This window comes from Neoarius graeffei, chromosome 9 (assembly GCF_027579695.1).
Source record: "Neoarius graeffei isolate fNeoGra1 chromosome 9, fNeoGra1.pri, whole genome shotgun sequence".
Lineage (NCBI taxonomy): Eukaryota > Metazoa > Chordata > Actinopteri > Siluriformes > Ariidae > Neoarius > Neoarius graeffei.
The window spans coordinates 83,345,280-83,412,595 of record NC_083577.1 but is presented as its reverse complement, the minus strand read 5'-3'; the positions used below and the strand labels follow the sequence as shown (position 1 = coordinate 83,412,595).

Genomic DNA, 67,316 nt, shown 5'->3' with positions numbered 1-67,316 from the left:
AACAAATGTTAAAAGAAAATAATTTTATAAAATCACATGAAAAATACATGAATAATTTATGAATAATTTAATAGATAGATAGATAGACAGACAGACAGACACATGAAAAGTCCCTTGTGTGTGAACATGTGTGAAGTGTCTGAATAAAAACACACACAGAAGTTTCACGTGTGAAGTTGATGTGACTTTTGTCTCAGGGCCCCAAAAGAAATAAAACACAAACCAGAATTTTCATTTGTAATTTTAATTTAGTGTCAATCTGTCAAAATCACACACCTTTGCGTGGTGCAGAGGTGCGTGATAAGTGCCTTCAGGGCGGTGGGGGCTGGTCTGTTTTTGGGCTTTGAAGATGAGCATCAGTGTTTTATATCTGATGCTACAATGGAGAAAATGCAACAACAGGGTACTGTGAAGAGGTTGAAAAGTCATGCAGCTGCATTCTGGACCATTTACTGGAGCTGGATGGTGTGTGGGAAAAGACCTGCCAAGAGCAAGTTGCAGTAGTCCAAGCTTGAGATGATAAAAGACTGAGGAAGAAAGTGAGGGGCGTCTGTGGAGAGAAATTACCTGATCTTCCTGACGCTGTAGAGAAGAAACCTGCATGATGGAGTCAGGGTCGCAATATGAGAAGAAAGCTTTGGAGAGAAATGAATAATTTTCCCCTTCATGTAAATTTTTTGGACAAGCCACTGTCTGAAACAATTATATTTATTAAGTTCTGGATATGATTTTAAACTGCAACCGGTGAGGAGTCCCAGGTCCAGGAGGACTTGAGTATTGGGGAAAGTGGAGTTACCCCTTAATCACCATTGCTCCCAGGTCCGCTCTGACCCGGAGTGGTAGCACCTGCCTGGGTTCCAGCTATGGGTTAAACAGTACATGACCAATAAGGTGCTGGCAGCAGGGTGCTTTTCGGTGCAATGTGGCAGATGAATCCAACAGGGTCAATGGTACACCACCAGATGGCATGCAGAAGAGCCACTCAAATGGCCAATGGATGGCATCACTCAGCAAGTCATTTGTCACTGTGGAGCAACTTCCATATCTGTCAGGTCTGTGGCACTTTTGTGCACCACTTGGTATCAGGTCTGGAGGTCCAGAGAGACAACATGATGGGGGCACAACATCGTTTGTCTTACCTTACTGTGTAAGGTGTTTCGTTAGGAGAGGAGAATAGTATATGACCGCTCACAAGGCCAGACATTCTATGGTGGCTTGGCTGGGCCATTCGTGCCTCCGCTGTGGGCGGCTTTGTTGTACTGGTGTGGGCCTTGTGGCCCATCTGCATTTCTGCGCATCCTAATGAAGCAGTCATCATTGTTAGTGATGGACAGCTGACCATTTCTTAACAAACAGAGCAATTTGATGCGATCTAAAGGGCGTCCAAAAACAATACAGAGGCTGAGAAAATGCATCAAGCATAAGGGTGAACAAGTTCCATCCATCCATCCATTATCTGTAGCCACTTATCCTGTACAAGGTCACAGGCAAGTTGGAGCCTATCCCAGGTGACTATGGGTGAGAGGCGGGGTACACCCTAGACAAGTCGCCAGGTCATCGCAGGGCTGACACATAGGCTACGTTTACATTAGACCGTATCTGTCTCGTTTTCTTCGCGGATGCACTGTCCGTTTACATTAAAACGCCGGGAAACGGGAATCCGCCAGGGTCCACGTATTCAATCCAGATCGTGTCTGGTCAGGTGCTGTGTAAACATTGAGATACGCGGATACGCTGTGCTGAGCTCTAGCTGGCGTCGTCATTGGACAACGTCACTGTGACATCCACCTTCCTGATTCGCTGGCGTTGGTCATGTGACGCGACTGCTGAAAAACGGCGCGGACTTCCGCCTTGTATCACCTTTCATTAAAGAGTATAAAAGTATGAAAATACTGCAAATACTGATGCAAATACTGCCCATTGTGTAGTTATGATTGTCTTTAGGCTTGCCATCCTTCCACTTGCAAGTGGTAAGTGATATGCGCTGAGATCACACACACAGCGGCTCAGTCCCGAATCACTGCTTGTTCACTTCACTCGCGTGCACTGTGAGCTGCGCAAGGCCGGAGTGCGCACCCTCCAGAGGGCACTCGCTGTTCAGGGCGGAGTGATTTGGAGCGCAGGATGCCTGCGGAGCCGAGCGTATCCGTGTATTGGTGTTGCTGTGTGCACGCAAATCGTGTATTGGTGTTGCTGTGTGCACACTAATCGTTTTAAAAACGTTAATCTGATGATCCGCTGATACGGTCTAATGTAAACATGGGCATAGAGACACAACCATTCACACATTCACACCTACGGTCAATTTAGAGCCACCAATTATCCTAACCTGCATGTCTTTGGACTGTGGAGGAAACCGGAGCACCCGGAGGAAACCCACACAGACACGGGGAGAACATGCAAACTCCGCACAGAAAGGCTCTCGTCAGCCACTGGGCTTGATCCCAGGACCTTCTTGCTGTGAGGCGACAGTGCTAACCACTACACCACCGTGCCACCCATTAGCTAGGGTAATGTTTTATGTAAAGCCGAGACCACAACCTCCTAACGAAAAGATTTTTAAAAAGTGAATATTTTACTCTGCCATCAAAAATGAGGCCATTTCTCCAGGGGTAAGCAAGGCCAAAACAATAAACAGAATCTAACGCTACCTCCACAACCAAATCTACCTTTCCTAAACGTGAACAAAAAACTAAAGTTATGAAGAAACTGTTCCCAAACTTCCTTTCAAACACTAAAACCAGGAAAAACTGGTTTTAAAGACTGCCGGCCTATCCATGATGTACCCTGCCTTTTGTCCTATTTCAGCTGGGATTGGCTCAAGCTTCCCCAATGGGGGCGGCTGTGGCCTGAAGGTTAGAAAAGCAGCGTTGGGCCCAAAGGGTTGCCAGTTCATTTCCTGGGACTGGCAGGAAAACCATGAAGAATGTTGAGTGAATGAACAGCACTTCCCCCTCCCTCTATCATGGCTGAAGTGCCCTTGAGGAAGGCACCTAACCACCAACTGCTCCCCGGGTGCTGTAGCAGAGCTGCCCACTGCTCTGGGTATGTGTGTGTGCTCACTGCTTCAGATGGGTTAAATGCAGAGGAGGAATTTCACGCTGCTTGAGTGTACTTGTGATAAATAAAGGCTTCTTCTTGTTAAAAAAAAGTGATAAAGAAAATGGCATTACTCCTGTCAGACAGGCAGTGGTAATGATAAATGTTTATATAATTACACATACTCTCTAAGACACACTCACCATTGTCAGAAAACACACATTTACATTTAGCATAACCAAAAAAAAAAAAGTCAGCCATCTTCTTTTTCTTTGGTGTTGATTAGTGGTGGGCAAACGAGTGTAAATGGTGCATTGTCATCACTGACGGGACTGGACTGGAGTGTGGAACAGGAGATTCCAGGAACAGAAAACTATAATAGCATCACCATATACAGTATCTCGCCTACTATCCCCCCCTCCCCCCCCAGAGACCCAGTAATGAAAAGTCATGGTGTTTTGCCTTCCTTCGTGACTGAAAGTGATTTCTCTTCATATTGTATTTCTTACAGTGAAGTAATACATGTTCAGCTCTTTCTTGTTGGTTACAACGTGAGCATTTTCCAGCCGAGTACTTGCCTAGTTTATATAATATACACTACCGTTCAAAAGTTTGGGGTCACTTTGAAATGTCCTTATTTTTGAAAGAAAAGCACTGTTCTTTTCAATGAAGATCACTTTAAACTAATCAGAAATCCACTCTATACATTGCTAATGTGCTAAATGACTATTCTAGCTGCAAATGTCTGGTTTTTGGTGCAATATCTCCATAGGTGTATAGAGGCCCATTTCCAGCAACTCTCACTCCAGTGTTCTAATGGTACAATGTGTTTGCTCATTGCCTCAGAAGGCTAATGGATGATTAGAAAACCCTTGTACAATCATGTTAGCACAGCTGAAAACAGTTGAGCTCTTTAGAGAAGCTATAAAACTGACCTTCCTTTGAGCAGATTGAGTTTCTGGAGCATCACATTTGTGGGGTCGATTAAATGCTCAAAATGGCCCGAAAAATGTCTTGACTATATTTTATATTCATTTTACAACTTATGGTGGTAAATAAAAGTGTGACTTTTCATGGAAAATACAAAATTGTCTAGGTGACCCCAAACTTTTGAACGGTAGTGTATGGTTGAGTCATGTATGAACCCTTTAATTCTTTCATCCTGTAGGTTATCATGATTATTTCATTGATAATATATGGAAGTCAGACATCATTTTTTCCTTTGTCGTTGATACTTCACACCCAGAAAACATCCCTCCTTCATCAATTAACAGCCAAGCACTGTAGTAGCTCCCCCTATGGACAGGAAGGGCAGACGCAAGCAGACAAGAAAATACTTAATGCTGAGACCCTTAACACCACCTCCCAAAAAAATTAAAAATTACAGCTTTTCCTTATACAGTAGCTACGCCCACAATATTGCCGACACCTGTAAAAGTTGTCGCTACACGATTGAAAAGACTTGTCAATTTTCAAAGTGTGGTCTTTTGTTTAATTTTCTCTTATCTCCATACACCAGTGACGGTGCACTGCCATGTAAATGTTCTACATTCAGACATATTCCACTCCCCGTCCACGTAAGCACCCAGTGCATAGCTGCCCGAGTCGTTCTGTGTGCAGATCATCACTGATCATGTTAGTCTGATTTACCTCCTTCCTCTTACTGTGTTCACAGTAAAGTGCCATCCGTTAATCTGTTAAGAGGTGCTTACACACCATGTACATAATACGTGCCGGTCCCCAAGTCAGATCGGGATAGTCATGTACTGTAATTGAATGGCTGAAGCTGAAAATAAAGCTGACACTTGGTGAACATCAACTGGTTATTTTATTCTTATTCCATAAATGTGTCACTAATATAGTTGACTATTAAAGCTACAGTGCTGAGCGTAAATGAGTACACCCCCTTTGAAAAGTAACATTTTAAACAATATCTCAATGAACACAAACTATTTCCAAAATGTTGACAAGACAAAGTTTAATAGAACATCTGTTTAACTTACAACGTGAAAGTAAGGTTAATAATATAACTACGATTACACATTTTTCAGTTTTACTCAAATTAGGGTGGTGCAAAAATGAGTACACCCCACAACAAAAACTACTACATCTAGTACTTTGTATGGCCTCCATGATTTTTAATGACCGCACCAAGTCTTCTAGGCATGGAATGAACAAGAATGATCAATCTTTTTCCATTCTTTAACAACGACCTCTTTTAGTGACTGGATGCTGGATGGAGAGTGATGCTCAACTTGTCTCTTCAGAATTCCCCATAGGTGTTCGATTGGGTTCAGAACAGGAGACGTACTTGGCCACTGAATCACTTTCACCCTGTTCTTCTTCAGAAATCCAACAGTGGCCTTAGATGTGTGTTTAGTTATGTTGGAAAAGTGCACGACGACCAAGGGCACGGAGTGATGGTAGCATCTTCTCTTTCAGTATAGACCAATACATCTGTGAATTCATGATGCCATCAATGAAATGCAGCTCCCCGACACCAGCAGCACTCATGCAGCCCCACATAAGGACACTGCCACCACCATGTTTCACTGTAGGCGCCAGGCATTTTTCTTTGTATTCCTCACCTTTGCGACGCCATACAGTTTTGAAGCCATCAGTTCCAAAAACATTTCTCTTGGTCTCATCACTCCAGAGTATAGAGTCCCAGTAGTCTTCATCTTTGTCAGCATGGGCCCTGGCAAACTCTAGGCGGGCTTTTTTGTGCCTGGGCACAAAAGGAGAGGCTTCTTTCGTGGACGGCGTCCATGCATGCGATTCCTCTGCAGTGTACGCCGTATTGTGTCACGGGAAATAGTCACCCCAGTTTGGCTTTCTACTTCTTTCGATAACTGCAATGAACTTGCATGCCGATTTTCTTCAACCCTTCTCATCAGAAGACGCTCCTGTCGAGGTGTTAACTTCCGTGGACGACCTGGACGTCTCTGTGAGATGGTTGCAGTTCCATCTTTCTTAAATTTTTGTACCACTTTTGCTACAGTATTCTGACTGATAAGTAAAGCTTTGCTGATCTTCTTGTAGCCTTCACCTTTGTGGTGTAAAGAAATTATTTTCTTTGGGGAATTCTGAAGAGACAAGTTGAGCATCACTCTCCATCCAGCATCCAGTCACTAAAAGAGGTCATTGTTGAAGAATGGAAAAAGATTGATGTTGCAAAATGTCGCCAACTTGTTCATTCCATGCCTAGAAGACTTGGTGCTGTCATTAAAAATCATGGAGGCCATACAAAGTACTAGATGTAGTAGTTTTTGTTGTGGGGTGTACTCATTTTTGCACCACCCTAATTTGAGTAAAACTGAAAAATGTGTAATCTAAATTATATTATTAACCTTACTTTCACGTTATAAGTTAAACAGATGTTATATTAAACTTTGTCTTAACATTTTGGAAATTGTGTTCATTGAGATATTGTTTAAAATGTTACTTTTCAAAGGAGGTGCACTCATTTACGCTCAGCACTGTATACTGCCTTTCAGATTTTAAGTGTAGGTCATAAAAACAAATTTTCCCCGACACACAATTATTTTTGTTTAGTGACCGAAAGCTACTGAATTCAAATCACAGGCTTCCAATTTTATTAGTTTTTTTTTTTAAAATAGAACAATTAATTAATTTCTCTCCACGTGGCCCTAAATTCTCAGCTATTTTTTCCTGCTTCACCATGATGCAGTTCAAGATACTACATCATGCATCACATGGTGGGCTTTCCCCGTTCGCGCAAGGCATTGTGGGATACAAATTTGAAACAGGAGAGAAAAATGGAGGACGTGAGTGTGCGAATGAAACATGAAAGACCGACTACAGTAACGGAAAGAAAGCGAGAAGAAAAGACGTTATGTTATATACGAAGGAAAGGAAACGCAGGACCAAACTAATAAATATGGGCGCTCAGCGAGCACCTCGGTGTGATCAGCTGTTCGTTTAGCGACAGAATGATGGAACTGTCAGCGCACGCTCAAAGGTAAACCTGTAGATGGCAGTAATGCAACACTGTGGATGCCAGCTGCTGTAAAACCCAAAAGAAGAAGAAAGTAAACCTGCGCATGCGCACACGGACTTCCTCTGTCTGCTTGACTGCGCAAAGCGAGCGATTTCCTGCACATTATTTACTTTAATCCCCTCAAATTAAATAACTTCCCAGCCACAGAATGGCCTGATATTTTGTCAGATATTACAGAAATAAACATCTATCACAATAACCACATTTCAGAGTGAACTAAATTTCACTGATTTTATGAAATCGAAAGGCCGTCTACTTTTACTTACAAGTCTTTAATCAAAAACAAATCACAGCAACTTTTGTCAAAAAAAAAAATTCTCATTAATATTACCAAAAAGAGTTAGTTTCAGGGAGGCCTGCAAGTGCCAGGAAATGAACTAAACTGCATCTCCGAGCATGTAGAACCCCTGGAGTGCATCAGCACAGGAGTAATGCTGGGTCAGAAACTGACAGTGATGGATAGTGAAAGATCAACACATGATGCATTCTGAGGTAAGAAGGTTTATCTCCAAGGTCAGGTAGTTTAAATAAATGGAAACAATGTTCTGTAATTAATATATATATGAGACAGAGAGAGAGAGACACAGAGAGATAGAGAGACCAACACACACACTGTGAGTGAGAGCGAGTCAGACAGACAGAGAGAGAGAGACAGACTTGCCCAAATCTACTTTTTAGCTTCAAATATTACAACTGAAACAGTGGATATTCCTCTTTAATACTACTACTACTACTACTAATAATAACAATAATAATAATGCTCCCAATCATTTTAATTCCTTTATACACAGTGACTTCCCTGCAGCTACTGCAATGAGTTTCTAAAGGAGTTCAACGGACAAACCCATATAAAGAAGAATAAAATAAAAAAACAAGGCACAATCATGTTTTAACGCCAGTAAAGAATTAGACGCAACTTACTCATACAAAAATACATTCCATGGAGGCGTTGTGGCTCAGGTGGATAAGGCGCCATACCATAAATCCGGGGACCCGGGTTTGATTCCGGCCCGAGGTCATTTCCTGATCCCTCCCTGTCTCTCTCTCCCGCTCATTTCCTGTCTCTACACTGTCCTATCTAATAAAAGGTGCAAAAAGCCCCAAAAAAACATTTAAAAAAAAAATACATTCCATCATCTATAGTGTGACGCCCATTTACAGATGGGTCACAGATCAGATTCAACGGCATCGTCCTTCATTCATCATGGCATTTTACTCAAAGTGTCCAGTTTAATGGGGAATCATTTTTAACCCCTTGTGTTTGCCTCCTGTATACTCCGTCTTTCATGGTCACGTGTTACTGAAACTTAACAGTGGATCATGTCCCTACAATATCTTAAAAAAAACCCTCCATGATAACAGAAAAACGAGAGGCTTCCTTCAAGTCGTCTAACACCACAGTACAGAACACAGTCCTACACACACACTGCATTTAAGTAAAAACAGTCAGAGGAGAGATTACATTTCTCTAAATCTGTCCTAAATAAACAAAAACAATATGAATCTCAATACAATCTGTTCCACAGTATTTAAAACACAATATTTAAATAAACCAAATATAATATTTATACATAAATAACATGTAAGATTTGACTTTGGTTTGTAGAAAGGCAGATGTGAATGAAGAACAATATATTAACAACATCCTCCTATTCTCTCACACACACACACGATATTTATCTGTACACTTCATGTGCTTGGAATATTTAGTAGGACAGCTGGAGATCGTGTTTTACACAGAAGGAAAAGGAGAAAAAGGTTTGAACGCAAGCTGGAAAGAAAAAAAAATCTTGAAAGAATGGAAGTCTACTGAAACCAGTCAGCATTACGGAACTGACGTCATGCGAAGCTTTTAGCGTGAAAAGTGCTACGAAAACTTTTAGCTTTAATCGATTATTAGGAACATGGGAGGAAGTTCACTGTCCAAGTTCTGGTCACGCAATGGATGCTACACATCTGTGTCTTGGACTGTGTGTATGCACTCGATACCGGGCCGGGTTGGGTGAGGTTTACAGAACTCATCAAGCCGAAATGTGCAATGTGTTCACGAGGTTGATTTACGTTCCCACAGAAGCTCTGCAGTTAAATTAAAGCCTGTTCGCTTTATCCCATGAATGGATTTATTACCTGTGAAAACACACTATTAATTAAAGGAGCAGTAAGCAACTTTTAGAGCCTCTTGCTGCAAAAAGAACATTTTTGCAAGCTTTCGTCGTCATACCTCCTCATCTAACTAACCCCTCTCTCTCGAAATGGCATTTACTTCATGAGCTGCTTTTCAGCAAAAAAAAAATGATGAAAGGCTGGGTGGGGTGGGGCTATTTTCAGGCCCAGAAATAAATTAAGCAGCAGCCTAAAGTGAAGAAACTACTAAGATGTACTGAATATTGTGAATCCGAGTTGGAAATTATAAAAAAAAAAAATAATAATCACACACACAAAACACCCACCGCACCTTTAAATATCAATCTCTTTCTGATTAATAAGTGGATTGTGAAAAGCTCCTATATTCCATGAATAAATATTATTACATATTCAAAATAAATACCGACACCTCATACAGGTTAACTCGGTGAAACCTTATTACAAGGACACTTACACACAGACGGACATGGAAGGCAGTGATAAACGTTTAGACTATGCTTGATTCCTTCACTGATCCGATCTGATCCAGCTCACATGTAAATGTCTAAAGAACTTCATTGGTTTGAAGAAATAAGTGGAGCAGGACTTGAGCTCGCGATACAGCAGGTAAAGAATACAGACTTTTAACAGGCTGCTACTCGGGCTACAGCGATGGTAAAGAGTTCAAGCTTCAATTTTGTTCCTTTACAAGTCAAGAGTAGCACAAAGCACACAGTGGACATGATCAAGCCAAAGGGCAGGAGGTCTGGTTCTGAGAACAGATTCAAGATGTTTTTCCTGGTTGGGAAGCGTAGAAGGTCCAGAGTCGACCTCTTCCGCTCCAATTTAGTGCAAAGTGCTCAGTGCTCCTTCAGTCTGGAATACGACAAGATAAAACACCATTTAAGTCCCTCCATGTCGATGTGGATATAGAGAAATGCGCTCAGAGATGAATATGAACATGGACTCACTCGACTGATGCTCTCGGACGATTCTTGTTTGACTTCATCTCCTTCAACACCAGTCGCAGCAACAGCTGTAGACAAACACAATAAGCAGATAATACAAACACATTAACGCACAAGTCCCTGCACCGATGCACTGAGGTCTGATCTAAGCCGTACTGACCAGTAGTGCAAGAAAGTCTGCCGTCATGAGCATGTAGAAGACCTGATCCCAGCCGTGTGCAGAGAGCAGCCCGGCCAGCAGGGGGCCGATTGCAGCACCTACACACAAGAGAAGGAGGAAGAAGAACAGGAGACACACTTAGAACAAAAACCCCTCAACATTTTATAACCTCGGAGTCCATTCCAGCAAGTTATAAAACAATTACACAACAAAATAAGATCCAAGGCCACTTTGCACAAACCTGAATTAAAGATATGGATTAAAGGAGAACTGAAGGCAAATTTATCATCATCAAAATTCTATTTCTCATTTTATTAAATATAGGAATGCATTTCTGATCGCTATTTTGTCGCTGCTATAGCAAGTTATGAGTGTTTGAAATATGCTCTGTAATACATCAGTCCATATGTCAAAGCAACGGCTGTAAACAAGAGTCGTTGTGCGAGACATCGTAGGATGGAAGTAAAACGTACAGCAGAAATCAAAGTGACCAACACCTGCCAACGTTGTCAAAAGACCCGCGCCCTCTTTCGAACGCTGACGTAATCAAGCCGGAAGTTTTGTTTGTTTTGATAGCAATCAGGAAAGTTTGAAAAAAGTAGGCAGTAATCGTCATTTAAACTCGTTTTTGTGCAATATTTCGTTTGGAAAACAGTTTTCAAAATGGCAGCACTGACACCTGGCTGACACTTCTTCACGTTTCGAAGTCTCGCACAAGTCTCGTGAAGATCGCGCGGATAAGCGACGCCTGCCGTGGACCAAATGAACTAAATTCAACACGGCTAAAAACCGAATAGGCCGATAAGTATAATATTTAACTGCAATTAGTTGCCAATACGAATCATGATATAAGGTTACTGAAACCGAAAACGTAATTGAATAACACGCTAATCAAGAAATGAAGCAAGTTTAAAAATGACTTCAGTTCTCCTTTAATAGACCATATACTGAACCTTTACAAAAATCCAGAAGTTGATTTCTCTCTCAAATGAGCGAACCAGAGGCAGTGGAAAAGGAAAGTATTTCCTGAGATGCCGTGAGGAAGAAATCTTGAAAAGAATCAGACTCAAAAGGGAACCTGGTCACTTCTGAGTGACACTTAACACAGGTTTAAATATCCCATTCAAATTGATAACAGAGGTCTGATACACTTACCAACAGAGCCTGTCCCATCGATAATGGCCGTGACTGTTGACAGAGCGCGGGCATTGCCTTTTAGGCTCTTATGGGTGCCCTGCAATGTTGAAAAGGTCAAAGGTCAGTAATATTGGGTAAGACAAAGAGCCAAAAGTATTTCTCAGTCAGTGCGTTTACATGCACATAGAGAAAATCGAATTTCTGCCGTAGCTCGACTGAAATCGAAGTTCTAAATGCCATGGAAACACCTTAGCTCGGCTGAAATCAAACCGAACTGGATTTCTCGTAATCGAGCTACGCGACCTAGATTATGCGATTGTAGCCGAGCTACTTAGTGCATGTAAACCCTATCGAGCTACGTAGTCGAGCTACTTACTTCAGCGCTGCCCCTTCTGGAAGTGACGAGTGACGAGACCACAAGCGGGAAACACAACAGCCTCGGTCGGCATGACAACAGTAGTAGTAGCAGCGAGCAGCAGAAGAGGTCAGGAAGAACAACATCTCTCGATGTTGCTGTCCTCGTCGTCGTTCTTCTTGTGAACACGGAACTGATAACTTTGTTTATACTCTTGAATAGCTCTTCTTCATGACGACAACCGGAAGTGTACCAACACAATGGGGCGTGTAGCGCCACCTGTGGCTTGGGTGCACAATGTACCTCACACAATAGCTTGATTTCCTTGTGTGCATGTAGGATTGGATTTCTCTGGCACCCCTGCTGGGACCCTTAGCTCGATTACCGACAGTAGCTCGATTTGGATGTGCATGTAAACGCACTGAGTGTATTCAATGGATACGCATGCGCACACACACACACACTCACCAGATCAGCAGACACAGCGGTCGTGATGAGGGCATAAGGTCCGTTCACTAACCCTCCACACACCAACAGCATGCCTACGACACACAACACGGCTCATCACTTCACACAGGTTTAATACAGGACACAAAAATACACTGCATGTGCATCACAATCATATACCTCATGTACATCACTCAGGTAAATGCACTGAACATCAGGGCACGGAGTGGAAATTATATTAGTAATAAATACAGACTGATTATAGGAAATCGTGCGCACGGATTGGTCAAGAAATTCAGCCCATTTCTCAATAATCACCTCGAGCGACTTGGCAAAATGGCGGCCGATCGCTTCATCACTGTGAGGAAGAATTACAAATGAAAGAAAACACTGTTCCTAAAAGCACTAAAGATGCTACGAAGTTTGGTCTAAAACTCAAGGGGAAGGTGGAGTTGGGATGTATTTTATCAATTTCAAAACAAAGCACATTATCGGCATAGATAATTGACAAGTCTGCGCCGCTATTACATTTGCATCCCGCTTTTGAAGACTGAAATAAATTAAACCTGTGTATTTATAGGAAAACAATTATCCGTGAATAATCGGTGATTATTATGCATATGGGCCACTTTTTCCATGGAATAAAAAAAAAAACGTGTTCTATTCCCTTCTAGCAGGTTTATTGATAGCATGCAATACGGTCATCATATCGCTTATCCTCCGTGTATTCTGCCACTCTCCCCAATGGAGAATGAGTGTGCAATATCATTATGATATTGCACATTGGCAAAACAACATGACAATCACACGTTGGTGCTCATGTGAATATCCAATGATAAAACTTCTCTTTACGCATGCACACAATCATTTCTTTGTCGGCCGGGAAAGAGAGAAGACGAGGCTAATCCAGTGCTAGGTTTTAGCACTAAAGAAATAAACTGAAACTAACAGACGCGTTGAACACCTGAAAGGCTGCCAAAACTTCATTAGATATTCTTCACACATATTTACAAGAGAAAAACATACCAACGGACATTGAAAAACTGGAAGAGAGACAAGTCAGAGATGTAAAACTTCTGTGCTAGTCAGTGATTGTGACAGTTTGTAAACAAACATGGCCGCCAGGTTTGCATCGTTAACTATGGAAGATTTTGAGAGAATTTTGGCTGCCAGGTCGCTCCATTGTGTGTTGCTGTCGATGTTGATTTTAAAAGTAACTCAGGGAAATTATTATTAGGCTTGACTGCATTAGCCTTCACCAAGACTACACCGGCTGGAAGGTAACTGGACTGCCGCACTAACAGCACCGAGTCACGGGTAAGCTAGCGTTCGCCTTCGAGAATGCTGACATGAGGAGAGTGTGTATGTATAGTAGTAATAATAATAATAATAATAATAATTATTATTATTATACAACCCCGATTCCAAAAAAGTTGGGACAAAGTACAAATTGTAAATAAAAACAGAATGCAATGATGTGGAAGTTTCAAAATTCCATATTTTATTCAGAATAGAACATAGATGACATATCAAATGTTTAAACTGAGAAAATGTATCATTTAAAGAGAAAAATTAGGTGATTTTAAATTTCATGACAACAACACATCTCAAAATAGTTGGGACAAGGCCATGTTTACCACTGTGAGACATCCCCTTTTCTCTTTACAACAGTCTGTAAACGTCTGGGGACTGAGGAGACAAGTTGCTCAAGTTTAGGGATAGGAATGTTAACCCATTCTTGTCTAATGTAGGATTCTAGTTGCTCAACTGTCTTAGGTCTTTTTTGTCATATCTTCCGTTTTATGATGCGCCAAATGTTTTCTATGGGTGAAAGATCTGGACTGCAGGCTGGCCAGTTCAGTACCCGGACCCTTCTTCTACGCAGCCATGATGCTGTAATTGATGCAGTATGTGGTTTGGCATTGTCATGTTGGAAAATGCAAGGTCTTCCCTGAAAGAGACGTCGTCTGGATGGGAGCATATGTTGCTCTAGAACCTGGATATACCTTTCAGCATTGATGGTGTCTTTCCAGATGTGTAAGCTGCCCATGCCACACGCACTAATGCAACCCCATACCATCAGAGATGCATGCTTCTGAACTGAGCGCTGATAACAACTTGGGTCGTCCTTCTCCTCTTTAGTCCGAATGACACGGCGTCCCTGATTTCCATAAAGAACTTCACATTTTGATTCGTCTGACCACAGAACAGTTTTCCACTTTGCCACAGTCCATTTTAAATGAGCCTTGGCCCAGAGAAGACGTCTGCGCTTCTGGATCACGTTTAGATACGGCTTCTTCTTTGAACTATAGTTTTAGCTGGCAACGGTGGATGGCACGGTGAATTGTGTTCACAGATAATGTTCTCTGGAAATATTCCTGAGCCCATTTTGTGATTTCCAATACAGAAGCATGCCTGTATGTGATGCAGTGCCATCTAAGGGCCCGAAGATCACAGGCACCCAGTATGGTTTTCCGGCCTTGACCCTTACACACAGAGATTCTTCCAGATTCTCTGAATCTTTTGATGATATTATGCACTGTAGATGATGATATGTTCAAACTCTCTGCAATTTTACACTGTCGAACTCCTTTCTGATATTGCTCCACTATTTGTCGGCGCAGAATTAGGGGGATTGGTGATCCTCTTCCCATCTTTACTTCTGAGAGCCACTGCCACTCCAAGATGCTCTTTTTATACCCAGTCATGTTAATGACCTATTGCCAATTGACCTAATGAGTTGCAATTTGGTCCTCCAGCTGTTCCTTTTTTGTACCTTTAACTTTTCCAGCCTCTTATTGCCCCTGTCCCAACTTTTTTGAGATGTGTTGCTGTCATGAAATTTCAAAATGTCTCACTTTCGACATTTGATATGTTGTCTATGTTCTATTGTGAATACAATATCAGTTTTTGAGATTTGTAAATTATTGCATTCCGTTTTTATGTACAATTTGTACTTTGTCCCAATAATAATAATAATGCCTTTTTTTCATGGAATATCAGATATATTCCATTCAGCTACTCATCTTCGACTTGTTCAATATCATGCTAGCTGAATGGAATATATATCTGATAGGCCACCAAAAAAAGCCAGCCAAGGTTATTTAAATAATAACCTTGGATATTCACCAATATTCACTTTTGGCAAATAATTGCTAATTATATTAAATTTATTTATATTTTCATTTCTACCACATTTTCTTTTCAGATACCAACAATGAAGCTGATGTCGATACCCATCTTAGAAATTTTTGAAGAAAATATCAAAGCTTTAAATTTTTTTTTTAACAGAAGTACTGTAGTTCAGTTACTCTTTCACACACAAACACCACATTGTAAATATAATAAAGTATAAAATATTAACAATCAATCTTAACAAAAGAAAAAGCAGTCAAGTCTCTTCATGTGTGAACATTTCCAGTTCCAAAAATAAATTTGACAAATCCATATCCACTCTGCCAGGTATATCTAATATACCCAATACGTTTTCTCCAATATACAGCACACCATTGTTTGCTGGTATCGGCCCGATACCGGCTATTGAATCAGACCCATCATATATTATAATTTTTTTTTGATACAGTGGTGGGAATGATGCCGATTAGCATTAGAAATAATTATATTTATTAGTTTTTATTAGTTACTTGGTCAAGCGAATGAGTTTAAACCAAACCTTAATCATTCAAAAACAAACGGGTCGACAAATAATGCAGTCGTGAACCTAATGTGTTTCCTGTGGAAAGTTCAGGAAAAACAGCCAAAGTGTTCTAGTACATGTTAAAATAATGAGCTTAATATTTGAATTGTTGGATTATTGCTCATAAAGTAAATTTTATTTCACATGTCAAGAGGTCCCTGGCTGCAAAAAGTTTGAAAACCTCTATGTAAAATTTCTGCACCTACACTATGAACCATGAGACCTTTAGGAACACAGCTGGAACTGATCTACTGTGTACAGAGATGTTCAGTTAGTGTTACAGGCAGCGGAGTAAAGACTTACTGATAGTGGGACCCAGACCGAACTGGCTCATCATGGAAAAGCCGTAAAGCTAGAAAAAACAGTCACAAATTAATTATCATCAGTCACAGGAAGTCCAACAATATACACTGCACAGCAAAAAACCTAACGCTAACAGTCCTTAGCTTTGATTATGGCACACATTTGCTATGGAATTGTTTCATCAACCTTATGCAACATCACATTTATTCCATAGATCTTGTCTTGATGACAGGAGAGTCGAACCACCCTGTAAAGTCTTCTCCAGCATCCCAAACACTTTCAATGGGGCCAAGGTCGGGACTCTACGGTGGCCAGTTCATGTGTGAAAAGGATTCCTCGTGTTTCTTTAACCCCTCTTTCACTATTTGAACCCTTTGATGCCCTGCCATCAGGAGAGGAAAAAAAAAAAAAATCCATTGATGCAATAACCAGGTCATTCAGTACATTCAGGTCGTCAGCTGACTTCATTTTTTTTGCCCCTCGACCTGACCAACTGAAGCAACCCCAGATCATCACACTGCCTCCAGAGGCCTGTACAGGGACCACTATGCATGATGGGCGCATTGCTTCACGAGCTTCCCTTCTTACCCATCACTCAGGAACAGGGTAAACCTGGACTCATCACACCTCATGACCTTTCTCCATTGCTCCAGAGTCCAATCTTTATGCTCCCTTGCAAACTGAATCCTTTTCTTCAGAGCACACGGCGTCCATTTCTTCCAAAATAGGCCTGAAATACTGACTCATCTGATCACAATACACATTTCTACTGTGTGATGGTCCATCCCAGATGCCTCCGAGCCCAGAGGAGTCACGAGGCTTCTGGACACAGTTAACATAAGGCTTGATTTTTGCACAGTAAAAGTTTTAACTGGTATTTGTGGATGTAACTCGTTATTATAGAGCTTTACGAAGGTTTGCCAAAGTAATCCTGACCCCACGTGGTTCTATCAGCTATAGATGAATGACGGTTCTTGATGCAGCGCTGTCTGACGGATCCGAGATCACGGGGGTTCAGATTAGGCTTGAGCCCTTTGCCCTTTATGCACCAAAATTCCTCCTTGAGTTGTTTATTGATATTATGCACCATAGAGGGTGAGATATCCAAATCCCTTCTTATCTTTCTTTGAGGAACATTTAACATTTCAATAATTTTCCTCACGCTTTTGTTGACAAACTGGAGATTCTCAGCCCATCTTTGCTCCTCAAAGACTAGGCCTTTCCTGGATACTGATTTTGTACCAAATTAATCATTTGTTGACATCACCTGTTTCAAATCACATCATTTTATTGTTTTGCCTAATTACTAGCCTTAAACTGACCCCGTCCCAACGTTTTTTGGAATGTGCTACAGGTGTGAAACAGAGGAAATCAATGTATATTAACAAATAAAATGAAGTTGACCAACAAAACATGAAATCTCTTGGGCTCATACTGTCTGCAACGAGTCAAAGTAAATTTATAAAATCACTGCTTTCTTTTTTTGTTTGCATTTTCCATACCATCCCAACTTTTCTGATTTGGGGTAGTAAAATCATATTAACGTAACATACAGGCTACTTTAATAATGCTGTTAAAAAATTCCACATCTGCATTTTAACACCGGGTTACTGTGGAAAGTTCAGGAATAAAATAAACTAAGAGTTAAAGTAAAAATATGATACATATTTCGAGAAATGTGCCAAAAATCTGAATCGTGAAATCATAATATAATACATCTTGTGCCGAGAACCAAGATGTGTTAGTGTTTGGATGAACAGGATTTTATGAATTAATGTTGGATTTGGAGATTTTTGTTTGGGTAATTTCCCTTTCCTCCAGTAACGATACATACTGTTGGAGCAGCCAGGAGCAGCATCACGGCACAGGTAGTGGCTCTCTTTCCCGATTTATCCGAGAACACTCCTGCCAAGATTCCACCTACACATACACACACACACCCCAGATCATTAGAGATAAGTCACTGCTTAATCCCTAAACCACCCCTGAAATGACTTAAAGAAAATGCACAGGTCTCTCCCTACCGACGATTCCTCCCACATCAAACAGGGTGGAGAGATCTCCTGCCTTCTTTGCGTCAAGGTGAGCTGTGACGCACAACACAATAGTTAAACAAGTTTGTGTAGTTGTGCAATAAAAGAAAATTCTCCACATTCCAGTTGTGTGTCAGACAAACATGCAACGCCACACCTGTAACGTGGATAAGCGCCACACTCTTACCTGCTTTAGTGATATAGAGGGGCAGCCAGAAGAGAAAGGTGTAGCTGACGAGCTTCGCAAACAGCAGACACAGAGAGAATTCCACCACACCCTACACACACAGTCGAGTATTGCAGTATTCTCACATATATAATATACACTCACATAGTATACACACACACACACACACACACACACACACACGTTTACAGAAGCACAGGAAAGACAATGGTGGGTGGAGCTAATTTTGTAGATAGAGAAGTGGCTAAAGGATGAAAATTGGTCTAATTTTGTAAAGATAAACACGTTAAATAATTTTCATTACTAATTCCATAAAAATTATCATTCCAATCGGCGGCATGGTAGTGTAGTGGTTAGCGCTGTTGCCTCACAGCCAGAAGGTCCGGGTTCGAGCCCCGGGGCCGGCGAGGGCCTTTCTGTGTGGAGTTTGCATGTTCTCCCCGTGTCCGCGTGGGTTTCCTCCGGGTGTTCCGGTTTCCCCCACAGTCCAAAGACATGCAGGTTAGGTTAACTGGTGACTCTAAATTGAGCGTAGGTGTGAATGTGAGTGTGAATGGTTGTCTGTGTCTATGTGTCAGCCCTGTGATGACCTGGCGACTTGTCCAGGGTGTACCCCGCCTTTCGCCCGTAGTCAGCTGGGATAGACTCCAGCTTGCCTGCGACCCTGTAGAAGGATAAAGCGACTACAGATAATGAGATGAGATTATTCCATCCATAATTCTATTAGACCAATTTACACCCAAACATGCATCTCTTATTTTATCGTGCTGGATGATGCTCTTTTATGAAGGATGGGTGGAAAGATGAATTGTATTTTATTGCTGGGTTTCAGTGACGTGACTTTTCTTGGCGGTTTTACAGGAAGTGAAATAGCTGGTGGTTTAAATGGCTGCCGTAGTGCAAACACCTAGCGATAAGTTATCAGAGTACGCTCGTAATCTAGAAGCCACTGCTGGCTTTAGATATATTCAGAAGATCGCTCTGTGCAATGGAATCGACCCCGACAGTCCGGGAAAGAAGGATTTGTCATACGATCTCAAAAACTACCTTTCAGTCGAGTTCCCCGACATCTCGAACTATCTGGTGTTGCAGACGTCCTTCTACACCGCAAAACAGATGAAAGCGTGGAAGAGTATGGAGGCTTACAACTTTTTTGTACGTGGCTGGGTAAAGGACCTCGGGATCAAGTCGCTGCCCAATGAATCCTGGATTGTTTTTGCCCGTGGAAGTAGGTTTTCTTTTTTTTAAGCTTTTCTTCACGTCTTTACTGCAAGTTGAAGTGGAAACAAACAACAGTTGGTTTGATTCTCACTTGTGTTGGCTCTTATCTCTCAGCTAAATCATTCACAAAGATCATCAGAAACACCTTTAAAGACCTGGATCTTAGTTAAACAAGACGGAGAAGTGATCACGGCGCATTGTAACTGTACGGCTGGGGAAGAATTTTGTCGCGGCCTTCATGCATATGGACTTTGTGAGGATTAAACAAAGAAACAGCCGGGGACTTTAGCGCTTCGTGACTAAATAAAAGTAGCGTAAAATAACGACACACAGCAAGAAAAGTACTTGGAAAACACTAAGGACAGAGCTGAGAGGAAAATACAAACCTTTTACCAAGTGAAACTCGAGCGTGCTTCGACTCGGCTCCCTTCGATTTCAGTGAGAGGTTCAAAAGCCACCTTTCTCCACGTCTTTTTGTGAAATCCTGTGTTCGCTCACCCTTTTTTATTACTTCACGGCGAACCCTGAAGAAACTTTTATCAGTTTCATGGTTTGATTGATTCGAACAATGCAAGCGTAAGGCGTTTTTCATGCGAGCAATGCACCTTCTCCGTACAAACGCTTTGATAGACCACCAGCTAAAGTTTTGAATAACTAATGAGGCGGATGTGACGTCACATGAAACCCAGCAATATGAATAGAATTCTAATCCATCTAGAATTCTGATATTCTGTGAATTGGGGAATTTGGTATTAGAGGGACAGGGCGGCACGGTGGTGTAGTGGTTAGCGCTGTCGCCTCACAGCAAGAAGGTCCGTGTTCGAGCCCCGTGGCCGGCGAGGGCCTTTCTGTGCGGAGTTTGCATGTTCTCCCCGTGTCCGCGTGGGTTTCCTCCGGGTGCTCCGGTTTCCCCCACAGTCCAAAGACATGCAGGTTAGGTTAACTGGTGACTCTAAATTGCCCATAAGGCGCGAGTGTGTGTGAGCACAGTTGTTTGTCTGGGAAGCTGCAACAGGCCTAGCAAACTGGGGGTAGATGAAGTGTACTCTTGATAGACGCAGACAACCTCGTAAGAGGCTGACCTACAGGGCAGGTCAACTGGCCTACAGGGCATCAGGATAATGGATACTGTTTAAAACAGCTTTTAAAATATCAAATGAGCAACTATGACCAGGCTTGTAGTACTCGAGTCCGACGCATGCCCTAATTTTAAGGACTCATGACTTGACTCAGACTCGTGCATTAGGACGAGGACTTAGATGGGTTTTTTCTTTATTTTTTTTTTTATAACATGCCATAATAATTTGCCATAAGACATTTGTATCTACATTAATTTTTATACTAATTTTGTGCAAGAGAATACACATTCACCTGTTCATACGTCATGTTCAGGAACAAACTAACGTTAATGAGGCTAAAATGCCTGGAGTGACGCCTCAGGATTGTCCGCTTTGCTTCTACAGACTTCTTGTGCAGTGGGAAAAAATGCACTGCTATGTGTTCCATATGTAGAAGAACTATCGAGGAGACGACGGGGACGATCTCGAACTTCAATCGTCATTTGGTAAGACTCCACCCAGAGAAGGAAGTGACACGCTATGTTCATTACCTTGTTGATAGTGGGCGGGGCTTGCTTATTGAGCGATGAACTAGCTAGTGTTAACCCTCTCTCATGTTATTTGCCCTGTTGATAGTGGGCGGGGCTTGCTGAGCGGTGAACAAGCTTTTTATCTGTAGCCTGTTAACTAAAAATGGGGCAGTCGAGCAGGAACGTTAGTCCGACACAGTCGCAGAGACGCTTTCACATAAAGGCAGCAACAGACACCATCACATGGTGCGGATGGAGTCTTGTTCTCGGACTCGACTCGAAATTTTCTTTAATGACTCGGAATTGAACACTGGGGACTCGAGACTGGACTCAGACTGGAGGTTTAGTGACTCGACTACAACACTGACTATGAGAAATAACTCCGTCTCATTCTATCTGAGACTTTTGTCACATCTAATATTTGAAATATAAGGCATGTGTGTGCTGTATGGAAAACAACGCAATACAAAAGCAGGTGCTCTTTGAGAAAAGATCATCATCAAAAGACCTGGGCAAAAGGGGAGGAGCTACTGAGGGTTGACAGGCAGCAGGCCAGAAGGATGATGATGAACAGTAAAGACTTCAGGTGTTTGTTGGAACAAAGGGTTACAAGGCAAACGTGTCCCAAGGCTGATCTCGTGCCATGAGGGAAACGATGATGATAAAATAAAATATTCGATGAATGGGTGGGTTGTAGAATTTCGGATGGATTTGTAATTTAATATAATTTTAGATGGAAAGAATTTGGTCTCATTTTGAAGGAATGAATAAAAGCATGGATGGAATTTGGTCAAATTTTTAAACAATGATTGGGCTGATTTTTGTCTGGGTATGTATGGACAGACAGACAGACAGACAGCTACATGCTTTATTTACTTGGATGAAAGGATGTGTGTGAGGTCACTGACCGGTATACGTAAAGCTCCCATGAAACTAATGGCACCCGGCTCTGCCTCACTCTTCACTACGACCACCTGCTGCACAGGAACACACACTCCGACACTGTCCTGCCCCAACAACAGCTCTGTATCAGAGCTCTGACACACACACACACACACACACACACACACACACACACACACACACACACACACACACACCCTGTGTTAAGAAGAAAGTTAAAAAGAAAGGCATCAGTTAAATCATGTGATAATGCAGGAGTCTCACCTGGGTGTTTGCTCCTTGTTTATACTGCAGGTACAGGTCTTTATGGCTGTTAACCCCATTCCAGCTTTTGTGCAACTTCTACCAGAAACACACCACCGTTTAGAAAACGTACCATATGTGAGAGTGTGTAACACTTTCACACATATTTACACAAGTAAACACACACACGTCGGCAGAAGGAGATTATCCAGATGTGCACTTGCCTGGTGACTGTTGACGGCATTTTGAGCGGTAGCAGCTTTCAGATCATTCGGGTCTGAAGAGACAAAACCAAGAAAACGGACAATGGACAAAATAATCCATTTCAACCTCAGTAAGGTTACATACCAGGTCCCCCAACACACACACTTCAAAAGTACATAAAGCACCAGATCAAAACACACCAACTCTAAAATGCCATTAAGATTTCACTAACACAGCAGGCAAGTGGTAGCAGATGCATTTTAATGTCTTTTCCAGTCGTGTTGGTGATGTGATGTGGTCTTAATGCTCCTTTACTGTCGTGTTTGCTGCATCTAAAAGCCAGGCCACGTTTAACATCAACAAACAAACCAACAACAAAACCATCACGCAACACCCACGCTCAATAAGGAAGAGGAAGCAGATGATGCCCATGACCGCGATGATGATGCCAGGGACGATGAAGGACAGCCCCCAGTTAGATGACACGTAGTACCCAGCGATTAGAGAACCCAGGATGTTCCCAACAGAGGTGTGAGAGTTCCACAGTCCCATGATCAGACCTCGCCTGATTGAATATATACAAAGAAAACAAAAAAACAAACCCTCAACTCATTTTATTTTAAAACACAGCAGGAAAAAAAATCCATGTTGTAAAGAGCAAATTTGTGGAGAAAATGACATCCAGCTTGATTTATGGAGGTCAATGACATTATATCACCTCATCCTGTTCCACAGCGGTATAAAAGTAAGTGAAATGTGTGACCCGAAAAAAAAAAAAAGGTTAAATAAAAATGGGAACTACCCTTTTATTTTGTTCATAAGGATTCATAGATGTGCCAGCAATTTTGAAACGTACAGTGCAAAACTCTCAGGCACGTGTAAAGAAATGATGTAGACCACAAAGCTGGTCTGGCTTTTAAAAAAAAAATAATAATAATGAAATGTTAACAGTAAAACGAATGTTTGGACCCTAAAATGTTTTTGTAATGTTGTGACTCGATAATGTAGAAGTCATAAAATAGAAATCTATAACAAAGTTCGTATGGAAGAGAGAGAGAGAGAAAAAAAAAAAAAGTGTGCCGAGACTTTTGCACAGGACTGTATATCTTTTTAAAACTATATTTCTCACAAGTTCAAACAAATTTTGTTTTGTAAAACACATTTACCTCAGTGAAAGGTTAGTTTTCTCTTATTTTCAGAGTGAGATTAAACGAAATAACCACAAAATCCATAACCATTTTTACTGAGGGTGTCAATAATTACGGAGCTGACCGTACGTATGCCAGTAAACTATCAGTATTTTATTGTTTTTTTTTGTTTATTTCCAACATCCCTGGAATATCTGCAATTAAACAACAGCTTCAGAGAAGCCGCTGAAGTTTTGTTAATAAACCAAATATAATCAAGTAACAAGCAGATTATTAATTCAAACTTAATGACTGATTAATGAGGAGTTACTGCATAATGTTTAATATATATTTTATATATATTTAGGTACAAGGATAAAAACTTAAAGGCTTAGTTTAATGAATACATAATAATAATAATAATAGGGCAGCACGGTGGTGTAGTGGTTAGCGCTGTCGCCTCACAGCAAGAAGGTCCGGGTTCGAGCCCCGTGGCCGGCGAGGGCCTTTCTGTGCGGAGTTTGCATGTTCTCCCCGTGTCCGCGTGGGTTTCCTCCGGGTGCTCCGGTTTCCCCCACAGTCCAAAGACATGCAGGTTAGGTTAACTGGTGACTCTAAATTGAGCGTAGGTGTGAATGTGAGTGTGAATGGTTGTCTGTGTCTATGTGTCAGCCCTGTGATGACCTGGCGACTTGTCCAGGGTGTACCCCGCCTTTCGCCCGTAGTCAGCTGGGATAGGCTCCAGCTTGCCTGCGACCCTGTAGAAGGATAAAGCGGCTACAGATAATGAGATGAGATGAATAATAATAATAATAATAATAATAATAATCTCATCTCATTATCTCTAGCCGCTTTATCCTGTTCTACAGGGTCACAGGCAAGCTGGAGCCTATCCCAGCTGACTACGGGCGAAAGGCGGGGTACACCCTGGACAAGTCGCCAGGTCATCACAGGGCTGACACATAGACACAGACAACCATTCACACTCACATTCACACCTACGCTCAATTTAGAGTCACCAGTTAACCTAACCTGCATGTCTTTGGACTGTGGGGGAAACCGGAGCACCCGGAGGAAACCCACGCGGACACGGGGAGAACATGCAAACTCCGCACAGAAAGGCCCTCGCCGGCCACGGGGCTCGAACCCGGACCTTCTTGCTGTGAGGTGACAGTACTAACCACTACACCACCGTGCCGCCCCGTTTTAATTTATTTAGTTATTTAATTATGTATAAATAAAACGGTGTTAGAGTGCTGTATTTTTCAGGCTTCAGTACAATCTGTATTGCAAAGACCAATAACACAATAATCATAATAAATAAACGGTATATTGTATTAAAGGTTAACATCTGATCGCAGATGATTTTCACCCAGTATGAGATTGTTTTTTTGGTAACCCACATTACATTTCTATATCATTTGAACTCTGAGCCCAAAATGCACTAAAGGTGAAGGTGCGAGTGTGTTCAGTTACACTCGGATGAGTTCATGCCCATCACTGCGTGGTGTTTATGTGGGACAGATGAAAGTGAATGAGGGCGTGTCACACTTATTTTCAATTTGCATAATCTGACTTTCACTGCTAGAAAATCACAACTAAAGGTAAACATGCACCATTTAACATCAATATTATAGCACAATTACACACCTGCCCTTGCCAAACCAGTTCCCAATGCAGGTCACCACACTGGGCCAGCCAGTAGTCTGCACCAATCCATTGGCAACCTGTAACACACACAGAGAGAGAGAGAGAGAGAGAGAGAGAGAGAGAGAGAGAGAGAGAGAGGTGAAACAGAGGGGAGAACAGACAGACAGAGAGAGCGAGAGACAGACAGAGAAAGAAACAGGAGAGAGAGATAGAGAGAGGAGAAACAGACGGGAGAACAGACAAGAAACAAGGGAGAGAGAGAGAGAGAAAATGAATCAGTGAGAAAAATAGCTTGATGTACTTTCAATAATAAAAAGCAAAACCTCTCTTTTGATTTCTATTTATCTCTAACAGACTGTATTTATCATGTGATTTTTTTTTTCCTGAATTATTATACATAAATCTGTATTGTTTAAATAAATATCCTCAGGTTTATCTCAGAGATTATCTTTTTATATCCGAGTTACCATGACTGAGGCTCACTGTGACATACAGAGAGATAAAAACATTGAACACGGCCAATTTCCTCACGGCACCGTTACGTTTATAAATCTCCGGCTGAGAAATGAGCTCCATTACCCGAACAGCGCTCCGTCCCATTTCATTAAAGGGGTTAAAAGGTGGGCTTACTCGAGAGGCAAGCAACATTCCAACAGAGTGTGTGTGTGTGTGTGTGTGTGTGTGTGTGTGTGTGTTATTCAGTCTATAAAATCATAAAACTGGATCAGGCCCAGGAAGCTGACCTGGACGAAGATGTAGAATCCGAGGTTGTGAATGTTGTAGACGTATCCGAGTCCGAACAGACAGGTGAAGAAGCCGCTGGTCAGCATCCCCACGCTCAGGTAGAGGCGGATGGGCAAACGCTCGCCAATAATCCCACTGGCAGAGAAAATGGCAAACACATAACCGCAGAGTCAAAGACAGAGGAAGACAAACGTGTGTGTGTGTGTGTGTGTGAGTGAGAGAGAGAGTGAGTACAAAGAGGAGCTGAGCAATGTGACGAATACATTGTTCTGAGATATTCTGAATATTATAAAAATATTCACAATATTTATTTATAACTCTTTATTTTTCTCACACTGAGCTCAGGTTTTACTGGAAGTTTGTTAAACCTACAGAGATCATGTTTCATAGAAATGTCAAGTACGGCCCTGGGCACATTATTGATCCCACTCCAAAAAATGTCATGTCTAAGCTCCTGTTAGATATTTATCACCAAAAGCACATCATGTTCTATTCGTGTTCATACAGGACTAGCCTGGGTCACATCATGATTTTTTTCTGATCTATTTCCAGGTGATCACAGTCACCCAAAACCTCGCAGTTGGCCGTATACCGTGTAGCATGCAGATACAGGACCAGACAGGAGCGGTTCAGAGTTTTTGCCTCTAAATTTCCTGTGGGTTGGACGACTAACAGCTGATAGTTTAAAAGTGTAATAAGATTCAAGCTGCATGTTGAAGGTCACTCTCACCAGGTGCAATGCAAACCCGCGGTTCTGTACGTCACGTTTTCTGTAAACAACTTGAAGTTATTTCTAGTCGGCTGCTGTGTCCCAACAGGTAAGAACTGGAGTCGTTCAAAATGCTCTTTGAGAAGGCGGAGTCGAACAGGTGTAATACACAGACTCCTGAAACACTGAGAATTTTAAGATGTGCCATTTGGCCAAAGTTCATTCGACTATTTTCCGTAAACATTTATCACTTACGGAATTTCAATCGCTTCTGTAACTGGTGTTCCAATTCTGCTGAAAATTTCAAGTTTTGCCACAAAGAATTGTTTACCAGCGTTGTAGTCGAGTCACTAAACCTCCAGTCCGACGTCCAGTCTCGAGTCCCCAGTGTTCAAGTCCAAGTCATGAAAGAAAATTTCGAGTTGAGTCCGAGAACAAGACTCCATCCGCAACATTTGACGGTGGCTGTTGCTGCCTTTATGTGAAAGCGTCTCTGCTACTGTGTCGGACTAACGTTACTGCTCAACTGCCCCATTTTAGTTAATATAACAGATAAAAAACTCGTTCATCGCTCAGCAAGCCCCGCCCACTATCAACAGTGCAAATAACATGAGAGAGGGTTAACACTAGCTAGTTCATCGCTCAGCAAGCCCTGCCCACTGTTCATTGTTCTATTGATATAGCGTGTCACTTCCTTCTCTGGGTGGAGTCTTGCCAAATGACGATTGAAGTTCGAGGTCGTCCCCGTCGTCTCCTCGATAGTTCTTCTACATATGGAACACACAGCAGTGCATTTTTCCCCACTGCACGAGAAGTCTGTAGAAGCAAAGCGGACAATCCTAGCGGCGTCTCTCCAGGCATTTTAGTGCCATTAACGTTAGTTTGTTCCTGAACCTGACGTATGAACAGGTGAACGTGCATTCTCTTGCACAAAATTAGTACAAAAATTAATGCAAATATCTTATGCCAAGTTATTATGGCATGTTACAAAAAAATAAAGCAAAAATCCGAGTCCTCATCTCCAATTTACGAGTCCGAATGCAGTTAATGTGCGAGTCCGAGTCATCAGTGCTCAAGTCAAGTCACAAGTCCTTAAAATTAGGACGCGAGTCGGACTCAAGTACTACAAGCCTGGTGTTTACCTCGCTTGGATCGTTGACAAGCCGAGGTAAAGTGAATTTTTGGGACATTGCATTTACGCCACCTTCTTATTTGAAGCAGAAGAGCCATCTTGTTGCTTCATTCAGATACCTGGATAATGTGCACTGGGTCCCATGAAGCTCTCCCTCCGTGTGATTTGTTCACTTCAGGGTATTAGGAAATCCAAAAAAAAAAAGTATAGTACCGGGTACATACCGTACAAGGATGTTTCAGTTTTACCCCTTGTGTAACATAATTGGGACGAATAGCATGACCAGGGCCGTATAGGATATTTCAGTCATCTCTCTCAACCTTATTGGGCGAAAATGTGTCTAATTTGGCTACGTTCACACTGCAGGCTGAAGTGACTCAAATCCGATCTTTTCGCCCATATGTGACCTGTCTCCGATCTTTTATTGACAATATGAACGACACAGATCCGATTTTTTCAAATCCGACCCAGGCCGTTTGGATATGTGGTCCTAATTCCGATCCCTATCCGCTCTTTTCATATGCGACTTCAGTCTGAACCGCCAGGTCGCATTCATCCGACTTACACGTCATCAACAAGCCACAAACGTCACTATTCTGCGCTGAAGTAGGCGGCGGGTCTCTCAAAAAAAGTTACAACAACATGGCGCATAATCACGGGCGCAGATGGGGGGGGGGGGGGGGGGGGACTCGTCCCACCCAGATTTAAATTCACCTCGTTCGGTCCCCCCCACTTATAGGGAGGAAAAAACGTCTATGCTGCCTTTCTTTGCATAAGGCAAACCTCACGGAAAAATCAAAAGACTAATTACCATTCGGTTTATTGAGGTGCACAGCAGTGTATACATAGTTGCAACAATTCACATAAAACAAAGACTGATATTCGGTTGGTTGAGCTGCGCAGACTGCACAGGTTGCGAGCTCGAGCTTGGTTGCTATGGTTACTAACAACAAGTTTGACAGGCATATCGGGGTTGGGGTTGGTTTGCTTTGTCCCTCCCAGTTCAAAAAACGTATCTGCGCCCCTGCGCATGACATCAATGCGAGGGACGCTTCGGGCTGTGAAGGTTCTGAATCTTCTCAATGGAAGGACGCAGAGGTTAGGGAGCTGATTTCCATTTGGGGGGATGCAGCTATTCAAGCTAGATTGGATGGGTCATACCGCAACCGGGCGGTTTTACTTCCGTAAACACTGGCCATGCTCACTGCGTGTGACGTCGTCATATCCTGCAATGCGCATGCGGAACACTTTTAGGTCGCTTTTCGTTCATACTGAGGATCACATACAAGTCGCATATATTTGTTAATGTGAACGACCTCACAAAAAAAATCGGATTTCACAAAAAAATCGGAATTGAGCATTAAGCCTTGCAGTGTGAACGTAGCGTTAGTCTCAAAATATTTTCCAAGCATGCACGTGTGTGTATTTGTGTTTATGTAGACCTCAAATTAACATCCTGCAGTAAAATCTACTCATTAAAAAGTGTATGAAGGAAAGAAAAAAAAATCTGCATGTGCATAAAAACCCTCTAAACGGTTTTATTACGAAGCCTTAAAGTACTGGCTTAGCTAAAAATTCCATTTACGTCAAATGTAGCCAATCAGCCAAGATTTTTCTCACGTCTAAAGTTTGCTTCTTTAGTTTTTTGTCCAGGAGCCATAATTATATGACATTACAGGCATTTAGCAGACGCTTTTATCCAGAGAGACATACAACATACCCGGAGCAGCCAGGGGAGCAGCCGGGGGTTAGGTGCCTTACTCAAGGGCATTTCAGCCATTCCTGCTAGTCCAGGGAATCGAACCAGTGACCTTTTGGTCTCAAAAGGGCTTTTCTAACCATTAAATCATGGCTTCCCCATATATTATAGCTGACAGTTCAGCAAGTAAACATAGAGCAAACAACCTACGCTTAAAATCATCACACATTTGACTCAGGAATCCGAACTAGAAAAACAAAACAAAAAACAATAGATGCCACACCCCCCCGTGATTCCTCGGTGTGGCTGGAAACTGTGCAGCAATGATTCAGTTCTCACCTCAGATACATGCCTACAGCATAAGCACACAGGAAGGAGTAGTCCATCGCCCCCAGCAGCTGCTTATAGTTTCCTTTATCTACACACACACACACACACTCATGAGCAGTATACAGAGAGAGACAACAGAAACACGATATATTTCATACATATTTATACCAGGGCAGCACAGTGGTGTAGTGGTTAGCGCTGTCACCTCAGAGCAAGAAGGTCCGGGTTCGAGCCCCGTGGACGGCGAGAGCCTTTCTGTGTGGAGTTTGCATGTTCTCCCCGTGTCCGCGTGGGTTTCCTCCGGGTGCTCTGGTTTCCCCCACAGTCCAAAGACATGCAGGTTAGGTTAACTGGTGACTCTAAATTGAGCGTAGGTGTGAATGTGAGTGTGAATGGTTGTCTGTGTCTATGTGTCAGCCCTGTGATGACCTGGCGACTTGTCCAGGGTGTACCCCGCCTTTCGCCCGTAGTCAGCTGGGATAGGCTCCAGCTCGCCCGCGACCCTGTAGAAGGATAAAGCGGCTAGAGATAATGAGATGAGATGAGATATTTATACTACAGCACTGTGCAGTTCTCAGAGCCGACTGGTCAGAAGGAGTTGATTAATTTTCTCTAACAGCAACTCTGACATTATTTCCCGCTATGACACAAATCACAGGTTTACATCAAAGCGCTTGTTCTAATACATTATCGTTTCGACAGTAACGACTCGTTCACAGGGACTTGGGTTATGTGGAGCGTCTACTACACAAGTCTAACAAACTCATTCAAGGGTGTTTTTATTTAACAAAGTAAAACAAGGAATCGCTGACGTGGTGAAGTTCTCTGGAAGAAGGATCTTTATTTATTTCACACTGAGTGAAAGAGTCTCCGGAGTCAGAGCCCTGGAACAGTCACTGCATTTTTCCACCAAACAGGACCGAAGACTTTGCGCTTTCTGGTTTCTCTCCAACATGACAAGCTGCATATTTCTTTTTGGGGTGTTGGCTGGTGATGAAACCACTGCCGATAGCTGCTATACTGCGAGCGCTAACAGGAACTAATGTGATTTGCAGACGTTCCACAAAATGAAATGCAACTATAAATGGTTAGCGGTGGCAGGTTGCTGTGGTGTACGAGGAACAAAACACTTCAGGCTGTGCTGATACTGGAAAATAAATCAACAACGTGGTGGGAAGAGCGATTCCACTTCATCTCAGGCCACATCATGACGACCCTGTGGTTGATTTTCCGATAACAGCACGCGCAGTCGTGTTTTATTACTTACACAATCTATAAATAGCTGAAATAAGGAGAGAGAGAGAGAGAGAGAGAGAGAGAGCACAACAAAGACAGCAAGAGAGCAGGCATCAGAGAGAGAGAGCGCAAGAGAGACGGTGACAGAGTGCAACAGAGACAGCAAGAGAGCACGCGTCAGAGAGAGAGAGAGAGAGAGAGAGAGAGAGAGAGACACACACACACACACAGAGAGAGAGAGAGAACAAGAGACAGTGACACACACACACAGGGAGACAGTGACCGAGAGAGAGAGAACGAACAAGAGAGACAGTGACAGAGAGAACAAGAGAGACAATGACACAGTGAGAGAGAGAGAGAGACACACACACACAGTGACACACAGAGAGAAGAGAGACAGTGACACACACAGAGAGAGAGAGAGAGAGAGGGAGGGAGAACAAGAGACAGTGACAGAGAGAGACACACACACACACACACACACACACACACACACACACACACACAGGGAGACAGTGACCAAGATGAGAGAGAGAACGAACAAGAGAGACAGTGACAGAGAGAACAAGAGAGACACAGAGAGAGAGAGAGAGAGAGAGAGAGAGAGAGAGAGACAGACACACAGTGACACACAGAGAGAACAAGAGACAGTGACAGAGAGAGAGAGAGACACGCACACACAGTGACCGAGATGAGAGAGAGAGAACGAGAGAGAGAGAGAACACGAGAGAGAGAGAGAGAACGAGAGAGAGAGAGAACCAGATAGATAGATAGATAGATAGATAGATAGATAGATAGATAGATAGATAGATAGATTTACCAAATGGTTTCCAGCTGCAGTCTATTTCAGTGATAACAGGTTGCTGACTGCTGATGTCTTTTACAGTCGACGTCACATCTCTAGTCAGTGTACAGTTCTTATGGAGTTCACTCTAAATAAACACATGCACACACACTCATTAACTATATACACAATAACGAAGCACTGTTCCTGAGTTATGAAGCAGAACCGGTACTTAATTAGTTCTCATCACCAAGCTAACTGAATCCGAGGATCTGAACAAACTCTTACAGACGGACACCGAGAGTGTACAGCACTGCTACTGCGATCCTGATCACACTGCACACTCTCTGATGAAGAGAACACTGGCTGAGGATCGCACAGATACGGCTAACACTCACTCTGTGGCGGCACGGTGGTGTAGTGGTTAGCACGGTCACCTCACAGCAAGAAGGTTCTGGGTTTGAGCCCCGTGGCCGGCGAGGGCCTTTCTGTGCGGAGTTTGCATGTTCTCCCCGTGTCTGCGTGGGTTTCCTCCGGGTGCTCCGGTTTCCCCCACAGTCCAAAGACATGCGGTTAGGTTAATATGGGACGGCCTTGGGCTGAGGTGCCCTTGAGCGAGGCACCGAACCCCCGACTGCTCCCCGGGCGCTGTTAGCATGGCTGCCCACTGCTCTGGGTGCGTGTGTGTGTGTGTGCTCACATGTGTGTTCACTGCTTCAGATGGGTTAAATGCAGAGAGGAATTTCACAAGCATGTGATGAATAAAGTTGCTGTTCTTCTACACACCCGCATGCGTCTCCGGTCAGGAAGCTACACAAGCGGAATAAAGACCATTGGCCTCTTCAATCCTATAAAGCACAGCTGGGTAATATGATGAGAACATGGATGCTGTGATAAATTTTATCGCCTATGATTTTTTAAGATAAATGTGAATATCATGATAACTTCTTAAATTTAAACAAATACAAACCGATTGGAAGCAGCTCATGTGATATTCAAATTCAGTACGTCATATAAAATTGTAAAATGGACAACTTTTACAACTGTTGAGAAAGCCTTCAGGAATCGTGATATGATATTTCTATTACGACGGTGCTCTTACTCCTGTTATTATCATTATTATTTTAAAGACCACATTGTTTTGTGAATTGAAATGAAACCACGACCAGTCTTCATTAAAGTAACAAGACTGTAAGACCAGGATACTTATTTTGGCTTCAGTAGATTTGATTAAATATGAAAGTACAGAAAATGACATCAGTTAAAGCACAGACCATCAAAGCTGTCCTGCCTTTCAGATTTTTCAAGTGTAGCTCATAAAAAGAATTTTCCCGACACCCAAATATGATTTTTGTTTAGTGACCGAAAGCTACTGAATTCAAAATCACAGACTTCCAATTTTATTAGCTTTTTTTTTTTTAAATAGAACAATTAATGAATTTAGAGCCACATGGCCATAAAACTCTGCTATTTTTTCCTGCTTCACCATGACGCAATACAAGATACTACGTCATGCATCACATGGTGGGCTTTCTCCGTTCGTGCAAGGCATTGTGGGATAGAAATTTGAAACAGGAGAGAAAAATAGAGGACGTGAGTATGCGAATGAAACGTGAAAGACCGACTACAGTAACGGAAAAAAGCGAGAAGAAAAGACGTTATGTTCTATACGAAGGAAAGGAAACACAGGACCAAACTAATAAATATCGGCGCTCAGCGAGCACCTCGGTGTGATCAGCTGTTCGTTTAGCGACAGAATGATGGAACTGTCAGTGCACGCTCAAAGGGAAACCTGTAGATGGCAGTAATGCAACACTGTGGATGCCAGCTGCCGTAAAACCCAAAAGAAGAAGAAGGTGGTAAACCTGTGCATGCGCACACGGACTTCCTCTGTCTGCTTGACTGCGCCAAGCGAGCGATTTCATGCACATTATTTGCTTTAATCCCCTCAAATTAAATAACTTCCCAGCCACAGAATGGCCTGATATTTTGTGAGATATTACAGAAATAAACAGATATCACAATGACCACATTTCAGACGGAACTAAATTTCACCGATTTTATGAAATCTGGTTTATTTATTTAAATTGCAGGGGTGTGCATGTGTGTGTTACCTTTACAATGCTGATGGGCTTCCTGGAAAGGTGGAAACTGGTGTAGAGTAAGAAGGTTAGGACAAATGTGAAGGCTCGGTACCTACACACACACACACACACACACACACACACACACACGAATATAAGAGAAGAGAGACAGATGTGAACATTTACATTTAGTTGACTGTCTTTTATCCAAAGTGATGCAAACAGATGAAGGGGTAATAAACTACTCAATTCGATCGTTTTCCACCCTCGAGCACATTCAAAACAGCTGAAGCCGACCAAAGCCAAGAGGAATAACAATGACAGGATTAAACTACAAAATAAAGCTCGATTCACACACAAGACTGATTTAGTGATTTTAATAAAAAGAAAGAGAGTCACTTGATGGGTGAAGATTACGCTCCATTGTTTGTTGAAGAGCTTTTCACTGAGTGTACCCTCAGTAAGTGTCAGACAAGAGAATGAAATTTTGGCAGGCTGAAATGAAGCACTATAAATATATTTTCAGTAAGCACTTTATCCTGGTCAGGGATACGGTGGATATGGAGGATATTGTGGGAACACTGAGTGTGAGGTGGGAAACCATCATGGATCAGATGCGGATCCATCGTAAGGCCATCCATCCATCCATCCATCCATCCATCCATCCATCCATCCATCCATCCCTCACCCACCCACCCCGGGGCAATTTAAACTCGCCAATCCGCCTTCTGGTGCGTTTTTGGGAAATCCATGTGGACGTGACGAGAACATATTTAAAAAAAAAAAAAAAAAAAAAACACGCCACACAGACAGGAAACCTGAGCTCAGGGTCGACTGTACAACCTTTTAAAATTCACTGTCAAAATTCATCTTAAAAAGCTTGCAACATTAATCATAAAATAAACCCTCAGACACGCATCACATTTCTGATGTATGCAAAAAATTCCCTGTGAAACACAAGCAATAAATACAGAGAAATACAAAACCGAGTGAGTTATTAGATGTTTACAGGAACACTGGAGGCAATGGAGATAAACAACTTCGGGAGCGACTGGTGAAGCTCTGTGTCGTAACGACAAACTACAGGGCAGCTGGTTGTGCGGTCAAAACACCACATTCATTCAGAGAAAACGTGTCCTGCCCGTGTTTGTCTTTACAAGAATATTAAACAAAAAGTACAATATTACCAGAAAGAAAATATTTAATAAAACACGAAAGAAAAAAAAAAAAAACTTGCACAAAAAAGTTAAAGCTGTACTGCCTTTCAGATTTTTTCAAGTGTAGGTCATAAAAAGAATTTTCCCCGACACGCAATTATTTTTGTTTAGTGGTTAATATTTGGTGTGAGACGACCCTTTGCTTAAATAAATAAATAAAAGTATTCTCCGGTCCAGCGAGTGCAGTTTTATGCGGAAATGAGCTGTAGGTTTTGCGGAGCATCTTACAGAACCAGCCACAGTTCTTCTGGACACTTTGACTCGCTTCTTCATTTTGCACCAAAAATTTCCCAGTAGCCTTCATTATGTTTTCTTTTTTAATCTGGAAAGTGCTCGCTTATGGAATATGCTGCTCAGACATATTACAGACATGTTTTTTTCTGTAGCGTTTAATTTTGTGCTGGAAAATGAAACGAACATTTGAACTCAAATGTTTTTGTAATGTTTTGACTCAATAATGAGAAGTCACAAAATAGAAATCTATAACAAAATTTGAATGAAAATAAAAACACAGTACTTGAGACTTTTGCACAGGACTGTACGTCTCAACAAAAAACACAACACCGCAAAAAAAAAAAAACAGGTCAATATAGCAAGATAACTCAAATTAATGAATTATTATAATGAAATATTAAAGTCAAAGCCACAAAACAGGGCAGTACGGTGGTGTAGCGGTTAGCACCGTTGCCTCACAGCAAGAAGGTACGGGTTCGAGCCCCGTGGCTGGTGAGGGCCTTTCTGTGTGGAGTTTGCATGTTCTCCCCGTGTCCGCGTGGGTTTCCTCCGGGTGCTCCGGTTTCCCCCACAGTCCAAAGACATGCAGGTTAGGTTAACTGGTGACTCTAAATTGAGTGTAGGTGTGAATGTGAGTGTGAATGGTTGTCTGTGTCTATGTGTCAGCCCTGTGATGACCTGGCGACTTGTCCAGGGTGTACCCCGCCTTTCGCCCGTAGTCAGCTGGGATAGGCTCCAGCTCACTCGTGACCCTATACAGGATAAGCGGTTATGGATAATGGAAGCCACAATACAGCACTTTTTGAATCACACTTCAACTTGCAGTTTGGTAACCATTAGGGTTATTTAATTTTAAAAAAAAAACCTTTCCCTGGTTGGCACGCTCCTTTGTTTAGTGGTTTGACTTCTTGCTCTGTCATTTTATGCAGCACGAAAACAGATGCAAGCAGCAGCAGGAAGCTCTGGGAGATTTTACTAACCATGCAAACATGAGTCTTTCATCACACCTACTTGCCACGCAGTAAAAGTCCACAGCCTGTGTATCCAGCAAACAAATCAGCACACGGTGAAGCTTCACAGCAGAGTGAGAATGGACTAACCCGTCCCTCAGGGTGGACTCAGCACGCTGGACACCGTGGACAGGACACTCGCAAATGCTTCACTGTCCAACCTCCAGTGCAGACTCCTCAAGAACACTCAGTTTTTTTGTTTTAGATTCATTTTAAACGCCAACAGAGTCCATTTTGCTTAAAGTGAAGATGATGTCATGAACTGGAACAGTGCTGAATGAGATTAATATTTCATTTTACTATTCACTTTTAAATGAGTTAATGATGATTTTCATCATTTTAAATCAGGCTAGATACTGTACTTCTACTGCTTGCTTTAAAAATGATGAAGCCACCAAGATGCATCGTGTGTATAATGCATGTGCATTTCCTCTCTAAACTCTTCTTCTCTATTGGGGTATAATGTCGATCACTCCGTAAAGGAATATTATGAACGGTGGTGGAGTCTGAGGTGACAGATTGGTATCAAAGCCAAAATGGTGGCCATCAAACCAAATCACACAAAGCTAGACAGCCTTTCGATTTCATAAAATCAGTGAAATTTAGTTCCGTCTGAAATGTGGTGATTGTGATACATGTTTATTTCTGTAATATCTCACAAAATATCAGGCCATTCTGTGGCTGGGAAGTTATTTAATTTGAGGGGATTAAAGCAAATAATGTGTATGAAATTGCTTGATTTGCGCAGTCAAGCAGACAGAGGAAGTCCGTGTGCGCATGCGCAGGTTTACCTTCTTCTTCTTTTGGGTTTTACAGCAGCTGGCATCCACAGTGTTGCATTACTGCCATCTACAGGTTTACCTTTGAGCGTGCACTGACAGTTCCATCATTCTGTCACTAAACGAACAGCTGATCACACCGAGGTGCTCGCTGAGCGCCCATATTTATTAGTTTGGTCCTGTGTTTCCTTTCCTTCGTATATAACATAACGTCTTTTCTTCTCGCTTTCTTTCCGTTACTGTAGTCGGTCTTTCTCGTTTCATTCGCACACTCACGTCCTCCATTTTTCTCTCCTGTTTCAAATTTGTATCCCATAATGCCTTGTGCGAACGGGGAAAGCCCACCACATGATGTGTGACGTAGTAGCTTGTATTGTGAAGCAGGAAAAAAATAGCGGAGAATTATAGGGCCACATGGCCTTAAATTCATTAATTGTTTCATTTTTAAAAAGCTAATAAAATTGGAAGTCTGATTCAAATTCAGTAGCTTTCAGTCCACTAAACAAAAATAATTGGGTGTCAGGAAAATTCTTTTTATGACCTACACTTGAAAAATCTGAAAGGCAGTCTAGCTTTAACTGGTTAATAAATATTATTCTATCTACTTTCACTGGATATGAGCAATCGCGGGCTCTGATTGGCTATTCTACTACTAGGATATCAGCTCATATACTGTGAATAGAGAAAAACAGAGTGAAATAAAAACTCTACTTGAAAACAAAACCTCAAAAATACAAAAGCAACAACAACAAAAAAAATGGAATAAAATTATTTGATAGGAAGAATTTGTTTTTGCCAAGAATTATCACCACGTTTTTCACAAATTGCTCCTGTCATTTCACCGGTTTGTTTACATTCTAAGCAGAAATGATTTTGTTGGATGGTTTTGTATAAAGTTTTTATTTATTGAATTTGCAAAAAGTAACAAAAATGCTCTGTTTCTCAAAATCCAGTGAATGTGGATAGAATTAAACTGAGTGGAATAACTCTCTCGTCGTACATAGATTCAGGGCTCGACATTAACGCTTGTCCGGGATAAGTGATACTTAATGTCGGACAAGTTCATCGTCTCAGTTACTTGTCCGATCGGACAAGTGCCAAAATACGCTGATATTCGGGTTACATATCAAATTTATCAGTTTATTCACATGATTTCCGAAGCATCTCACTCGACATGTTGTTTTGATGAATCGCCGGATGTTTCTATTCGGAAAGAGCGATGTGCGCATGTGCAATATTCCACTTGCGAAACCGGCCAATACCGCTTCGTGTATTTGAGCTGAAAAGTAAACGGTCGTTTATGATTGGTTTTAATCGTGTCATACACGTGGATTTATTGACATTTCTGTTGGCGGGATCATTATTCAACTGTATATTTACGTTGAGTACACTACCGTTCAAAAGTTTGGGGTCACCCAAACAATTTTGTGTTTTCCATGAAAAGTCACACTTTTATTTCCCACCATAAGTTGTAAAATGAATAGAAAATATAGTCAAGACATTTTTCTGGCCATTTTGAGCATTTAATCGACCCCACAAATGTGATGCTCCAGAAACTCAATCTGCTCAAAGGAAGGTCAGTTTTATAGCTTCTCTAAAGAGCTCAACTGTTTTCAGCTGTGCTAACATGATTGTACAAGGGTTTTCTAATCATCCATTAGCCTTCTGAGGCAATGAGCAAACACATTGTACCATTAGAACACTGGAGTGAGAGTTGCTGGAAATGGGCCTCTATACACCTATGGAGATATTGCACCAAAAATCAGACATTTGCAGCTAGAATAGTCATTTACCACATTAGCAATGTATAGAGTGGATTTCTGATTAGTTTAAAGTGATCTGCATTGAAAAGAACAGTGCTTTTCTTTCAAAAATAAGGACATTTCAAAGTGACCCCAAACTTTTGAACGGTAGTGTATGTGGTAATTTCCAAATCTTTGAATTGTTGTTGATGGTGTTCATTATACAGCCGAGCGCGTGCTGGCGGGGAATGTGCGCCTGCATGCGTGTGGATTGACAGGGAGTGAGGTAGGAGTGGGGAAAGTTATTTATGAAATACCAAGCTGTCAAATGGCTGCTAATTAGGTTACCATTAATTAACTAATTAGTCATGAGAGTTTAGGGATTTGAAACATAGGGCTCTATAATTTAGATATAATTATGGATTATTTGAAATTATCTTTTTTTTGACCATTAAATACCATACAGGAGCCACACTGAATAATTAGACAACAACAATTAATCAGTGGAGGATATATATTCAAAATTAATAATTAAAAAAATATATATATAAATTTTCTGGTTTTCAATTTCTCATAAATAAATTAATGATTGACGGAGTCCAATTGATGGAGCAGAACTCAAGGGTTGATATAGATGAATAGAAACTTTATTTGTATCCATTCATCTGTGAGTCAAGAGAGGTGTGGAGGTTTTCATAAGATATATTATCTTGTCATTTGATAACTAGATTTCAGTGTATAATAATCAGTGATTTACAGTATTAATCAGTCAATTTTGTTATCAGTTGTTTTTATTTGTAGCACTGTTATTTGTTTCTCTTGTCCAAACTAGTGATATCTCAAGTCATAAATTTTATGATAATGTGACTTTTTGTGATATTTGTTACTGAACTTTGTTCAGTAACTTTGTAACTGAACTGAACTTTGTTACTGAACTAATTTCTACTCTATTGGAATATATTGCTTCTGAACTTCAGCAGAATAATTGGTGATTTATGGTATCAATCAGTCTGTTTTACTATATTTCTGAACTTTTGCCTCAGTATATCAAGTATTGATGACTTTTGATTCATAGATATTATGCATATGTTGTGAATTCAGAAACAAATGCCATAAAGATTGTTGGGTTACAAATAGTTTGTGGGTTTTTTTCCTCAAATATTTCTTCGGACAAGTCAACTTCACATTCGGACAAGTAAATTTCCTTTCAACTTGCCCGACAGGACAAGCGGTTTCAAAAGTTAATGTAGAGCCCTGGGATTATAGACAACTCGGTGCTACACGCCTCGTCGGCTATCAGCTCATGTACGACTCGATTTCGTGGAATAACTGTTAAATAACCCTACGAGAGATACAGTATTAACATAAGGTTAACATTAAACACAGGTCACATACTGTATTAAAATGCATTTTGTTTTGTTCAAAAACTTTATCACTTTCTATTAAACAATATTTTCCAGGTTGACCAGTGAGTAAGTTCGTAAGTGTATGCGTAAATAAGTCGGGTAATTATGTAAGCAAGTATGTCAGTAAAGAAGTACTTAAGTAAGTAAGGCAGGAAACCAAAGAAGTCAATAAGCAAGTCAGTGATTACGTAAGCAGGTAAGCAAGCACAACCTCAAACCAGAAAAAGTTGGGACGGTATGTTGAAATTTAAATAAAAACAGAATTATTTGTAATTAATCTTTGGCCTGTATTTCACCCAAAACAATACAACAGCACATTATTTGATATTTTACCTCATTAATTTTTTTTTTCAAAAAATAAAAAAAAAAAACACTTCAATTTTGATTCTCGCAACTTATTTTATTTTTTAAAAATGTTGGGACGGTAAAGCATTTACCACTTTATAATGTTCACGTTCCTTCTCACAACACTTAAAAGATGTTTAGGGACTCTAGATACCAAGTGATGAAGTGTTTCAGGTCTTACTTTGTCCCATTCTTCCTGCAAACAAGTCTGAAGGTGTGCAACAGTACGGGATCATCATCATCATATTTTTTGGTTTCAAAATTCTCCACACATTCTCTATTGGGGCCAGATGGGACACACCCTCTTCTTCCACAGCCACGCCTTTGTAATATGTTCAGAATTTGGTTTTGCATCGTGTTGCTGAAATCTCCCTGGAAAAGATGTCGTCTTGAAGGCAGCATTTATTGCTCCAAAACCTCACTGTACTTTTCAGCATTAAAGTCAATGGCACTTACACAGCTTCCTTTTTGCACAGTAAGGTCTTAACTGGCGTTTGTGGATGTAACTCTGTATTGTAGCTTTACAAAGGTTTGCCAAAGTAATCCTGAGCCCATGTGGTTCTATCAGCTATAGATGAATGAAGGTCCTTGATGCAGTGCCATCTGAGGGATCGGAGATCACAGGGGTTCAGATTAGGCTTGAACCCTTTGCCCTTTACGCACAAATTCCTCCAGACTCCTTGAATCGTTTAATATTATGCACTGTAGAGAGTGAAATATAAAACAAACAAAAAAAATCCCTTCCTATCTTTCTTTGAGGAACATTGTTTTACAACATTTCAAGAATTTTCCTCAGGAATTTGTGGACAAACTGGAGATCCTCGGCCCATCTTTCCTCCTCAAAGACTTTCCTGGATACTGATTTTGCACCAAATCACATCATTTAATTGTTTGACCTCATCACTCAGCCTAAATTGCCCCATCGCAAGTTTTTTGGGAATGTGTTGCAGGCCTGAAACGCAGGAATGGATGTATATTAACAAATGAAATGAGGTTGACTAACAAACCATGAAACATCGTGTGTTCAGACTGTCTGCAATAAAATACAAGTCAAAATAAATTTAGCACAACTAAGTAAAGAGAAACGACAGGCCATCATTACTTTAAGACGTGACGTGTCTTTTAATTAATAAAAAAAAAAAACAGAAAAAACTATTAAATTAGACGGTGTGTCCAAACTTTAAGTAAGCCGATAAATAAGTACATAATTGAGTAAGTAATGATGCAAGTCAGTATGTGATTAAATAAGCAAGTAGGTCACAATCTAAAAATACATGTACTTGTGTCAACTTTGTCTTATTACTTTAGTGCTCAGCAGTGTGTGTAAATAAAGTAAAGCAAATTGTCGTCCGGTACTTCCTTCATTCCCTCTTGCTCCTGTGCCAGGTGTTTGTTCCGAGGGTGTGTGAAGTACATTATATACACACATCGGATGATAAAGGCTTTCCCAGAAATCAAGTCAATCTACAGTCCATGCGTCACACCGCAGCCGATCCGTCCACCTACGGTATAGCCAGGACACAGCAGGCAATCGATAACGACCTCGTCTTTATTTTTTATGACCTATTCACAGGACTAACGCTGGCCTTTGGTTACCTTCAAACGCTACGGCCTTTTAAAATCCTGTTCATTTTCCAAACAAAAGACTGAGCTCAAATCTCGCATTGTGATAAATGGAGCAAAACCTACACTCAAATTGAGACTAGAACATCTCATGGCTCGGTAAAAAGACCATTTCACACAGCTTTCTCTCACAAATACTGGACAGCTGAGAGATAGGGAAATAAATATTGTAAAATCGGAAATACATTTAGCGAATCATCTCACAATGATTGCGTGATTAGAAACCAGAACGTCAAGGGCGTAGTCGCTCATCTGGCCTGCCATCAAAACAACCACGACAAACAAAACATCAACCAGACCTGAAAATGTGACGATGTGAGAGAGGACCGACCTCCACGACAGGAAAATCAACAAAGAACTACATTTTGTCCCCTGAGGGAAGATCGACCCAAAACATCGATCAGAACTGAATTCGGAGGAGAACTTCAAAAGGAGATACAATTCCAGTCAGAAGAACATTCGGGAAGTTGACCTATTTACTAATTTCTTAGCAAAAATTTGACCATACAACGACCAAGTGCTGTGCAGAAGGTCGAGTTCTTTCAAATAAAACAATCAGAACTGAAATCTGTAGAGAACTGACAGAGGAGACACGATTTAACCGAAAATAAAACACGAGTTGTAAACAAAAATGGTTTACAACAGGAAAATCAACAAAAACGACTGAGTTTTGTTCCCTGAGGGAAGATCGACCCAAAACAGAAATCGAGTAAGAACTGCGAGACGAGATACTATTCTAATAAGTCCGAAAATTCATTAAGTTGACCTAATTAGCAGTTCATTAGCAAAAAAATGACCCAAGTGTTATGCAGAAAGTTTAGATTTTTCAAATAAAACAAAACAACCGGAACTGAAATCCATTGAGAATTGAAGGAGATACGATTCAACTGAAAATAAACAAAGCTGTAAACAAATTGTTTACAACAAGAAAATCAACAGCCAACCAAGTTTCGTTCCTCAAGAGAAGATCGACTCAAAACATCGATCAGAACTGGAATTGGATGAGAAATCAGAGAGGAGATACAATTCTAATGAGAGACCTGGGAAATTAGTTAATTTGGCCTAATTAGTAACTCATTAGCAAAAAATTTGACAAAACAAACAACGGCCAAGTTTTGTGCAGACTGAGGAGTTTCTTTCAAACAAAACAAACAACAGAAATCCGTGGAGAACTGACGGATTTAACTCAATTGTGGATGACGGACGCGATGCCACGCCACGGCAACAGGTGATCGGCGTTCTACCGAGATGATCTAATAAAGGCACGTTACGATGTGCCTTGTGGAATGGGAAGGACTTTGATTGAAGCCCCGTTTGTTCAATTGGCAGCTGGTGCACTTTGCTTACAACTAAAGGATTTTGTTCATTTGGGAAATTTAATAAACTTAAAAACACCTACTATATCGTAATACTAAAGCTACTAAACATGAAGCGTTGGACACTTTTTGCACTCGGCCTGCTCCAGTGGAGAGTTAGTCTTGGAGTTGAGAAGTCACTAACCTAGAAAAACGACATACTAAATAATTATTTATACAACGCATCATGGGCGGCACGGTGGTGTAGTGGTTAGCGCTGTCGCCTCACAGCAAGAAGGTCCGGGTTCGAGCCCCGTGGCCGGCGAGGGCCTTTCTGTGCGGAGTTTGCATGTTCTCCCCGTGTCCGCGTGGGTTTCCTCCGGGTGCTCCGGTTTCCCCCACAGTCCAAAGACATGCAGGTTAGGTTAACTGGTGACTCTAAATTGAGCGTAGGTGTGAGTGTGAGTGTGAATGGTTGTCTGTGTCTATGTGTCAGCCCTGTGATGACCTGGCGACTTGTCCAGGGTGTACCCCGCCTTTCGCCCGTAGTCAGCTGGGATAGGCTCCAGCTTGCCTGCGACCCTGTAGAACAGGATAAAGCGGCTAGAGATAATGAGATGAGATGAGGTGAGACAACGCATCATCATCCATTCATCTTCATTAACCTAGTCAGGGTGGTTTTGTATCTGGTGTCTATCCTGGTAATACTAGATACACATATTTACACAATAGTTCACACCTAGGAGCAATTTAGTGTCGCTAAATCAGCCTATGTGCATGTTTTTATCCACTTGAGAACCTGGAGGAAACCCATAAAACCCTGGGAGAACATGTGAAACTCCACACAGATAGACAGACAGACAGACAGACAGACCTGAGCTCAGGCTTGAACCAGGAGCCCTGAAGCTGTCAGGCAGCATCACAATGTATGATAAAATTTTCAGTATCAATTAAGAAATTATGTCAAAAGTAATGAGACCAAATCAGATCGATGTTGGTAAAAATCGCCCACACTGATCGAGACGTGACCACGCTCCCAGCTTAAAGCTGAACAGTATAGCTTTAGCTGATCTAAATGTCTAATGCAACCCTTTATCACGTTCAAATATTTAACTTTGAAAATTTCCACATCAACAGAAGCAAACTGGAAAAAGGCTGGATCGCGTCCCATGTGCATTTGATGAAGGTCTCTTGTCTCTGAGGTAACTCTTGTCTCCACGTGCACAGTTATGTAACAGTCAGTGGTAGCAGCATGTGTGTATGTGCGTGTGTATGTGTCTCTCGCTCTCTTTCCTGGGGCCATTGAAGCCACACAGCTGCAAGGTTTATTCCCTCACCATTCATCTGAAATTTATCATGTGCTTTAAAGACTCCTTCGCTGACAGTCCACAGATACTCAGATCATACAGATTTCAATTTTTTGAATAATCGGGGCTGTACGTTCGCATCAGAATCACTTTATTAATCCTGAATTACTTTATTAATACTGGATTCCTTAAGATGCAGTGAGACAGTCAAAGTGTCCAGAAGAACTGGCTGGTCCTGTAAGATGCTCAGTAAAACCTACAGCTCATTTCCTTATAAAACCGCACTCATTGTGCCCGAGACTACTATTTTATTTATTTATTTTTTTAAAGCAAAGGGGTCGTCTCACACCAAATATCGACTGTTTCATTTATTATGGCTTACTGTTTAGAATGTTGAAACATTTCATTATCTTTGAAGGCATCTTTGCTCTACAGCATTTCTTTATATATGCCTAAGACTGAACCTTCTCAGATCTGCACTGAGCTCCTTGGACCTTCCCATTTTACTCTGTGTTGGTCAATCCAACGAGTGCTGTAAACAAACCCTTTTTATGAAGGCACAGAGAAGCTACCAGCTGTAGTCAATCATAATCACCAACAGGAAGTTAAGTTAAGAGACCTCTTATCTCGCCAAGGCCGAGATGTTTTGCAAGTTTCAGCACCTCTGAATTAATAATTAAGAGTGTGTGTGTGTAAATTTTTGACCCTGTATGTATAATTTTGACCCTGTGTTGATTTCAGAAAACCCAAAGAAAATTAAAACTTGTGCACCAAATTCTATTTTTTTTTATTTAAGATGTATGCTGTACAATCATTCTGCCCCAGGAAAAGAACAGTTCAAAGAAATTACTGAAAGCCCAAATATTGCCATGACATTCAGGTCACTGTATGTAAACTTCTGACCACAACTGTAAGTGGATCAGATTTTAACTGACACACCCAAAAGAGGGATATAAACAGGCACTGAAGTCATGGATCGCCTAAAATATGAAGCTTGTGATTAAATGGCTGATATCGGTTACCTTAGTCAGGTAGCAATAATATCGGTTTATGATTAATGAAGTATAAAAGCCAAAACTCAGACCCACGAATAAAATACAATCATGCAGCCTTACTACAAGTACAAAGCTCAGTCCAATAACCATAAACATCAAAGACATGACTTTAATTCAGGATGCACATAGAGACAATAAAAAGAAGGATAATGGTAAGAAGAGAGAGAGAGAAAAAAAAACACTGACCATTTGTCCCGGTTAAAAGACGTCAGGAATCGAATGCAAGGAGGAACAGGAGCCATGTTCAGGGACGTAGGTGAGGTTAGCAGACGGCGGAGTGATGTCACTGAGACAGGAGAGATGACATGAGCAGACACACGATCGCGGCACTCAGCTCTGACAGGAACGGCCCTGTGACGTCATTAAGAAGGGACATGTTGCTGCACTGACGGGTTCCATCAGGCGAGTCCTCTTTTCCTAAAGATAAAGAGAGATATCAGAAGCCTTCCAATAGAGATCTTGCATGTGACGTCACAGCCGATCCAGATTGCAACAGACGCCATCTTGTCGGTCAAACGCCATATTTCCGCCTTCTACTTCATTCTGGTTCTACTTCTGCTTCTACCTTTTCTTCTGGAAAACCCTACTATATACAATTCTACTACAACAGCTGCGGCTACAAGCTCTCCCTACCTGTGCACGTTTATGTTTTTTGTGTGTATTTTTGCGTGTTGTTCGTCTGTACCGGACTTCAATATCCACTACAACCGTATGGACTTACTGGACATTGGTTTCCAGCAGAAAATGACGGTTTGTAGCAATTTCCATCGCATGCACAACGTTCCGGACGAGATAGCGAGACCAGCGGGGTCTCCGTGGATTGTTATCGGGTCTGGCAGGCGAAGGAGGCGGCGTCGGGAGCGGAAGCAAAAGCAAGGCTGCAGGCAGAGCCGGCCTGTTGACTAAGCTCAGAAAACAGCCACTCAAACCTCCACTGCCAAGCCTCTACCTCTTAAACAAGATGGACGATTTGGAATTACAGCTGGAATTACCTTATTCTATAATCGGCTGGTCAGTGCTATACTAGATACTACTGATATATCTATATCTAGACCTAAAACTGAGTTTTCACGATATCGAAGGCCACCAGCCGCCACTTACCGAGGGTCGCCTTTCTCTGTTTCAGGAGCGTTTTCCTCCCTCTTGTGGTAAACAGTACGGCCCTACAGAAACAAAAAACAGCCGAATGCGAGGGAGGAGCTTTAACTAATTAGCATAACTATGGAACTGTCACACCAAGATGGTGATGCACGGAAAACATCGTGACTCTGCATCGACACTGACTCGGAGAGTTTTGAGGTCACAGAGGTGTAATTCATGGTTGACATTCGCAAACAGATCCATGAAACAAAAGATGAATATTTATATATCTTTTCTCTGTTCCTGCTTTTGTGTTCTCGTTTCTTTCTCTGTAAGATCAAAACATTAGGTGAATAATAGCTCCATACTCGCTACCGTGGAGTTGAGCCCATGCATTCTAACGCTAAGGTAGCTAAGCACTAGCTAAAATGATTTCGTTATCTGTCCAGAAAAATGACACATCATCGAACCTTGCTCTATCTTGCAGTTGCACTCCGTGAGCAGGCTTTCCTTTTCTTTTCTTTTCCACTGGAGGGAGAGCTGAGCCAGCCATGTTTGCCAACGCCAACTTTCGGTTAAAAGTAGGTCAGACAGACACGCCCCATGGCGATCACATGATATCGTTGATCACTTGCTTTGGCGATCTCCGGAATCGTAAAACATGGAAGGCTTTTTATCTCGACAAAACATTTACACACAGGATACATGGAGTGTGTGCGCGCAGCAGCCAAACATCTCAAAACATCTCGAAACTCCAATAATAGAAAATTTTACCCAGAATTCAACTTTGCAATCAGATCCTTTAAACACTTTATCTTAATCTGATAAATCCAGAGTCGATTCCAAGAACACGGGGCAGAACACGAGAATACACTCCGGATGGAACACCAGTCTACTGCAGCTTGATGCTTCTCAGCCTTTATTTATTTTTATTTATTTTAAATATGCGAACACTTCTGCACATCTCCGTTGTGTTAAGTTTACAGACGTATCTTCGAATTTCAACAAGGTGTGATGAATCTTTGAGGGTAACGTGAAATTCTCGTCATGGCCCGTGTTCCTGGAACAGGCTGAAGATGAAGATACTGAAGAGATGGAACTCTGCTGCTGTGTTGTCGTTTTCTCGGACTGTTTCTGTCCCCGTTTGTTTGAAACGCGCTGTACTGGTGACCTCGCCTGCTAAATTGTAACTACAGTACGAGTGAAGGTCGCGGATTTGCATCTGCATTTCCTTGTCTTGAAAACTGCAATACAAAATACCAGAGAGACAAATTTTGCTCCTCTGAGGTGTATTTCAATATTTCTGTTGAATATACTAATGCATCTCAAAAAATTAGACTACCATGAAAAAGTTCCTTTTTTTCATAATTTAATTCAAAAAGGTAAACTTTCATATATTCATTACATGTAAAGTGAAATATTTAAAGCCTTTTTTGTTTTAATTTTGATGATTATGGCTTATAGCTCATGAAAATCAGAAATCCAGTATCTCAAATTATTAGAATATTCCCTAAGATCAATCAAAAAAAGGATTTACAATACAGAAATGTCCAACTTCTGAAAAGTATATTCATTTATACACTCAATACTTGGTTGGGGCTCCTTTACCATGAATTACTGTATCAATGCGGTGTGGCGTGGAGGTGATCAGTCTGTGGCACTGCTGAGGTGTTATTGAAGCCCAGGTTGCTTTGATAGTGGCCTTCAGCATATCTGTATTTTTGGGTCGGGTGTTTCTCATCTTCCTCTTGACAATACCCCGTAGATTCTCTGGGGTTCAGGTCAGGCGAGTTGGCTGGCCAATCAAACACAGTAATATCATGGTCAGCAAACCATTTGGTAGTAGTTTTGGCACTGTGGGTAGGTGCCAAGTCCTGCTGGAAAAGGAAATCAGCATCTCCAAAAAGCTCGTCAGCAGATGGAAGCATGAAGTGCTCTAAAATCTCCTGGTAGATGGCTGTGTTGACTTTGGACGATAAAATACAGTGGACCAACACCAGCAGATGACATGGCACCCCAAATCATCACAGACTGTGGAAACTTCACACTGGGCTTCAAACACCTTGGATTCTGTGCCTCTCCACTCTTCCTCCAGACTCTAGAACCGTGATTTCCAAATTAAATGCAAAATGTACTTTCATCTGAAAAGAGGACTTTGGACCACTGAGCAACAGTCCATTTCTTTCTCTCCTTAGCCCAGATAAGACACTTCTGACATTGACTCTGGCTCAGGAGTAGCTTGATATTAGGAATGCGAAAGTTGTATCCCCTTTCTTGAAGATGTCTGTTCGTGATACACTGACACCAGCCTCGGTCCACTCCTTGTGAAGCTCTCCCAAGTTCTTGAATCAACTTTTCTTGACAATCCTCTCAAGACTGTGGCCATCCCTGTTGCTTGTGCACCTTTTCCAGCCACCCTTTTCAGCAATGACCTTTTGTGGCTTACCCTCCTTGTGGAGGGCATCAGTGATCATCTTCTGGACAACAGTCAAGTCAGCAGTCTTCCCCATGATTGTGGTTGTGTGTACTGAACTAGACTGAGAGATACATTGTGTTCATACTGTTTTACTCAAACTCTAAATGAAATATTCTAATATTTTGAGATGTTTTTTTTATGTTTTTGTACTGTATGCCATACTGATTAAAATTAAAATAGAAAAATGCTTGAAACATTTGTTTATGTGTAATGAGTCTATAATATATAACATTTTCACTTTCTTAAATAACTGATGGAAAATATTGAACTTTTTCACAATATTCTAATTTTTTGAGATGCACTAGTATATGATGAGCTTCACCCATTTTTACACACCAAGCAACAGCGTACAGATGTGGAGAGACACACCTCCAATACTGAAGTTACCAGAGATCTGATCTCAGTTCTCCATTCAAAGAATCAAATTTGCTGAACTAGAAAAACAACCTGAGATGAGACCATCAACTGGATTAGGGCTGTGCGATGTCCCCTTAATTGGCATCGACGATGTTTACAGTGCAAACATCGTGATGGACGATCATATCGTGGGCGGGGGGGATTTTAATACCACGTTATTAAATATATTATTATTATTAAAAGTATTAGATACTCATCCGAGGCTTTGGCACATAAAGAAACAAAAGCGCTAGGTGATGTGGAATATTTGGTCGTGATAACGGATATGTGGTCCAGCTGCAACATGATGCCCTATATGTCAGCTACCGTACATTATGTGGACCGAGAGTGGGCAATGCAGTCCAAATGCCTGCAGACGAGTTTCATGCCAGAGACACATTCAGCGGACAATTTAGAAGACGCATTGCGCGAGACACTTGCCGAATGGAAAATAGAGGAGAAAAAGATCGCCTGTATAACAACGGGGTGAATATTGTCACAGCCATCAGGCAATTGAAATGGCCGTGGTTACTGTAAGTTGTTTTGGGCACAATTTGAACCTGGGCCTCATCTCCAATAACAATGAGTCTGCCTACCAGACCGAGATTAAATATCTCGCGGACTGGAGTGAGGAGAACAACCTCACACTCAACATCAGCGAAACGAAGGAGCTGATAGTGGACTTCAGCAGGAAGCAGCAGAGGGACCTCCAACCCATCTGTATCAACAGGGCCCAGGTAGAGATAGTGGACAATTTCAAATACCTGGGTGTCCACATCTCACAGGACCTCTCTTGGTTCTGTCATACCAACACCCTGGTTAATAAAGGCCGCCAGCACCTCTACTTCTTAAGGAGACTGAAGGACTTCAAACTCCCACTCAGGGTACTAAGGAACTTTTACTCCTGCACTATTGAGAGTGTCCTGAGTGGGAGCATCATTAACTGGATGGGAAGCACCACCAGGAGAGACCAGCTGGCTCTCATGAGGGAGGTTTGCTCTGCTGAGAGGATCATCAGGACTACCCTCCCTAACCTGCAGGACATTTATTCCAACCGCTGCAGGGATAGAGCCAGGAAGATCGGCAGCGACCCGAGCCACCCAAATAACAGACTGTTCTCCCTGCTGCCTTCAGGGAGATGCTACCGACAGCTGAAGGCCAACACTGAGAGGATGAGCTTCTTCCCTCAGGCCATCAGACTGTTGAGCTCTTCATAATGATAACAAGGTACACTACTATGCACTACTGCACTTGAGACTTTAAGGACTCGTAACCACACAATCAATCACATCTCTGCCATGTTTCCACTCATTAATATAGTTTGAGGGGGTTTTTTTTGTTTTTTTCTCCTCTTCCCCTTTATTTCTATTATTTTTAATTTATCTATATATTTTTATACTCGCAACGACCTAAGGTACATAAGAATTTCACTGTAATTACATGTGACAAAACTTGAAAGACAGTGAACCAGTGGCTACTTCCATAGATTAGACACCCAGACTAGACAAATGTTGGTATATAAAGATTATACATGCAGAGATTAGACAAGTGTCTGGAAATTATAAGGATTAGACCCCCCCAAAGATTAGACCAGGGACTGTATAATATAAGGATTCGATCCCCAGAGATTAGACCAGCGACTGTATAATATAAGGATCCGACCCCCAGAGATTAGACCAGCGACTGTATATTATAAGGATCAGACCCACAGAGATTAGACCAGCGACTGTATAATATAAGGATTCGACCCCCAGAGATTAGACCAGCGACTGTATATTATAAGGATCAGACCCCAGAGATTAGACCAGCGACTGTATAATATAAGGATCAGACCCCAGAGATTAGACCAGCGACTGTATAATATAAGGATCCGACCCCCAGAGATTAGACCAGCGACTGTATATTATAAGGATCAGACCCACAGAGATTAGACCAGCAACTGTATAATATAAGGATTCGACCCCCAGAGATTAGACCAGCGACTGTATATTATAAGGATCAGACCCCAGAGATTAGACCAGCGACTGTATAATATAAGGATCAGACCCCAGAGATTAGACCAGCGACTGTATAATATAAGGATCCGACCCCCAGAGATTAGACCAGCGACTGTATATTATAAGGATCAGACCCACAGAGATTAGACCAGCAACTGTATAATATAAGGATTCGACCCCCAGAGATTAGACCAGCGACTGTATATTATAAGGATCAGACCCCAGAGATTAGACCAGCGACTGTATAATATAAGGATCAGACCCCAGAGATTAGACCAGCGACTGTATAATATAAGGATCAGACCCACAGAGATTAGACCAGCGACTGTATAATATAAGGATCCGACCCACAGAGATTAGACCAGCGACTGTATAATATAAGGATCCGACCCACAGAGATTAGACCAGCGACTGTATAATATAAGGATCAGACCCCCAGAGATTAGACCAGCGACTGTATATTATAAGGATCCGACCCACAGAGATTAGACCAGCGACTGTATAATATAAGGATCCGACCCACAGAGATTAGACCAGCGACTGTATAATATAAGGATCAGACCCACAGAGATTAGACCAGCGACTGTATAATATAAGGATCAGACCCACAGAGATTAGACCAGCGACTGTATAATATAAGGATCCGACCCACAGAGATTAGACCAGCGACTGTATAATATAAGGATCCGACCCACAGAGATTAGACCAGCGACTGTATAATATAAGGATCCGACCCACAGAGATTAGACCAGCGACTGTATAATATAAGGATCAGACCCCCAGAGATTAGACCAGCGACTGTATAATATAAGGATCCGACCCACAGAGATTAGACCAGCGACTGTATATTATAAGGATCCGACCCACAGAGATTAGACCAGCGACTGTATAATATAAGGATCCGACCCACAGAGATTAGACCAGCGACTGTATCATATAAGGATCCGACCCACAGAGATTAGACCAGCGACTGTATATTATAAGGATCAGACCCCAGAGATTAGACCAGCGACTGTATATTATAAGGATTCGACCCCCAGAGATTAGACCAGCGACTGTATAATATAAGGATCAGACCCACAGAGATTAGACCAGCGACTGTATAATATAAGGATCCGACCCACAGAGATTAGACCAGCGACTGTATAATATAAGGATCAGACCCACAGAGATTAGACCAGCGACTGTATAATATAAGGATCCGACCCACAGAGATTAGACCAGCGACTGTATATTATAAGGATTCGACCCCCAGAGATTAGACCAGCGACTGTATAATATAAGGATCAGACCCACAGAGATTAGACCAGCGACTGTATAATATAAGGATCCGACCCACAGAGATTAGACCAGCGACTGTATAATATAAGGATCAGACCCCCAGAGATTAGACCAGCGACTGTATAATATAAGGATCCGACCCACAGAGATTAGACCAGCGACTGTATATTATAAGGATCCGACCCCCAGAGATTAGACCAGCGACTGTATAATATAAGGATCCGACCCACAGAGATTAGACCAGCGACTGTATAATATAAGGATCCGACCCACAGAGATTAGACCAGCGACTGTATATTATAAGGATCCGACCCCCAGAGATTAGACCAGCGACTGTATAATATAAGGATCCGACCCACAGAGATTAGACCAGCGACTGTATATTATAAGGATCCGACCCCCAGAGATTAGACCAGCGACTGTATAATATAAGGATCCGACCCACAGAGATTAGACCAGCGACTGTATAATATAAGGATCAGACCCACAGAGATTAGACCAGCGACTGTATAATATAAGGATCCGACCCACAGAGATTAGACCAGCGACTGTATAATATAAGGATCAGACCCCCAGAGATTAGACCAGCGACTGTATAATATAAGGATCCGACCCACAGAGATTAGACCAGCGACTGTATAATATAAGGATCAGACCCCCAGAGATTAGACCAGCGACTGTATAATATAAGGATCCGACCCACAGAGATTAGACCAGCGACTGTATAATATAAGGATCAGACCCCCAGAGATTAGACCAGCGACTGTATAATATAAGGATCCGACCCACAGAGATTAGACCAGCGACTGTATATTATAAGGATCCGACCCACAGAGATTAGACCAGCGACTGTATAATATAAGGATCCGACCCACAGAGATTAGACCAGCGACTGTATATTATAAGGATTCGACCCCCAGAGATTAGACCAGCGACTGTATAATATAAGGATCAGACCCACAGAGATTAGACCAGCGACTGTATAATATAAGGATCCGACCCCCAGAGATTAGACCAGCGACTGTATAATATAAGGATCAGACCCCCAGAGATTAGACCAGCGACTGTATAATATAAGGATCAGACCCCCAGAGATTAGACCAGCGACTGTATAATATAAGGATCCGACCCACAGAGATTAGACCAGCGACTGTATAATATAAGGATCCGACCCCCAGAGATTAGACCAGCGACTGTATAATATAAGGATTCGACCCCCAGAGATTAGACCAGGATACACTACATAACCTTGCTAGCTGTATAAAATAATCAGACAGCCTCAGTCTAATTTATGATCAGAGATATTTTCTGTGTTGATAAAACCATATTAAAAGTAAGCGTGCAGTGAAGGTGAACAGTTTGTTTTCACAGGAACCTTCTGTTCAGGTGTCGGTTGATACCGGAGACATTACAATAAACCACAGGCCGCACTCGGTAGGGTGCAGAAGAAGCTGTAGTTGTCCACTCCAGAGTGCACCACTGCAGGGAGCCAGCACACAAGTGAAATTCAGCCACAGTGTCACTGAGACTCCGCTGTCTTTCACAGAAAAACCCGCACTAAATAAACCCGGAGCGCTGAGTCACAGCAGCAGCAGCAGAGGGAAGCGTTCACCCGCTGTTTAAAGTGAATCTGACGGTTCTTACCTTATACACTCACAAAACTCCCAATTACCGCTCTGTGCCGCTCACCCGGAACTCGCGTCCACTTCCGCCTTCCCGAGGAGCAATCACAGGTCTCAAAGCAACACACACACAGGGGCGGGGCTTCACCCGGAAACGAGCCAATCAGCGCTGAGCGGAAATACGCAATAGCCAAAACACAAAAAGCGGAAGTTGAATGACCGTGGCTGTAGAGCGCGTGTGTGATCTTGAGTGTGAGTTGTCGCCGTGACGGTTTATATACAGATCACCAAGGAGTCAAATCATATGACTCAGCTTCACCAACACGAACCGACTCTTTCGGATCCCAAACGATTCACTGGCGTTCATTTCCAAACCGGAACAGGGTGCGATATTTTTGATCATATATTTGTATCTATGAATGGAAGTTTCATGATATATTACATTTCCATGAAAGTTATTTTTAATTAAATTACATTGCGAGTAACGGCATCTCTTATACACGAGTCGGCTCTCGAGAACCGATTCACAGAGTCGACTCCTTTATGAATCAAACATCATGAATATGTAGTTGCCTCTCAGTTGTCAATTAAAACAACATTTACATCCCATAATTGTGTAAACGTGCAAATGCTGCTTGAAGTTTATCATCCCTGTTGAAAATAAAACAGGAGCATTGATAAGCATGGGGTATTTTAGTGGACTGGGTGAGGATGGACACATCTGTTACACTAGATGACTTGTAGGTGGGCGGCACGGTGGTGTAGTGTTTAGCACTGTCGCCTCACAACAAGGAGGTTCTGGGTTCGAGCCCCGTGGCCGGCGAGGGCCTTTCTGTGCGGAGTTTGCATGTTCTCCCCGTGTCCGCGTGGGTTTCCTCCGGGTGCTCCGGTTTCCCCCAAAGTCCAAAGACATGCAGGTTAGGTTAACTGGTGACTCTAAATTGACCGTAGGTGTGAATGTGAGTGTGAATGGTTGTCTGTGTCTATGTGTCAGCCCTGTGATGACCTGGCGACTTGTCCAGGGTGTACCCCGCCTTTCGCCCGTAGTCAGCTGGGATAGGATCCAGCTCGCCTGCGACCCTGTACAGGATAAGCGACTACAGATAATGTATGGACTTGTAGGTGTAAAATTAACTCGTTTTTCCATGTCCAGTAACTCGTAATCATCCTTTACCCTTCATCAATGGTCAGTTTGAATAGCACACCTTATTTATTCATCTTCAGTGAGCCTTTATCCTAGTCAGGGTGGTGGTGGATCCAGAGCCTATCCTGGGAACACTGGGTGAGAGGAGGAGATTCATCCTGGATAGGACACCAGTCGCTGGACACCATACACACACAGAAAGAAGCCAGTCCACCTACTGGCATGTTTTTACGAGAGAAGAGGAAACCGGAGAACCCAGAGAAACCTGCACAGATACAATGCGAACATGCAAAACTCTGCAAGTAATCCAAGCTCAGGATCAAACCAAAGAGCCTGAAGCTGTGCTGTCCCTATCTCCTTATGGTTATGCTTCCCTGCCGACTATGTAACTGTGTTTCGGTCTTGACCGACCCACGCTGTGTACTGTCTATCCTGAGGTCCACCGTTGGAGATCTCTATTTAGTTGTACTTGATATGGTTGGCTTGTTTCCATGGCTCTTTGAGTACTGGTACTCCAACAGAATATTAAACTAAATATTGCTGTCACTTGTTCAGTTGGCACTAGAACTTTGTTGTCTAGAAGTTCAGCACTTCCTGTACCTGACTTTTGCACTCTGGATAAGAGCGTCTGCGAAATGCCATGTAATGTAAATGTAATGTTCAGTAGATTCATAAACATCCAAGTAACATAAGTGATTCTGTAGCCTAATACACACGTTTACATTTTTCTTTTGGTCTGTTCCAGTCTTATAAATAAATGGCCTTTAGCTGGTAAGAACTGGCTGATACACACACACACACACACACACACACACACACACACACAGGTCCAAAAATATTTGGACAGAGACAGCATTTTTCTAATTTTGGTTCTGTACATTACCACAATGAATTTTGAACAAAACAATTCAGATGCAGTTGAAGTTCAGACTTTCAGCTTTAATTCAGTGGGTTGAACAAAATGATTGCATAAAAATGTGAGGAACTAAAGCATTTTTTAAACACAATCCCTTCATTTCAGGAGCTCAGAAGTAATTGGACAAATTAAATAATTGTAAATAAAATGTTCATTTCTAATACTTGGTTGAAAACCCTTTGTTGGCAATGACTGCCTGAAGTCTTGAACTCATGGACATCACCAGACGCTGTGTTTCCTCCTTTTTAATGCTCTGCCAGGCCTTTACTGCAGCGGTTTTCAGTTGCTGTTTGTTTGTGGGCCTTTCTGTCTGAAGTTTAGTCTTTAACAAGTGAAATGCATGCTCAATTGGGTTGAGATCAGGTGACTGACTTGGCCATTCAAGAATATTCCACTTCTTTGCTTTAATAAACTCCTGGGTTGCCTTGGCTTTATGTTCTGGGTCATTGTCCATCTGTATTATGAAACGCCGACCAATCAGTTTGGCTGCATTTGGCTGGATTTGAGCACACAGTATGTCTCTGAATACCTCAGAATTCATCCGGCTGCTTCTGTCCTGTGTCACATCATCAATAAACACTAGTGACCCAGTGCCACTGGCAGCCATGCATGCCCAAGCCATCACACTGCCTCCGCTGTGTTTTACAAATGATGTGGTATGCTTTGGATCATGAGCTGTACCACACCTTCGCCATACTTTTTCTTTCCATCGTTCTGGTGAGGTTGATCTTGGTTTCATCTGTCCAAAGAATGTTCTTCCAGAACTGTGCTGGCTTTTTTAGATGTTTTTTAGCAAAAGTCCAATCTAGCCTTTTTATTCTTGAGGCTTATGAGTGGCTTGCACCGTGCAGTGAACCCTCTGTATTTACTTTCATGCAGTCTTCTCTTTATGGTAGATTTGGATACTGATACGCCCACCTCCTGGAGAGTGTTGTTCACTTGGTTGGCTGTTGTGAAGGGGTTTCTCTTCACCATGGAAATTATTCTGCAATCATCCACCACTGTTGTCGTCTGTGGGCGTCCAGGTCTTTTTCCATTGATGAGTTCACCAGTGCTTTCTTTCTTTCTTTCTTTCTTTCTCAGGATGTATCAAACTGTAGATTTTGCCACTCCTAATATTATAGCTATTTCTCGGATGGGTTTTTTCTGTTTTTGCAGCTTAAGGATGGCTTGTTTCACCTGCATGGAGAGCTCCTTTGACCGCATGTTTTCTTCACAGCAAAATCTTCCAAATGCAAGCACCACACCTCAAATCAACTCCAGGCCTTATTGAGAATGACATAACGAAGGAATTGCCCACACCTGCCCATGAAATAGCCTCTGAGTCAATTGTCCAATTACTTTTGGTCCCTTTAGTTAAGGAGCTGAAACTCCTAAACCCTTCATCCAATTTTAATGTGGATACCCTCAAATGAAAGCTGAAAGTCTGGACTTTATGTCCATGTCCATTATGTAACTATAACCTGAATATGTTTCAGTAAACAGGTAAAAAAAACAACATTTGTGTCAGTGTCCAAATATATATGGACCTAACTGTGTGTATAGATAGATAGATAGATAGATAGATAGATAGATAGATAGATAGATATGAAAGCATCTGTAAATATCAGAACTGAAAATCTGTTACTAGTTATAACTTGGATAAAGATACATTACAGAGATTACATTAGATATACAGTAAATGTTGATCATCTTGGTATCTTTGGAAGCAGATGTGGAGAAGGAGGATGTCATGAAAGAAATGTTGTTTAATTGCTCCTCCATTAGAATTGTAATTAAAGCTCTGGTCAGGTTTCACAACCGAATTTTATTCTGTTAAATTCTGGTCAAAGCTACACTGGGCCATGTTTTGCTTTTTCTCCATTTATTTCGACTCCAATTTACTGAATGCAATACATTTGGATCCATTAAAATTCACTAAATGCTTTGATACGGAGATGCTCTTTAACATGTGATCTATTGGTCAGAGAGTATTTGCAGATGGGGGGGGGATATATATATAAAAAAGCCTGTCTTTTCAGCAAACTTTGTTCAGCCAACTCTGCATTTAAAGTGTCAGAGGATCAACTTCTCCTCTTTACATATTCATTACAGTGCTCCTACTCGGAGTATTCTGCTCCATATTCATCACCCGAGTAAATGTGTCCTCACCACTTTAATGTGACCTGATGAAGCTCTTAAAACACTAACGGTGATAAAAAAAATCTTTCTGCGGTCTGTCCTGAAAAGAAAATCTGCATTAAATAAATGCAATCCATTCTGCTTCTAAAGTCAGGTCAGGTTCACTGCATCCCACAAGGGTTTTAAGACAGACTTAATAATAATAATAATAATAACAACAACCAACAAACTTAATTTCAACCCTGAGGAGAAAAAAAAATCGATTTTCTGAAAATGTAAATGACAAGTCTTATGAAGAAGGAGAAATGGGACAATACACAGTCCTTGATTCTTAAAGTGCATATTCTGGACCAATTTCGTGTTTTTTTTTATATGAAAGTATGTCCCTTTACACACTCATCCAGAAGGGTCATTTTGCACAAGGCCATCTGTCTACAGCAGAAAAAAATAAAATAACAAAACGCGTCTGGAAAAATCCCAAGGGAGTCTGGAGCCAGATTCGTGACGTCACGTGCGGAAGTGCCAGCAGGCTGCGCGAGCTTTGCACGGTTTCAGTGCACAGCCTGTGTAGACCAAGCTTAGCAGCGAGCGGTTTTGCATTGAAATATGGAATTGTCGCCTGAGCTTCTAAACCCATGGATTCATGTATCAATGCTCATCTATCTATTGTTACATAAATCATATTTTTTCTAATTACTATTATGTATTTATATATTTCTCCATTTAGAAGAGTACTGGCTACTGTAGGAGAAAGATTTCATAAGCTACACACATGGAATCGGCTGTGCAGGGTTGTATATACGTTTAATGTGTTTGGCAGGTCCTAAGATCTCAAGCCCTGACACGCACATCCCTTGATACCTGGGAAGTAAAACGTGACCCTGGGCGCTGTGTGAGACGGCTGCCTCTCCAGTAGCTCTGCAGTTTTTAGCTCTTTAAACCTCTTTTTTTCCACCTTTTTACTTTTCTGCTCTTCTTACGAAGACATCGTGTGTTTTTCTTCATATCCCATGGATATTTTTAACTTTAACACGCAACCAGGAGCCAGTTTTCTCGCTTATTCGAGAGAGGAGCTGCTGGCCCTGAAAACAATGGGACGAGCCGGAATACAACACCCCATCCCGACGGATCTGAAGAGGAAACCCAGGGGCTGCAAAGCCGGGACTAAGCTAAAGGCTAGGCTAGCGGACAACTGGCGGTGCTACAAACCATCCGTTCCCTCCGTTATCGGGGGAATGTGAACTCGCTGCCGAATAAGGTCGACAAGCTATCCGCACTGAACAACCAGCGGATTTACCGGGAGAGCAGCTTATTTATTTTTACAGAGACATGGCTAACAGACCTTGTACCGGATGCTAACGTGGACCTGCGGGGATTCACTGCTGTGAGAGCCGACAGAGACACTAAAGCATGTGGGAAAGGCAAGGTGGGGGACTCATCATTTACGTGAACAACCGCTGGTGTAACCCGGGACATTTCTCCGTAAAGACAGTCTTATGTTGCCCGGACTTGGAGCTGCTAGCATCACCATCTGTGTTTACATTCCTCCGAGGGCAGCCGCAGCCGCTGCATGTGAGGGGATTCACTCTGTCACAGCAAGGCTGCAGACACAGCACCCTCAGGCATTTATCATCATTTCTGGGGACTTTAAACACACTACTTTGGCTGCTTTTTACCAGGCTGTGGACTGTAACTCTTTAATTTCCCTGAGGGAACCCTCCCAAAGGGATCAATAAAGTTCTATCTAATCTAATCTAATCTAATCTAAGTGTAATATCGCCCAGCGCTTTCGTGTTGTTTACTTTTGTGTGTCAATAAATAACATTATCCGTGTACCACACAAACACAGGATCACCTAATTTATAGTATAGTCTCTCTTATTTCATACCCTGGCAACAGTCAACTTGTGAATCGCCGATTTTCTTGGTCTTTTTCACGGCTCTGCTTTGGTCCTTGGCTTTTTCCAGGTGCCTTGCGCGAAGCGCTCCCATTTCTCTCTCATTGTCCGGTCTTTTGGGAAACGATGAGTACTAATCCCATCATGATTGGTGCTGCTACACCCTCCTACGATACATCTGTTAACCATTTTAATAATTACGTGATAACGTTGAAGAAATTTGCAGAAAACCACCAGGTCGTTTTCTCATAAACAAACCAGCGCTGACGTAGGATTCAGAGGGAGGCGTCCCGCACGCGACGTCACGAAAATCAATGTTTGCCGGGAAATCCAAATGCCAAGTTTTTTCAGAGGCGGACCAATTCACCTCAAATGGCTTGATTTCAACTGAATTTTTCTGGTATTGCGCAAGGTAAAAAAATTGCAGAGAATGCAGAATGTTACAGATATTTGACCAAAGTTTAATATAAAATAGGAGAATTACATTGATCTTGCTCCTGAATTTACCCGTGATATGCACTTTAAAGGGGCGGTTTGTAATCGTCTTTAATACGGTAGACAAGGCTTCTCTTTCACCTCAACCAAACTTACATCCTCCTCCATGGAGTTACCTTTTTTGGAAACGGGGCAGATTGGAGCAGCTCGGTTTGAACAGGGAGAGCAATTCAAGACCAGAAAAATGTAAACAGATCTGTTTTTGAGGATATTTTTGAAATTATTTCATACTGTACCTTTAATGGAGGAAAAAAAAAACAAAACACCACACACAGAGAGAAAGAAATGACAGCTTTATAAAAAACAAAGATGGATTTTTATTACTTCAGATAGACTGTAGTATCATGGTGCCAGGCCTGCAGCCTTCTGCTTTTAGTTCTGTATATTTATAGATTTCTACATCTCTTTAATGTGACACTGCATTTACTTTCTCTCTTTTCTGTATTTACAGTGTTCTGAAGGAAATGTACAAGACTCAATGGCATTCACAATCTCAACGAGAAGTACGTATACGGATTTGTTCCCTCTGTTTAAGCTAACGTCTTAAAATCATTAATATTATCGTTATTTCTTTTGTTTGTTTTTTGTTTTTTTACAGGTACAAGTTCATCATGGATTTCAGTCGAAGTTCATACACGTTTCCTTGTCTGATTCTCTAACGCAAACCTTCCTGCACATCACACGCTGCTTCCTCGGGTCACCTGCACTGCCATAAGAAAATAAAATCAGAGCAGAACTCTGGTCTACAGATACATCAGGCTCTCGATTCACTATCTCTCTCTCTCTCTCTCACGCACCAGTTTGACTTCCTTTCTGCTTCCTTGGATTAAAAAACACACACATACTTTGCTTCTCTTCCTTCTTTGGCTAAACGTTCACTTTAAAAAAAAAAAATCTCTCTCATCAGCCACGTTCAGAATCCATCTCTGTTCAAATCACACACAGTACTGAGGGTGCTGTCGGTTCATATTTCGTGTCTCTATACCCAGGAGTCTGGTGAGCCCGGGTACTGATCAGTGCGGAATGAAGCTCTGCGTGTGCTCGAGTAAAAGTCCACGTAGTTGGTGGTGGCTTTGAGTGTGTGAGGCTGTGTGGGGTAGTCTGCAGTCGAGTACTGCACGGTCTCCTCCAGGTACGGGTCGTCGTATCCCTGCGGGGACTGCACGTACGTCCGATACGGCTCGTAGCCCCTCCGTCCGGTCTCATCCGCGTAATACACGTGCTGCTGCAAGAAACATCACACATCCAATGCTCAGTATATGAGCAATTCCAGCGTTATGGACGTGACACTTGAACTCAAAATGGCAACAAATGACCCAGTGCATGTTTTACTGTCTCCCAGTATTTAAACAGGTGTTGCATATTTTAAGGCTGTACCATACTGGAGAAGTGATAGAACAAGAACAATTCCCATAGTACATCTAGGGCATGCCAGAAAACGCCAATAAAAGATGCGTTATGGATGTGACAGAAAAAGTATCACTTTTCTTGGGTGACTGTACATTTTTATCAAACTCTGTGAAATTGTAAACCTAATGTCGAAATGGAGATATCCATTTGATAGAGGGGTCCAAGGTGAATATTAAAAAATCTTTGTTTAAAATATTTTGTATTTCATGCAGAGTTTCGGAAGGAAAAGTCAGCGTTATGGATGTGACGAAATTCCGTTATGGATGTGACGCGTCTGAAATAGACATGGCATATGTTTAGAAAATCAGCAATTTAACCACCATAACCCTTTGAAAAACTCTCTAAATATCAGCTAAAACTATCAAAGTTCTTAAATAATATTTAGGATGGCTATTGTTTTTGCTGTTTTGTGGATTTTAGCATACATTTCTGTGGCTTGTGGCAATAATATAGAATTGTACATGATCAAAGTTGATTTTAGCTTGGGGTTTACATTATAAGAAAGAAAGACTGACAGTGACATATTAGGTTGGTTACAAATTGGTTCAGCTTATTCACATCTGTAAAATACAGGCCTAGGTGAGATCTCTGGGAGTGGTTTTGATGTATTACATGTTGCTTTATTTTTGCATGGTGAGGTTGACATTTACATGGAATTGCCCATATACAGCTGGGCTCAGTTCATCGACTGATTTCATACACTGTCTGAAACATTCTGGTGAAAGTATTAGTTGTATTTGGCTCGAACAGAAACTCTTCCACATGCTGGATTTCGTCTGTAACTCCCCTCTGACTAAAACTAAACTAAATATATCCTGCGTTTAAATTATACGGGTCTCATATTTCACAGCTCGCAAAATGTACAGATCGAGACAGAGCCCTGAAACGATCTCAGTCCTTACAAGGATCAAAGGACTTTCTGTTATTAGATTGTGTAAATGTTCTGGCCTCGGAAATCCATCACGTGGTCACGTTTGGCATTTTCTACTATCTGAAAATTACATGCTTTCTATTTAGATGGATCTCAACCACATGTTTTAATCTGGTCACTCCTAAAAGTGAAGAGAGAAAGCTGCACATAAAAATCGGATTCCCCCGACAGCACATTTTGACAGCCGGTATCTACAACCCCGGTTCCAAAAAAGTTGGGACGCTGTGTAAACTGTAAATAAAAACAGAATGTGATAACTTGCAAATCACGGAAACCTGATATTTCATTGAAAATAGTACAAAGACAGCATATCAAATGTTGAAACTGAGAAATTTTATTGTTTTTTGAAAAATATAGGCTCATTTTGAATTTGATGTCAGCAACACATTTCAGAAAAGTTGGGACGGGGCAACAAAAGACTGAAAAAGTTGTGTAATGCTTAAAAAAAAAAAAACTAATTTGTTTAATTGGCAACAGGTCAGTCAGATGATTGGGTATAAAAAGAGCATCCCAGAGAGGCGGAGTCTCTCAGAAGTAAAGATGGGGAGGGGTTCACCACTCTGTGAAACAGTGCAACAATTTAAGAATAACACTCCTCAATGTAAAACTGTAAAGAATTTGTGGATCACATAATCTCTGGTCCATAATATCATTAAAAGATTCAGAGAATCTGGAGAAATCTCTGTATGCAAGAGACAAGGCTGAAAACTGACATTGGGTGCCTGTGATCTTCAGGGCCTCAGGAGACACTGCATTAAAAGCAGACACGTGTCTGTAGTGGAAATCACTGTATGGGCTCAGAACACTTCAGAAAACCATCGTCTGTGAAACAGTTCATGACTGCATCCACAAATGCAAGTTAAAACCAGATATAAACAATATCCAGAAACATCGCCACCTTCTCTGGGCCCGAACTCTTTTACGATGGTCTGAGGCGAAGTGGAAAACTGTCCCGAGGTCTGACAAATCGAAAGTAGAAATTCTTTTTAGAAATCATGGACCCCACGTCCTCCAGGCTAAAGAGGAGAGGGACCATCCGGCTTGTTATCAGTGCACAGTTCAAAAGCCAGCATCTGTGATGGTATGAGGGGGCGTTAGTGCACATGACATGGGTAGCTTGTACATCTGGGAAGGCGTCATTAATGCTGAATGATATAAACACGTCTCAGAGCAACATGCTGCCATCCAGACAAAATCTTTTTCAGGGAAGGCCTTCCTTCTTTAAGCAAGACAATACCAAACTGCTTTCTGCACATATTAAAACCACATGGCTCTGTAGTAAGAGTCTGGGTGCTAAACCGGCCTGCCGGCAGTCCAGACCTGTCTCCCATTTAAAACATTTGGTGCATTATGAAGCGCAAAATACGACAAAGGAGACCCTGACCTGTTGAGCAACTGAAATTGTATATCAGGCAAGAATGAGGCAACATTTCTCTTTCAAAACTACAGCAATCTGTCTCGTCATTTCCCAAACGTTTACAGAGTGGTGTTAAAAGTAGAGGTGATGCGACACAGTAGTAAACACACCCCTGTCCCAACTTTTCTGAAACGTGTTTCTGACATCAAATTCAAAATGAGCATATATTTTTCAAAAACCAATAAAATTTCTCAGTTTCAACATTTGATATGGTGCCTTTGTACTATTTTCAAAGAAATATAACATTTCCATGATTTGCAAATTGTTGCATTCTGTTTTTATTTACAGTTTACACAGCGTCCCAACTTTCTTGGAAGCGGGGCTGTATAAAGTTAATCCAAAATCAAAGCCTCACACTCACTGTATGATAAACACACAATAACAACGACACTATCAACCCTGAAATGTTACGAACTGGGGAAGGGAAAAAAAATCATCCTATAACATGTTCCCACGATCCCAACCAGGAGTTTGTGGCAGCTTTGGAGGAGATTTGTGAGACTGTGATGCAAATGTCAGTCATGTTAAAATCTAACGTTGAAAATCTGGGATTTTATTTTTATTTAAAATAGGGAAAAACAGAATTTTTTAAAAATGTTCAATATCAATTCTGCACTATTTCTAGGTCTCTATTTAAATGTAAGCAGATTTGTGATCTTGACCGTATTAACTGTTTTGGATAAAAGATCAGATTTTCCTCACGTCTAATCTCTTCTACTGAAGCACGTGTTCAGGCGACGCGCCGATGGATTTGATCTAAAATGGATCAGAGTTTACGCAAACTTGTGGCGTCCATGCTAACTCGAGTGCACACCGTCGTTAAAGCAGAAAGGGCACGAACCAAATACTAAGAAACTCTGAAATTCATCAAACCAAATACTAACAGGCTGAAAATTGTGAATATCATATTTAATGAAAAAAATGCCGTCTTAAAATAGAAAAGAGTGCAAAATAGATATGACAGTGATATTACATTGCACACAGTGGGGGGAAAGTGCCACTTCTTACAACAGTTTCACTTAATCATTATTACTTAATGTATAAACACAGACTCGTGATACATAGATTAGGATTATTGAACTTGCATTGTTGGGTTTTTTTTTGTCCTCCCCATCAATTAGCTCAGTCTGTCCTCAGTAGTCCACTGCCCCCTGGTGGAATTGAAGTGTGCAGGAAAGTCAACTCATGAACAGACTTACTGTACCAGACCATCCTGATCATTAGATTCTCCAGCCACGGAGGCATTCTTCAGGTAAAATAAACAATATAAGCTCTGTGGTAGAGCTGAATGTGAGGGGTGTGTGTGTGTGGGATTCACCTGTCCTCTCCTGGAGTCGTCTCTGCTGGGTGAGGAGTAAGAGCTGAGATAAAACGGAGACGATTTCACTGACCCTGAAACAGACACACCGAGTCACACGTTTCATTCACGGCCTTAAAATAACACTCATGGTTTGGTTTTCATGGGTGACACGAGAAATGAGTAATTATTTTCAACCAAAACAGATAACACTCATTACCTCACACGTTTATTTCCTCACTCAGAAGGGGATAAACAAGAAGACAGAGTCATCTATATCCCACCCCCAACATATACCAACTTTCAAGATATTATTCGTCACATTTTTCAAGTTGTGCTGCAGGAAACCAGCCCGACCTCTTTACACTGACCTCAGCAGCCCATGGCATAAACCCACCGGACCTTTGGTCCAGGGGAGCTAAAAATTTACATTTCTCACATTTCTTAGCATCAAAAGGCACAAATACACTACCGTTCAAAAGTTTGGGGTCACTTTGAAATGTCCTTATTTTTGAAAGAAAAGCACTATTCTTTTCAATGAAGATCTCATCTCGTCTCATTACCTGTAGCCGCTTTATCCTGTTCTACAGGGTCGCAGGCAAGCTGGAGCCTATCCCAGCTGACTACGGGCGAAAGGCGGGGTACACCCTGGACAAGTCGCCAGGTCATCACAGGGCTGACACATAGACACAGACAAC

The 67,316-nt window shown here is 41.7% G+C and overlaps 2 protein-coding genes across 15 annotated transcripts in view; both read right to left on the bottom strand.

The window, feature by feature from the left end:
• Window positions 1–7,545: 7,545 nt before the first annotated feature.
• Window positions 7,546–55,171, bottom strand: slc37a1 (solute carrier family 37 member 1). Of its 2 annotated transcripts, none has more exons than XM_060930391.1 (20): window positions 55,013–55,171; window positions 46,325–46,555; window positions 34,156–34,237; window positions 32,078–32,189; window positions 30,031–30,109; window positions 26,151–26,286; window positions 25,408–25,484; window positions 23,029–23,195; window positions 22,651–22,703; window positions 22,448–22,525; window positions 22,189–22,317; window positions 18,472–18,562; window positions 18,276–18,338; window positions 18,086–18,171; window positions 16,252–16,300; window positions 12,273–12,346; window positions 11,468–11,546; window positions 10,313–10,410; window positions 10,156–10,220; window positions 7,546–10,060 (listed from the first exon to the last, which is right to left on the bottom strand). In XM_060930391.1, exons 2-20 carry the CDS (start codon window positions 46,378–46,380, stop codon window positions 10,045–10,047), a joined length of 1,590 nt encoding a protein of 529 aa, XP_060786374.1. In that variant the 5' UTR covers window positions 46,381–46,555; window positions 55,013–55,171; the 3' UTR covers window positions 7,546–10,044. The 2 variants fall into 2 exon arrangements, with proteins under 2 accessions (XP_060786374.1, XP_060786375.1); XM_060930392.1 differs by lacking the exon at window positions 55,013–55,171 and adding an exon at window positions 54,744–54,888.
• A 6,685-nt stretch (window positions 55,172–61,856) lies between these two features.
• The window catches only part of LOC132892046 (plakophilin-4-like), a 412,882-nt gene continuing 407,422 nt past the window's right edge, over window positions 61,857–67,316 (bottom strand). For 12 of the 13 annotated variants that reach the window (XM_060930383.1, XM_060930376.1, XM_060930377.1 and 9 more), the window contains 2 exons: window positions 66,640–66,713; window positions 61,857–62,788 (listed from right to left, as the gene is read on the bottom strand). In XM_060930383.1, the coding sequence (XP_060786366.1) occupies window positions 62,543–62,788; window positions 66,640–66,713 (320 nt within the window). In that variant the 3' untranslated portion in view covers window positions 61,857–62,542. Of the gene's footprint in view, window positions 62,789–65,912; window positions 66,473–66,639; window positions 66,714–67,316 lie in introns of those variants that run through there. The other variant, XM_060930384.1, reaches the window with a different exon arrangement.

Coding starts and splice junctions, on each gene's coding strand:
- slc37a1 (XM_060930391.1), bottom strand. CDS start 46,380: ATGGCTCCTGTTCCTCCTTGCATTCGATTCCTGACGTCTTTTAACCGG. Junction 18,563..22,188: donor TGGGAGCTTTACGTATACCG/GTCAGTGACCTC, acceptor CTGTGTGTGTAG/GGTGTGGTGGAATTCTCTCT. Junction 18,172..18,275: donor TGATGTGGGAGGAATCGTCG/GTAGGGAGAGAC, acceptor GTGTATGTGTAG/GTGGAATCTTGGCAGGAGTG.